Below are 72089 nucleotides of genomic sequence, written 5' to 3'. Positions count from 1 at the left end.
GTCCTATTGAACCCTAAGAGCTGTTTTTTGAATTATATATAATTCCATGTTGCAAATGGCGTTGTCTTATTCCAAAACCTAGCTATGTTATGATTCTCCCACCGAGACTTGTCATAAACTCCATGTAGCTTCTTTTTTTTTTTTTTTTCCATGTAGCTTCTTTTCCGTCAAAAATGTTTCCAGTTCCATCGGATTTACCAAGTCCTAGGGCCTAAGAAGTAGGGCTGCTTGGATCACAGCATGGGCCTGCTGCAAAGGTCTTTCTGCTCTGAGCCCTACTCAAAACTGGCAGCCTTTCCTAGTACATGAGTCAAAACTGTAATTGCTAAATGTAAAATGTGCTGTCACCAGAACTGGAGGAGGTCTAGCAGGGGGTCACTCCTCAGTAGTAGTAGAAGATGTATGTCCTTAAAAACTTGATATCTCGGGGCGCCTGGGTAGCGCAGTCGTTAAAGCGTCTGCCTTCGGCTCAGGGTGTGATCCTGGCGTTCCGGGATCGAGCCCCACATCAGGCTCCTCCGCTATGAGCCTGCTTCTTCCTCTCCCACTCCCCCTGCCTGTGCTCCCTCTCTCGCTGGCTGTCTCTCTGTCACATAAATAAATAAAATCTTAAAAAAAAAAAAAAAACAACTTGATAACTCCCCAAACTTCATATGACGAACCCCTATATTTTTATATGGAATATCTTCCACCTACTAGTTGTTCATGTGTCTTGTTTGTTTCTTTCCAAGACTCCAATGTCTGATGATGATAAATCCTGAGGAGGGGAGTGCTGGACCTTAACAGAGTGCAGTAGGCTGCTTCTGTGGGCCCAGAGGGTTCAAGGGTTAGGGTTTCAAGTTTTTTAGTGCATTGACCCAGATGTCCCATCCAAAGCCTTAGAATCCTATTCCTTCTCTACTAGGGCCCTGACCTTTGTGCTGAAGTCTTGCAGGGCCTGGGAATTCAATCTTCCCTTGAATTCTGTCTGCTATCCTTATAATTAAATACTGAGCCCAGACTTCACCTTTTCTACTCTCCAGCTTCAGGAGAGCCTTTTTTAAATGCTGCCATGGAGACTCTCTAACTTTCCACTTTGCCTTAAATTAGTGATTAATAACCTCCATCTTTCATTGTATTTCCAGCTGCTTACGTGGTACTTAGGAGAGCCATCCAATTTCAGTGTTCTTCTAATTATCATTTCCTCCGAACCTCTCAAATGCCTGAGGACACTGAGCCCACCAGAGCATTTCCTTATATTCATGTCCCATCTCAGTTCATCACCAGTGAAAGGTTTAATATTTGTACAACTACTCCATGCCAGTGCTCCCAGGACTCCACCTATGACCAGCTGGCCACTTATGCCAGCTGGCCCATAAGTGATCCAGCTCCCAAGTCTCATTTTAGAATCTGCCTCCTTCGGCCAATTCTCACATCAAGTGTCTTAATTTAAGTCCACTGGGCAACAGATTCTCAGAGACGGAGATCCATATGCAGGAAATGTCTGCTCTTAGGAACAACCCCTCTGAGGGAATAAGGACTGGGCAGAGGGAGATGCTGAGCCAAGACAGAGTCATAACAGAGACCTCAACCAGAGCCAAAAGGTGTCCTGCAGCTGGGATGGCCCTTCACAGATCTCCTCACACGGGCAAGGCGGCCCGCTTTTGTACCTCCACAGTGACCAGTCAGTGAATATGGGCTGTTTCCAGAGAGGAAACATAACGTTGGGGTACACAGAGGGCAATTCAACTGTGAGCTGTTAGCAGGCAACCAGGAAACTGGTGAAATGAATGCCACGGTCTTGAAGAGGGCACCTGGGAAAGCCACAACAGTGCCTATCAGGATGGCCGAGCTCTTTGAAATGCCCAAGCACAGAACCATAGGTATAAGACTTCAGTTCTGGAAAAAAAATAAATAAGAGTGATATAAGTCAGTAAATCAAGCACCTGGGCAGGAAGGCAAGAGTTAAATTGTCAAGTTAATTGACATTAAATTAAAATGAAACCATAATCAGAGGTGCAGATTAGCAGACGAGGCCCTTGATTCACTGACTGGCATGACTCTGCTGAAATGGAAGATGTTTCTTTTCTCCAGCCATCTGTTTGAGCCTCCCTCCTGAATGTAGTCTAAGTTCCCTCTGGATGCCCTAAGATGCTATGAAAAATGGGACCATATTAATATAATAAATACTAATTTACAGCTTTCCTGCTTTCTGTTTTTTGTTGTTGCTGTTGTCCATGTTTTGTTTTTGTCTTTGTCTTTGAGTTCTCTCAAATAGTCATAGTTATTTATGGAAGGTTCCAGAAGTATCTCATAAATAAATCTAGTTTGTATTTTTGCTTTATTTTCTAGTGTGTCCTGGTGTGGTCTACGGATAAGCCTCCTCAGTGCTTGTGAAAACCAGTGAAGTATCATCACTGCTTCTGAGGCCTGCTATTCTGCCGTCCCTGCTGTTCTACTGCCCCTAGTGGCTACCAGTGGTGCATCGCTCAGCGATGGCAATCTGGTCTCTTGAGGTCTTCACGCTTCCCACTATATTCCCTACAGAAGGACAACCAAGGTATATTTTCCCGCTTTGTGTCCTCCTATATGATTGGAATGAAAATAGTGTTGCTCCTGAATCCATGCATCTCAGAACACAGTGCTTTGCCTTCCTTTTCTTCCCACTATCTCTTATGACCTCTGAGAGGTCACTCATGGCCACTTGGAAAGGAATAAACTCCAAGACCAACCCTACGTCTCTTCCCATTCTTTCTCTACCTCTGTGTGGTAGGCAATAGGCCTCCAAAATGTCCATGCCCTGGGGCACGTGGGTGGCTCAGTCAGTTAAGCATCTGCCTTTGGCTCCGGTCATGATCCCAGAGTCCTTGGATCGAGTCCCACATCCAGCTCCCTGCTCAGCAGGGAATCTGCTTTTCCCTCTACTCTTCCCCCCTGCTCGTGATCTCTCCCTCCCTCTCTCTCTCTCTCATAAATAAATAACTGAAATCTTAAAAAAGCAAAACCAAAAATGTCCCTGCCCTAACTCCCAGAACCTGTGAATATGTTATGTTACAAGCCTAGGGGAAGTTATGGCTGGGAATGGAATGAAGGTCGCTGATTAGCTGATTTTAACATAGGGAGATTATCCTGGGTTATCTTGATGGGCTGTTATACATGGAAGGAGAAAGAAAAGAGAATCAGATAAGGAGATACGAGGATGAAAGCAGAAGTTGGAGTGATACAGTTGCTGCTTTGGAGATGGCAGAGTGCCATGAACCAAGCAAGGGCTGTGGGCAGCCTCTAGAAACTGGAAAAGGCAAGGAAATGAATTCTCTTCTAGAGCCTCCAGGAAGAATGCATTCCTGCCATCACCTTAATTTTAGCCCAGTGAGACCCATTTTAGATTTCTGACCTCCAAAACTATAAAATAATAAATTTGCCTTGTTTTAAACCACTGAGCTTGTGATAATTGTTATAGCAACAAGAGGAAACTAATGCACTCTGACTCCAGCTCTTTTCTATCAGAACATCTTCAGGTGAGTTGACTCATGCAAATGGATCTGGTGGGCCCACCCCCCAGCCTGCCCAATGTGTACAGACATGTTCAGATTCCGAGAAACCTTTAAGGGACTAGGTTCCATCTCATTACAGTTCTATCTTTACTAATTCATATCTTTATGATCATCAGCTGAGAGGATGCACAGGCGGCCCTCGAGGATTCTTTCTCAAAGTACTCCAGATACAATTCTGATGATCTGGAATGAATCATTGGAAGTGTCTTTGTCCAGGCAGGCAGCTATTACAAAAATACCATAAACCAAGTGGCTTGAAAACAACAGAAATTTATTTCTCACAGTTCTGGAGGCTAGAAATCCAGGATCAGAGTGCTAGCATGGTGTGGTAAAGGCTCTCTTCCACGGTGCTGGCTGCCAGTTTCTCACTGTGACTTCACACGGTGAAAGGGGCAGAGATCTCTGTGGGGATTCTTTTATAAGAACATTAATCTGATTCATGAAGGGCCTAATACCATCGCATTGGGAATTAGGATTTCAACACATGAATTTTGCGGGGGACACAAACATTCAGATCATAACAGGAGGTAAAGTTTGGGAAGCTGGAGAAACTGTATAATTGTGTGGATTTTGTGGTGTGGTATATATGATAATAAAGAAGTAAAAGTGAAAACAGACAAAAACCACCCAATTACATGTAAACAGAAACTCATTTCTTAAGGGCTATTCTGTCTCATGAATCTGTGATCTATTTTTTTTGGATTAGTTTTATCAAGACCATGTGGGTTCCCTGAAACCAAACATAGCTTGCTAAGTTACTGGGTAGGGGCATATTTCCAACATCATACCTGTGTATCAAGAAAATGACTGTGATAATAAAATAATTGAGATGAAAACTCCTTTTTTTTTTTTGAGAGAGCGAGAGAGAGGGTGAGCACAAGTGGTGGGGAGGGAGAGAGGGAGAGGGAGAGGGAGAGAAAGAATCTTAAGCAGGCTCCATGCCCAGTGTAGAGCCCAACTCGGGGCTTGATCTCATGACCCCAAGATCATGAGCTGAGCTGAAATCAAGAGTCAGATGCTTATCCGACTGAGGCACCTAGGTACTTCAAAAACTAGTATTTTGAACAATACAATAAAGAAAAATAAATTCTGGGGTGCCTGGGTGGCTCAGGTGGTTGAGTGTCTACCTTCAGCTTAGGTCGTGATCTCTGGGTCCAGGAATCAAGCCCCAAGTCAGACTCTCTGCTCACTGGGGAGTCTGCTTCTCCCTCTCCCTCTGCCTCTCCCCCTTGTTCATGCTCTCTCTCCTCTGTAACTCTTTGTCTCAAACAAATAAATAAAATTAAAAAAAAAAAAAAAGAAGTTCCTACTTTTTCTTTAAACATACACAGTACCTCAAAATAGAAAAAAACACTTTTGGAAAACAGCTGAATTATGTTTGCTGAATCTTCTAATTAATAAATTGATATATTCAACTGAACCCACAAAACTGTTCATATGCAGAAAAAAATAAATAGATAAAATCAGGGAAACATTTTGAATTTTAAAATTTGCTCTTTGTTTCCATAAATATTTGTTGATTAAATATGGTTTGTCTTTATAAGCCTATTCTATGTGCAGTTTTTGCTAAATGAATCAATGCAAATATTTTGTTAGGACCTAAGTTTGTAAACAGCACAGACTTCTATGTAGTTGCATGTTTATTCCAAGCCAGATTTTCCAAATTTCAACTATTTAAATAGCACCTTCATGATTTTTGTCATATCTGTACACTACTGTAGTTTTACTAATATTTTAGAAATTAACTTTACTAAAATTTATATTGAAAGAAAACTATTTATAACTACCAGAAACAAAAACAAAAACTATCACTTACTGAAAGTAGAAACTAACCAGACATATAATTATAACAAAAATAAACCAATCATATTTTTTTTTTTTTTTTTTGCCCACTATAGTTTTGAGTTTGGGGAATGCTCTCTCTTTGTTAAAGTGGGTAATTAGCAGGTGTGAGAAAATTACTATAAAGGTATACAATGGGAACTAATACTTTTTCCACCTGAAGCTATAAAAAGGATTGAAAGAAAGTTAAAAAGGAAGTAATATTTATTACTCTGTGATTCAATATAATTTATCATCATGTCTTTCTCATTTTAGTCTGACCAACTAAAATGACCTCAGTGACATCAGTGTTTTGGAAATGCCATTTAAAATCATTTATTTTTGCTTTCTGAATTTGTTCCTGTCATGGTTGTCTATCAGTACCACTATGTTGCCTCTACTTGAACTCTTAGAGTGAACGGTTTTTAACAAGCACCTACCTTGTATGCAGGTTCCTATTTATGTTTAATTTCTAGTTACATGTGTATCATTGGCTACAAGGTCACTAACAAAATTCTTTTTTTTTTTTTTAAGAGTTTATTTTTTTAAGTAATCTTTATACCCAACATGGGGCTTGAACTCATCACCTCAAGATCAAGAGTCACATGCTCTTCCAATTCAGCAAGCCAGGCACCCCAGACAAAATTCTTAGAATAAATTCAAGCTGTGGCAATCATCCTTTTATGTATGAAAAATCCCTATATTCTTTCTATTGGCACCTGCTGACATGTTTTACCCAATACTAGCTTGCCCATACGGCCCTAAAGGAGTCACTCAGCCCTAAAGGATTGCCTAGGATTCAATCTAAACAATTCCTACTTGTCTCCTCTAATTTCTTGTTACTCCATGTGTGGTTGGGAGGCTGGCAGCTTCTTCTGGTTGCTTGTTAGGAACTGCAGATGCTCAGATCCTACCTCAGTCCTATTGAATCAGAATCTGCATTTTAACAAGACACCCAGGTGATTCTTATGCATTTTGAAGTTTGGGAAGCATCAGTCGGTAGTCTTGTCTTTATTCCTCTATTCATCCTTATTTCTCAACTACCTTTGGACTTCTCAGCCTCTAACTCAATGGTTCTCAACCTTGGATGCATAGTAGAATCACCTGGGGAATTTTGTTTTGTATTTGTGATGGCTAGTTCCCACCCCAAGAGGTTTTTTGTTTTTGTTTTTTATTAATTGGGAATAGTCTGAGTATCAGTTTTAATTGCCCCAGGTGATTCTAATGTGAGGCCAGTACTGAAAATCAACTGAAACACTTTCAATGGATGATTGATTTGGACTCCTGGCTTTTGTCTTCTGGCTCCACAAAACAATTCTAGTGGTAAAATGTGCCCTACCCTCCCCCCCAAAAAAACACATTAGGCCTAGTTTAGCCTCATTGTCCTGTATCAGTCGTCCTGTATCAAGGGAAAAGAGCTGATCAGTTTTCCTTTCTAAACAATTTACAGGAAGAAACCCACATGATTGATGCAGTATCACCAGCAACATGATACTATGTCATCATTACCATCAAAACCAACCATATCATTGTAAATACGTAAGTTCCAGTGTTAATCAATTTAAAATTTCTTTACTATTTTAAACGTAACTTTAGATATATAAATAATGTAGCTTTCATAAAAATGATAACTCAATCCATAAGGAGAGGATTTTGTCATTGTTGAACTTCAAACATAACCATAATATACCTAAATAACACTAAGAGTGAAAAAACATATTTGGGAACAAATAAGAAAGTTTATTTTGTAAAGATATGCCTCCTGTAAACCTCATGTCAGTAAGTGCCTACTATCCCATATTTGTCCCCACCAGACAGCCTGGATTTGACTATGCTCACAGGTGGAGTTGGTCTTCATGGAAAGCTCTTACAAAGTGTGTAAGAGGGCAGTTGGCTCATCTTCAAGTGTTATAATTTCTGCTCCAATCTCCCTCTACTCCACCCTCCAGAGTCTGTTACTTGTGCCTCCAGCCAAATTCCAACATCTAGTGTAGACCTGGGCCTATCGTCTTCATCAATTCCTGCCTAGTTCTTCTGGATTTCTGATCCTTTGTTCCAGACTCCTGGCCTGGGCCTCCTGGAGTAATGACAACCCCTACTTGTGAGATGCTGCCAACAAACACAAAATATCCAAATACCATCCCATTTTCTCTTCACAATAACCATATCCTGATTTTACAGACGAGAACCCTGTCTGACTTGCTACGTTAGTCAGTTTTTGCCAGGTTATGCTGCAGTAACAAACTACTTCAAATTTCAGTGGCTAACAGCACAGATTCATGATAAATGTCAGCTGTAGGTCTCTGATTTGGCTGTGTTTCTCCCCACAAGCCATCCTTATTCTGGGATCCAGGTGGAAGGGGCAGACCCTATCTGCAACGCATTCTTCTCATGGCAGAGGGAAAAGAACAGTGAAGAAAAAGCATGCAGTGGATCCTAAATCTTCTATTTGGACATTGTTGTCATCACTTCTGTTCCTATTCTATTGTCCAAGCAAGTCACAAGGCCAACCCTGGTATCAGTGGGTGTAGAGGGGACTCCTCCTACAAGGAGGGGCTCTGAGAGGGTACCTAATAGAGAAGAACAGCTAACGTTTTCAGCAAATAATGTAATCACAGTTGTCCAAATTCTCTCAGCCAGAGAGAGGCAGGGGTAAAGTCTGAATCCAGCTGTTTGATTTTCAACCATTGTGCAATGGTACTTCCATTTTCTTTCTCTTTTTGCTGATTTCAAGTACTTAGGTTCTAGCTTGTTTAGACCTGTAGTTCTTACCTTCTCTTCCCAGATTTAGCTGTTCTTCTGAATATAATTTCTGGTGTGAGTGAACTATATTCCTGGCAAATAGGTCTTCAACTTAGCTTAACTTCAGGTCTCTGCTCTAGATCAGCTTGGTTTTCTTGCTGCCCATGGTCAGGATAAGTTTGAGTCTACTTCTCCAGCTTTTAGCTACACAGATCAAATATTCATCCAGATGATGGATACAGAGAGCTTCCTTACTGCTATATGGAAATTCACAGGGACTAAATTTTAGCAGCATGGCCTTAAAGCCTGAAGAACTATATTTAAACTTGGACAAGAAATTTGTTAGGACGATTTCCTGTCAGAAACAAATCCTTTCTTGTGGTGGTGAAATGTACTCCATGGGAAGTCTTGTTTACTGCTAATCTTGGTGCAGTGGGCCAGTGAGGTTTTATCAACACACTTGCATCATCCCAGAGTGGGTAAGCCCCTCCAAAATCTACCCATTCATGTCGTCTTTCATCACTCATCAAGAGATGCCACAGATTTAAAGCTTCCTGTCTCTTCTGCCAATGTGAGATAGCAGTAGAATCTCACATGCTTTATTTCCAAACAGAAAATATATTTTGCTGTTATAAGATCCACTGTCAATCATATATCACCCATCATTTCATTAACCATAAATGCGAGCTGAATTCCTCTTTTGGGAGTACCAATTTTGACCGCTTTTTTTTTTTAAGATGTTATTTATTTATTTGTCAGAGAGAGAGAATGAGAGTGCACACACAAGCAGGGGAAATGGCAGGCAGAGGGAGAAGCAGACTCCCCACTAAGCAAGGAGCCTGATGTGGGGCTCCATCCCAGGACCCGGGGATCATGACCTGAGCTGAAAGCAGATGCTTAACTAACTGAGCCACCCAGGTGTCCCATGACCTGCTTTTTATTTCAGCATTTGAGAAAGCCACTTTCTAACTTAAAAGTTGAGTTCATTTTTTAAAGAATGCTATTAGAAAAGAAAATAAATAGTAGGTCCAAACTGACTTTGCTAAAATTTCTTTACAGAGAGTATGACCTCACTGCATTACACTTTAAGGAACTGTGTTTACTTTTTCCAGTATACATAACCAACTATTCTCTGAGTTAACAATATATTAAACTTTATGTCCATTAGAGACAATGAAAGAAAGAATTATATACTAAAAAGCATAAGTTATAGAGTTTTAAGCACAAAACAAAGCTTCCTTCCAAAAGAGCAGTTATTTCCATACTAACCTGCTTCCCAATAAGTTCTTGTTCACATATTGGGATTGAATATCTCATAAACTATCATCTCAATTTATTTTTTTCACTTAATGGTTGGTATATATATGAAATCATAATGAGGCATAAAAATCCTATTCAATGTTTTTCAACTTTTTTGCATCTTGGCTTAGAAAGAAGGATATATCAGAGGCCTTAAGGCTAGAATAAGACTTTTCTTTAAATGCATGAATCATAATTAGATGTTCTCTGTATGTGCCTTCTATGAATTTTCATTATGTATTTTTGTGTAAATAAAATAGAGGAAATGAAAATTAGGAAATGTGGTTCTGACCAAAGAATGATTCTCTTTCTTCAATTTCCTCCAAATTTAAGGATGTGGTATTCATTCTAACCCAACACTTAACAAAAAAGCAGTGCCCATTTAAACTTGGCAATCTGGGCTTTACTCCTGCTGTAGCTTTATAATTTTCTGCACAAGTAGCAATCGCTGCAGTAGTTTTGATTAAATGATTACCCATAGGCCTGCTTTTGAATGAAATGACAAATGTTCTCTGGAAAAATTCAAGTAGACATTGTAAACTTGGAAACTTTCTAGGGTGTATGTTCCAAATGACATTATGTATTAGTAATAGCAATGATCTATGACTCAAACATAATAATCTACTTCCTATAGAGAGGAGAAAGTAGTTTCATTGACTAAAAATGATGGGGAGAAAAGTAAAAAACAGGTTTTTTTTTCAGTATAAGGAAAGAGCTTGGTGAAGTTCAAAACTTCCTTATCAGTACTTGTGGAAAGTTTGGTGGGTGTGCGCAGGCTAATATGGTCTACCTATGCCAGATTGGAATGTCTTGAAAGGAGATTTGGAAGGCCAGGGAATTTTTTCTTCCCCTTGTTCAGTCTCCACCACTCATTATATTTGCTGCATGGATAAGAACTTGTTTTCTCTGAATGAGAGAAAAATGATTTGGACATTCAGATAAGGGAAATGTCACAAATCTTGTTTTTTTGGCTTTTTTAACGCTCTTATTTATTTATTTGAGGGGAAGAGAGAGAGAGCATGAGCAAGAGTGCAAGAGCATGGGGAGGGAGAAGCAGACTACTGAGTAGGGAGCACTACGGGGGGCTCGATGCCAGGAAGCCGGGCTTCATCCCAGGGTGCTGGGATCATTGACGCACACCTAAGGCAGATGATTAACTGACTGAGCCACCCAGGCACCCTACAAATTTTATTTTTAAATTCTATGATCTAATTGCTGAAACAACTGTATTTCTAAAGAGTAATACTTTATGCTTTGACTACCTAGGTCATCTTTGTTTCAGTGTTTTCATTCTTTTTTTTTAAATTATGTTCAGTTAGCCAACATATAGTACATCATTAGTTTTTGATGTAGTGTTCAACAATTCATTAGTTGTGTATAACACCCAGTGCTCTACACAACACATGCCCTCCTCGATACCCATCACTTGGTTACCCCATTCCCCTACCCCCCTCCTTTCTGTAACCCTCAGTTTGTTTTTTGGAGTCCAGAGTCTCTCATGGTTTGTCTCCCTCTCTGATTTCTTCCCAGTGTTTTCATCCTTAAAAGACAGTCACTAGCAGGGCAGAGCCCAAAGTTTCAAGGCACAAGGAAGCTAGCCTATTTCCAAAAATATTCACAACTTCAAAATAAATAAAAATATAAATTCTGCAATTAGTAGGTTTTAAAAGGCATACTCCATTTTTTTGTGAAGAAAACAACAGAATTATTCAAGTATCTAAGTATTATTCTAAAAACTTTTGACCTTAGCAAATCCTAAAATGACACTGATTGTAGCTTAAGAATTCAAAAGAATATAGTGAAGGAACATTAATTCATGTGATTGATGCCAAAACAAATTATTTGCCTTTGAAATTTGGGGGCTTTTACAAATACAGAGATAAAATATATGGGTTGCTACTTTATTTGTGTGCCATAATAATTTGGATGTAAAAATAATTTTTTTCAATAAATCATAATCAAAATGAAAATTTATAAAATGATATTCTATCAAAATAAATAAATGAACTAAACAGGTTTCAGGGAAGGAGCTCTTGGGGACCAGGTTTTTATTCTGGCTCTGCCATTAACTAGCCGTGTTGTTGATTTCAGGTGAACTAACATATGCTTCAGTTTTCTATCCCTTTCATAATGGGAGATGGGAGCCTTAAGGATTAGGACTCCCCATTGTTCATTCTAGCTCTAATTTGGATTTGTTTCTCTAAGCCCTCTGCAGGGATATGGCATAGTCAGGGATTGAACAGAGACCTAAAACATCTATGAAAATAGAATGTGTTAGATGTGGTTATTGAAGAATAAATGGAAGATGTTTCAGTAAATTTTCCCTTCATGGCATCAAGGAAGGCAAGGTCAAGAGTGTAGAAGTTAAGGTTAGGATTAGCAAGGGTCTGGCCAAGAGTGAAAGTAAAAGAAGAAAAACATTCCCCATAGATGTCAACAGCAATTCTTAGAAGAATAGCAGTAGAAGGGCTTCTTATAGCCAATAGCATTTTTTCCTAACATTGGTGATGACTCTTGAGAATGAAGAGTCTGAATGTGTGTGGCATCTAGCAAAGGACACCAAAGGACAGAATACCATAACTCTGCCACTTCATAATGGTATAATCCTTGGAATTTACAAAGCATGTCTCCTATATTAGCCTAATGTTTCTTCCCAATAACCTTATGGCTGAGGCAGGGAAAGAATACATTGGTTAAGCATATGAACTTCAGAGTCAGACAGTCTTGGGTTCAAATCCCAGTTCCACCCCCCTTGGCTAAGCTGACTTTGGACAGTTCATTCTTTTAACAAATACATTTTGAATCTCCTATGCTAGCCACTGAAAATACAGGAGGCAGGCAATAAAGTAAATGATGATTTTTAGATTGTGCGAGGAAAATCAAATAGTGTAATGAAATGGAGAGTAATGGGGGTGGAGCTAAATGGGATTGGGCTTTAGGAAAAACTACTCTAAGAAAGTACTATTTGAGCTAAGACTTGAATGAGAAGAAGGAGTCAGCCATATAAAGATCTACTGGAAGGGAGCAGAGATCTTCTGCTGGGGCAGAAGAAATAGCAACGTGTGATGGCTCTATGATGGGAAAGAGCTTACCTGTTCCAGGAAAAGCAATTCAGCCAGTATCCTGAGAGCTGTGAAAGAGGGGGAAAGTAGAGCGTGGTAAAATCCAAGAGGTAACTAGGAGCCAGATCATTTGTGAGACTTACAGAACATGAGAGGACATTTAGATTTCTTCTTCTTCTTCTTTTTTTTTTTTCCTAAATGCAATTAAGCCATAGGAGGGTTGTTTTGTTTCATTTTGTTTTGTTTTGCAAGGAGCATAACACTATTTGTTTGATGAATTTAAAAGATCGCCCTTGATACTGTAACAAATTATATTGAATAACAATGGGTGAAGCAAGGATTCTAGTTAGGTAATTATTTTAGTTGTCCAGGTTTGGCTTTCTTATTTGTAAAACGGGAACAATAATAGGTACATGACAGGGCAATTTGAAGAACTGAATGAGATAAGATAAATGAGCAAACACAAAGTTCCAGCAAAGAGTGAGTGTTCAATAAATAGGGGTGTCATTGTCTCCCATTTACACAAAAGAAAACTGGCTTTCTTAAGGTTAAATGACTTGGTCATGGTCAGGCAGCCAATATCCATGGCTGGCTAGAGCCTGAATCCAAGTTGTAGAATTCCAAAGCCAGTGTAAGCCCATATTCATGTGATCAGAAAAAGATAACTTGAACTTATACTTCAATTCAACAAAGTGAGAGACATGTAATGTGCCAGACACTGTGCTGGGACTTCAGGATAACAGGCCTCTTCTAAGAAGTGCAAAGTTTAGTATGAGTGACAGATATGAAGGTAAACAATTTCAAACTGAAATGACATAGCTGACAATAGATATATATCATTCACAGAGAGGATTTCACATAAGGTACCTGAGCTGGGTTCTGAAGTATAATAAATGATCACCAGACAGATGGAAAGCAGCAAAAACAGCACATGAGGAGGGGTCATAAGCATAAGAATAAGAAGCAGCTTGTCATAATGTGGCAAATTGAGTGATTTGAAAGTATTGGTGTAAATAACATGTGGGGGAAGAAAGAGATGTTGAGGTTGGGGGAAAAGGATCAGGGTGCCATCATTACCGACAGGAGTGATAATAGGGCTAAAAGCAGAAACTACCACTTCTATCAGTTGGAAGTGAATAGGATACCTAGACTACCAGGAGGGATGGGACAATGGTGACATTAAATAAATAACAATATATGGCACTGGAACATATTGCTTGACTTATTCTGCCCCATATGAACCTGTAGCATCTCCGTAAGTACTCAAAGCACAGAATGCAGAGAATGAAGTTCGGGTGGTTTAAGTGCCTTGGCCAAGGTCACTCAGATGGTAAGTAAAAGAACTAAGAGAAGAACCTAGATTGCTTGTCTGTTGTTCAAGTACCATCTATTGACAATATTATTTGTCTATTTGCCCTGGGAAATAGAGAAAACTTTTGAGAAAGAACTAGAGGCAGAGCATAGCAGAAGGGCTGGATGACAAGGACATTGAGAACATGAAGGAATATTTAAAGAGCAGGCAGGGAGGAGAAGTTAACATCTGTCTGGATAATACCTGAATATAGGATAACACTGGGGAGTTGGAAAGAAAATGACATAGTGCCTGGAGGAGACCAGGGAACCCAAAGACTTCTGGAAGTAAGGGGAGGAGAGAGAAAGGAAGGGTGGGAAAGAAATAAGGAAAGAGAAAGAGGGAAAGGGGATGGGAAAGGAAGGGAGAAAGAGGCGGGAGGAGAAGGAAAGATAAGCTGGCAAACAGGCTGCGGGGGGAAATTGTAGCTAGAGCATGCAGATGACTATGCCAGAGAAAAATGGCCCTGAGAATGAAAAAAAAAAAAAGTGATATAAAAGTCTGGGTAGCTATATACAAAGAGCTGGTGGTAGTTTAATGATTACAACAATGGGGGCCACATGGTTTAGAGCTAGAGAAGATTGGAGAAAATTTTCCTCTCCCCATTGTTTCAGTAGTCTGCCACTGAGTGAAAAAGGTAATCCAAAAGTGTAGTTGGCTGGCATTTTAGGATTTTTCCATGATATATGACTGCAGTGACAGAATATTTGAAATTGGGAGATCTCAGAAATTCCAGAATATATAATAATAACAATGAATCCTTTTTGAGTGCCAAGCATTGTTCTAAGCGCTGAAGTCATTTCATCCCCTCAACAACCCTATGAAGTAGATTCTTTTATTATTTCCACTTGCCAGATAAGGAATCTGTGGCACAGTGGAGTTGAGTAACTTCTCAAGGTCACACAAATAGCAAATGGCAGAGCTGGCTCTGGGTTTTGTTTCCCCCAACTACTATGCAAAATTCCCAAAGGGTTTGGTTACATTTGTTTCCATTCTCTTTGAAGGTGATATTATCTCAAAGGGTTTTTGAACAGAGAGGTTAAGAGTTTTACAGATTCCGTGAATGCACATCAACAAGTTTAATTCACCATTTAAAATATTTGCATGTAGGTAAGTAAAACATTATGAACCATCAGATAATTTAGGCAAAGAGCACTGAGATCTTCATAGGAAGCTGACATGAATTGTTCTCTCTCTTTCAAAATGAAAAATATCTTGCCAAACAAAGGTGAAAAGTCCCAAACCAAACACTAAAGTAGGTAGTATTTCTGTGTTGCTTTATGAAATATTGGCAGCCAGACATATTTCTCAACCCTAGAAGACATAAATCTTTCAGAGGGAAACCAAATTTCTTTGGTTTGGCTGCCAAACGATGACTTCAGCCTTGAATCTCATCTCAGAAAACTGTAAACACCCTTTTCCTCCCCTGTGTTTAATTTTAAGCATATCTTCCCTTCCTGAAGACCATCTTTCTTCCTCTGGGGTGGCTGTCTCTCACCCCTATCTTATCCAACATGCCAGCCTGTGTGTCCTGACCTGCTGGCTGACAGGCTCCCCAGGCCTACCACTAGCCCTCTGCGCTGTCACCTCAGGCTCACTCCCCTCTGTCCTTCTTTCCTCTACTTTCCATCTTTTTCTTTTCACTAGCAGTTCTTGGCTTTCAATTCACATTCCATTAAGGGCTGATGATTGTGGTCTGGAGGTTTTTTCCATGGACCTGCTGTCTCCCTTATCACAGTGACCCTTGGCTTATACTCTGTGCCTATGGGGCAAAAAAGATTTGGAGATTTCATTTAAAAATGGTATTAGCTCACTTCTCTAGCAACCATGAGCAATTATGTCTACATAAATATGCAAGCATGTCTACATCTGCATGTGCTTCAGAGTGAAAGGAATTGATGTGCCTGAGAATGGGGAGGGGATGGCGTTCACGTTCCAGAAGCTCAGATCTGCATGATATCTTCTGGGTGTTCTGTGAAGGAGACAGCAGGGTGTACAGGAATGAGCACTGGACTGGGAGACAGGAGAGAAGAGCAGGTACTCATCCAAGCTCCAACACCAGACAAACCAGCTTCTGTGACACAGGACTGAAAGTCCTACTGACATCCACTCTGGGTATCATGTTTTTCATACTTAAAGCATTGGACTAAGTAGATTCTCAACCTGGATAAACCTTGGAATCACTTGAGAGAGTTCTGGAATGTCAGAAGAAAAATCGATATTAGGGGCTTCAATACAAGACAAACTTAATTAGGATCCTTAGAAATGGAGCCCTAGAATCTGAATATATGATTTGATGTAGCCACCCCAGCCTAGATTTGAGGATGAGCATTAGGGGACCCTTTGATTCATTAAAATCTGAAGTCTGAGTTCCATTAGCACTCCCCAGGCAAGGTAAAGCACAGAACAGTAACACCCACTGCTACCTAGCCATCCTCTAGAAGTGGCTGGTGCTGAACTGGGCAACACAGGGAGTCCAAACAGCTGGACGTGTTGCTTTGGACTAGTTTATCAGATGCTTGGACGCACTCAGGTTCTATATAGTAAGTAACAATTCCTTCTTCTATATGACTTTTCTTTCACAGTGTATTGAAATCACAATTACTTGCAAGGTTGTTCCTAAAAGGAGGCACGTTATCTAGCAGTGATTTGACCACTTCTATTTATATCTTAAGGTACTGGTCACATCGCTGCCATAAGATGATTTTGTTGGTTCTTAGAGTCTTATTGGTGTATGAAGGTGCAATGAGAGGAACTACCTAAAACTGCAGTTTGTAAGAACCAGGTGAAAACAAGACCTTCCAGGAATTAGTCATTTGTTGTGCTCATTTCTTTTTGCTATCAAGCATCCTTTTTCTTTTATGGTAATTATTTTTTTGATTCTTGGGATAATTAGCCCAATTTAATTATTGGCTCCTTTTTGCACCCCTTTTTTGCATGCTTGTAGTCAGCTGATTTAGCTGTCACTCCCACAAAGAGCAGAGTGTACTTTCCTGTCATTTGACATTGGGTTTGACCACATGACTTGCTTTGTCCAATGGGATGTTAGCAGATTTGATGTAAGCGCACTTTTGTACTTTCTGTGAGAAGAACCTTTCCCATAGAGCTGCTGCCCCTCATCGGGGCCCCTGAAGGAATATATATGACACATATCTTTGCCATCTGACCCAATCTTTAAACAGAGCCACACAGCTAGGCGCAGCTTATATCAGCTGATCCCCGGCCTGTCTGTAGATGCCTGAGGAAATAAATGACTATGATTTCAAGCTGCTGAATTTTGGAGTGGTCTGCTACCATTGTAATAGCTGTTTGATTCTTTGTGTCAGTCAAGATTTTTTGTCTTACCCTGATCAATGAGTGGCATGTGACCCAATCTAGACAAATCATATCTCTTCCCCCAATCACAAACCACTGATGAATAGCTGTCTGCTGTTCCCTAAACACTCTTTGTTAGTTCCTGATACAGAGACTATTTGAACTTACCTAATTTTTTTTTTTCCTTTTCTTGTTGGTTCAGCAGACTTCCCTCATGCTTTGCCCATTCTTTGTATCCTTCTGATAGGGGTTTCTCAGTATCACTCCCTTATATTATATCTTATGTTTATATCCTAATCAGCTCTTTGCTATTTAAGTTAGGGTCTTCTCTATTGCTTGCAACTAAAAAACTTAACTATTACTGAGGGAATCAAAGGGAAAATGAAAGGGTGTCAAAAGCAAACTTGACCTAACTCACAACATGGTGGGGGGGGGGGCTAAGTTGTTAGCTACGTTTTCCTAGCCCCTTTCTCATATTACATCTACATTTTTCAGGATAAAGAGAGAGGAATTCTGTGAATTTATTCTTATAAATTGCTATTAATAAATAGACCTACTGAGGTAAAAATATTTTGAATTTTTTATATAGAATTTCAGAAAAGAAAAAATTCAGTAACCTACTTAGAAGCAACTATTATTTTAAAAAAATGACTCTTCCACAATAACTCACAGGTAGAACGGAATAGGACATGTCCTATCTTGAAGTCTTATTGGCTGCCTGAGATGGGGAAGGTCTTAAATGTCACCGGAAATCATGCTCCATATTTGTTAATATTAGAAAATAAATAATTATTCCTTAAGTTACACATCCCCCTTTTTGCAGTACTTCTTCACATTGAAGAAGTAACATAGGTTTCATTTAAAATAATCATATCAATACAGGAGAGGATGATCTGAATCTTCTAGTACATTAAAATTTTACTTATGAATGGACCAGCCATTGAATGCTATAATTCAGAGATTTCTATGTGTCATCATAGATATATGTAACTTCTTAGAATGCCAAATATGTGCCATAAAAAATGTGTAGGAACATAGGTTCTGACAGATGTTAAACACTCTTTTTCATCAGAACCATGATTCTTTGTTTTCATGAATCTTGAAAAAAGATTGCCCAAGATTTTTGAAATGAGTACACAACAGAAAATAAATCCATCACAATCAAAAAATGACTCAAAGGAAACAAGCTTCCAGAAGGGGAAAAAATAAAAGCAGCTGCCAGACCCCATGCCACTCCCATAAATTGTTGCACAGCTGTTACCACCTCCAGTGATGATGTTTTGCCAAACCAAAGAGCAAGGTATTCCTTGGATGATGTGCTAAAGTCTTCATCCAGGCATCTCTGTATAACTTACACATTCTAAAAGCAAGGAAAATTGGTTCCTCTCCAAGGACAAAGTTGGTGGAAAAGGGACATTTTTAGGGCATGTGTCTCCTGGCAGGGTTCTAGGCAGAGGTACTATCCCCAAGCATTCTTTCCCTTCCAAGAGACTCTCTGAGATTGTGTTGACAGCTTATCTTCAGAACACAAAGAGTGTCCAGGAAACACAAAAACACTGCATTAAGAAATCATCACTCCAATGAGAAAGTGGAAAATGTGGTAACAGAGTGAAGCAATTTTGTTCAGAATCTTAAAATTTGCTTTTACTCCACATACTGTATAAAATACTTTCAATTACGTTCTCAAGCAATCACTAGGTCACTTTTTCTTTTCTTTTCTTTTTCTCTACACTTCTTTTCCCTTCTTTTTGCTTCTTTTCTTTTCTTTCTGGAACAGTTGTTAATTTTGGATTTAGCAGATACCACCAAGTTCCCACAATCTGCAATAGGACTCTGTGAATATTCATATTACCTTGTGAACCCCACTGTGGGAGATAATTTCTATTTTACTTACAAACGTGTACAGGAATGGAGAGATTCTACAGTAACCCTAGAACCGTGGCAAATCAAGCCCCCTCTCTGAACAAAATTTATTAAATTCGTCATCTGTTATGAGCCAGGCACTGCAGTAGAAAATGGGGACTCACTGACGAATAGAGTATTATCCCTGCCTCAAGAATCTCACAGCCTGGGGAGGAGGAATTCCAGAGTTTAAACTTAATAAATAAATGGATTGTTTTCAATTCTATAATGGAGATACAGAGAAGATTCCTGCCTCATATACCCAACTGCTTTCTTAGAAGTAGGATGGTTATACACATAGTCTCAAGATTTGCAATGCCTTGGATTTTCTTTTTGTCTTCTCCTTCTTCTCCTTCTCCATCTTTTCCTTCTTCTTCTCCTCCTTCTCCTCCTCCTCCCCCCCTCCTTCCGCTCCCCCCTCCTTCTTCTTTTTCTTTTTCTTCTTCTTCTTCTTCTTCTTCTTCTTCTCCTTCTCCTTCTCCTTCTTCTTCTTCTTCTTCGAGATTTTATTTATTCCTTTGAGAGAGAGCACAGCAGGAGGAGAAGCAGGCAGAGGGAGATGGAAAAGCAGGCTCCCCGCTGATCAGGAAGCCCACTGTGGGTCTCAATCCCAGGACCTGGAGATCATGACCTGAGCTGAAAGCAGACACTTAACCATTGGAGCCACCCAGGTGCACCACTCACAAAAACTGGATGATTTGGCATGTGAAGTAGTTTCCGTAAGCCTCAATTTTATCAGCTTTAAAACGGGGACAAAATCTTAGCTACCTCATGGGTTTTTGTGAGAATTAATTCAGATCATTTTTGTAAGAAACCTAGCACAGAGCACAGAGTAAACCCTGAATAAATATCAGCTTAAATTATTACTATGTTCAAGGCACTTTGCTACATACACACTTGGGTGTGCTGAGATGAGTTTTTTACTATCACTACCATTAAGGATCATGCAACACAGCGTAAAAGACAATCCCCCTCTGTAAGCTCCACTCAGAGATCATTGTTCTCTCCTTTAGCAACACACTGAGTTCTCCTTTGCTCCACCATTCTCTTTGGTCTGGATTGGAAAGTCTCATTTTCTTATTTTAGGAACCTCATGAGAACATTTAGTATAAGACATAAAATTATAATGTCCCTATAATCAGCCAAGATGTTCCTATCATCAGCTGAAACAGGAGACAAATGAATAAGCATTCCTAAATTTTCTAAGTTATTCATTTATTTGTTGGTTTGTTTACTTTAGTAGTGAGGTATACAGTATATATACACACTATAAGGTACACAAATCCAGCTTAATAAATTTTACTTATGTACACACTTGTTAACCATGACTCAGAACAAGTTTACCAACTTTCAGAAGTCTCTCTCACGCACCCTCCCAATCATGACTTTCTCACCAAATGCAACTATTTTTACTTCTATCACCACATATTAGTTTTGCCTGTAGTAGAATTTTATATAAATAGAATTAAACAATATGTACTCTTTTGTCTCTGCTCCATCATTCAACATTATACCTGTGATGTTCACTCACGTTGCATGTAGCAGTAGCTTGTTCTTTTTCACTACTGCTAGTATTCTATTGTACAATGTAGCACAATTAATTATTCATTTTATTGTTATTGAACATTTAAATTGATTTTCATTTTTATGTTAGATAGCATTGCTATGACCCCTCTTGTATATATCTTTTGCTGTATATATGTATGCTTTTCATAAGTACCTAGAAATGGAATTGCTGTATCATACGGTCATATGTCACACTACTAAACAGAATTCCAAAGTGATTCTTGAAGTTATACTCCCATTAGCAGTGAATGGCAGTTTCTGTTGCTCTGTATTCTCTTCTACACTTGGTTTTACCTGTTTTGCCCCTTAAATTTTATTCATTCTACTGGTCATGTAGTGATATCTCATTGTAGTTTTAATTTGTATTATTCTAGTGGCTAATGATGCTGATCACCCTTTCATGTGCTTATTACCTGTTTATGAAATGTCTGTCCATTTTTTTTAAAAAAGATTTTATGTATTTACTTGAGCGAGTGAGAGAGAGAGAGAGAGTGGGGAGAGGGGCAGAGGAAGAAGCAGACTGCCTGCTGAGCAGGGAGCCGGATGTGGGACTCAATCCAAGGACTCTGGGATCATGACCTGAGCCAAAGGCAGACACTTAACGAACTGAGCCACCAGGTGCCCAGTTGTTCGTCTTTCTTACATAAGATTTTCTGGTTTTTTTCTCTTGCTAATTTGCAGGATTTCCTTATTTTTGGCTCTATTATTGTGAAAGTAATTCTACTCTGTGACTTGAATTTTCATTTCTTAGTGGTATCTGTTAAGCTTATTAAGAGAAGTTTTTAAATTCAGTGAAGAAGAATTTATCAATCTTCTGTATTATGGTTACTGTTTCTGTACTTCTATAGGGTTAGTGTTTAAAATAATTTTTTGCATACCCCCAAGATAATAAAGATATTCTCTTATATTTTGAATCTTTATTGTTTTATGTTTCATATGTAAGTCTTTGACCCACTAGAAAATGGTTTTATGTACAGTGGGAAGTGTAAGGTAAAGGTTCTTTTTAAAAATCTCTATGGATATTCAATTGATCCAACTGCATCTACTGAAAAGAGCATTCTTTCCCCACTGTATTGCAAAGAGGAGCCAGGTGACTATAAACATAGGGTTCTCCCTCTGGTTCCTCTGCTGTATTCTGTTTGTCTATTCTGATACCAATACCACTGTTGTAGTTACTTTATAATAAGGCTTGATATTTGAAAATATAAGTACTCCCACTTTGTTTTCATTCTGTGAAAATTGTTTGAAAATCAACATATCAGTTTTCACTACTCCTTTCATTGGGATCATTTGCATATTAATTGTAATATTGAGTCTACAGAGTCTTCACTTTTGAGTCTTCTAATCCATGACCATGATATAGCCTCCATTTGTTAAGGCTTTAATTTCTCATAGCAATGTTTTCTAGGGTTTTTCTTTTTAGAGCTCTTATATAGCTTTTTCATGTATTTTTTTTTTTTTTGCTAAATAATTTCTGTTTTGCTAGTAAATGATGTTTTAAAATTTCGTTAAAATTTTTTCTGTGGTTAGTGTGTAGGACCATAATTAACTTATATAGTGATTTTATAGCCAATTACCTTACTAAATTTATTTATTAATTTCAGAGCTTCATATACAGATTCTTTTGATAATTCTCTACTAGCACAATCAATGTTATCTATAAATAATGGCAATTTCATTTGTACATTTCTGCTTCTTATATCTTTTTGTTACTTTTTCTTATTACCCTGAGTAGAACCTCCACTGTGACACTGAAGACAAGAGGTAAAAGCAGGGCATGCTTATGTCACTTCCGTCTCAGGAGGAAAGCTTTAGTTATTGCACCAGTAAATGTATTTTTTTCGTAGATTTTTTTGTAGACATTTTTTGTCAGATTAAGGATACCAAAGGTTTTTATCCTGAAGGCTGTGGAATCTTACTAAGCGCTTTTAAAAAAAAAAAAATGTTTTATGATGATCATATTGTACTTTTTAAGAAGTTTATTGTCATGTGGTGAATAATGTTGATTTATTTTTCTATTGTTAAATCAATTTTGTATTACTGGAAGAAAGCCTACTTGGATATAATGTATTACTCTTTTTTCTATTTCTGGGTAGATTTTACTAATATTTTCTTTGAAAAAAAAATTGCATTTATTTTAATGAGAGAGGTTGGCCATTACGACATGTAGGAAAATTCTTATGTTGTCCTCTGGTGTTAAGATTATGGTGGCTTTATAAAATGAGTTAAAGAAATTATTAGACGGAAATTTATAGGTCAAAATGAATATATTAGAAAAGAAAAAAGCCTGAAAATCAAAGATGTAAGCAACTATGTAAAGAACCTATAAAATAAGCAGCAATATAAAGTCAAAGAAGTAGAAGAAATAAAATATTTAAGAGATGTGGTCAACAAAATAAAAAAAATGTGATAAAAATAAACACAGCCCAAGGTTTATTCTTTAAAAGTATTAATAAACCCTTAGGAAAAGCAATAGAACAACAACAACAAGGAAATCACTAATTACCAGTGGCATGCAAATAAAAGAAGATATTCCTAGAAAGTACACTACAAAAAACAAAAAGAACATATGATTTAAAAATATTATGCTAATAATTTTAAAATTCAGAGGAAATAGACAAATTCCTTTTTAAAAATTAACTATCCAAATTAAGAGAGGAAACAGAAAATGTAATTTTCTTATGTCTATAATGAATCAAATATAAGTTTAAAACTTTCCTGCAAAGACTATTTTATGCCTAGAGAGATCCTTTGGAGAATTCTTAAAAACATTTAAGAAAGAAATCACACTATTGAACATTCAGCCATCGCTTTAATGTTCCTTTGAAGGTAACACTTCTTTTTATCCTATGGATACTTTCAGGATTGCTCTTTGTCTTTGGCTTTCAGCAGATTTACTATGATATGTCTAGGTGTGATGTTCTTTGATTTTGCCCTGGTTTTGATTTATAGATATTTTTGAATCAATGGGTCTTTCAACAATTATGGATAATTCCAGGCCATGGTATTTTTAAAAAAGGCTTCTATCTCATTCTGCCTCACTTCTTCTGGACTCCAATTACACATAAGTTCAATCTTTTCACTGTGTCCCATATATCTTCTATGGTTTTTAAAGTATCTCTCTCTCATTGCTTGAATCTAGATATTTTTTACTTAGCTATCTTCTAGTTCATTAATCCTGTTTATATTTGTCTAATCAGCTGTTAAATACATTAATTATAAACATTTCTATTTCATTATTTGTATAGTTTCTTAATTTGCTATGAAATTGTTTACCCTCCCCCATTCCATTTTTTTTTTTTTAACATGTCACAATAATCTTCAAGTTCATGTCTGTGAGTTCTAATGCTGGATCACTTATGGATTTGTTTCTATTTTCTCTTGATTTTTGCAGCTTTGGTTATGTTTCTTGGCATGACTGGTAATTTCTGAATAAATGCTAAATGATGTATATGAATTAAGCTAGTGCTGCTGAATGATGTTATCTCCTCCAAAGAGGATTTAGGTTTCATCTGTCAGGCATATAGATTATAGGCATATCACCTTGATTCAGTAAAGACTAGTCTACTTCTGGCTTGCTATTACTCCTAGGGAGTAGCCATTCAGGATTCTACTAAATAATTTCTAGGTGTTTATTAAAACCCTCCTCTTTAGACAATCCTAAAGCTGTGATAATCTCTGCTTGGCTCAGTTGTTGCTTTATACTTATTTTCTCAGCACCATTCCCTGTTCAAATACTCATTAGTGGTCAAAAAATGCCTTGAAGGGAAATTGCCTGCAAAACGTAAACTCATCTAGAGTCTTAGCCACTCATGTCCTCACTATTTTGGTGGTTCTCTAGTACTTTCAGAAACATTTTTTGTTGTTGTCTTCATTTTTATTGTTGCATTGTACCTAACTTCCAAAGTTTTTCTTATAGAACAGTGAGTCTGATACCAGCTACCCCATGATAACTGGCAGCAGAATGGCCTTTAAGATATGTTTTCATATTATCTCATTTAGACAAAACATTATGAGCAAATCAATGCAGCTGTATGAGATATGGTTTCCGATGAAGGAATAGAAATTCAGAAATATTAATAATTCTTCCAGATTGTCAAAGCTGCAATGCCAAGTCAGTCCTAGAATCTTTGTCATTAGCTCTTAGTCACTGGCCCCATGCCAGTGTTTATCAAATGTTGATCATTGATAGACCACTCAATGGTGTTTTGGAGTAAGTGTGATCATTGCTTTTTCTGAAAAATTATCATAATAATTTGAATAACATACATAAGGCATGATATACAATATAATCACAGTTAATACATCATTTCTTATCAAAGATTAAGATGGTTTTGTTTGGCATCCTCAACAAAGATAAAAGTTGCTCTTTTAGTTTTAAGCCATGATTTCTATATTCATTTTTCTTTTTTTAGTATTTATATCAACTACACTAGCTATCCTTTTACAATATTATACACCATTGAGAATGCTAGCATTTGTCTGGAGACTTCTGTCAGAGAATTTGAGATATTTCTATTGTACAATGAACCAAAAATTATGGAGAGAGTTCTTTGACTATAATGTTAAGCTCTCTTTCACCAATGAGGTCAGTGAACAGAATGTAAACAAAAGCTGGAGGCTTCAAAGTTTCAAGTTGGAAGATACAGCAAATGGATTATTATCAGTATTCTTTAGTTATGTTAACATCTGGAAAGTATTTGCTTATATTCTCTTCATTATCTGAGTGCAATTTTCAAATGAGGCCAATTAATCATTAACTTATTTCTGTAACAAGTGAAGCAGAGTATCAAGTATTGGAAAAGTATAAAAATAGCAGATATTGCATTTGTAACAGAGATCAGTTTTGTAATAAACATTAGTATGCTACAATTAACATTAAAAGTGATGACATTTTAGCTTTGAAGTAATAATTTCAAGCTATTAGAGAATATACTGTGTCACATCACTTAAATGAATCATTTCAAGTAACAAAAAGATCTTTACTCGTATTACTAATTTTATGAAGATATTTTAAAATTTCATTTATTACGTCAAAGATTCCTCTAGATAATTCCCTCCTTCAAATGCAAATTAGAGCTATAATGATATCTTTCTATACATCCACGAGCTTGGGCAAATTTAAAAGTCTGACCATATCAAGTGCCGGTGAAAAAATGAACAAGAAACTCTCATACAGAGCTAATGTGAGTGAAAATTGTTTCAACCACTTTAACACTGTCCTTTCCCATACACATATGTGACAAAACAAAACAATATTCTGTGACCAAATAATACCAAACAATTCTACTCCTGGGTGTATACCTAGAGAAGTACACCCACATATGTGTAAAGAAACATGAAAATAAAAGTTCATGACAACATTTTTGCCACAGCTGAAAACAATTGTAATATCCATCAGGAAGTAAGGATGTTAGGATAGATAAATAACTCATGCTTGTTAATATAATGGAATTTTGTGTCATAATTGAAGTGAACTAACTAGAGCTTTGTACAACAACCTAATTGAATCTTATAAACTATCAAAAGAAACTCTTTTAAACTATGCCTTTATATAAAGTTTAAAACCAGTCAATATTGGCCATTTTATTTATGGCTACATACAAGAATAATAGAAATACAGAGAATATCAAAGGAGAAATCATCATACCTATCTAAGAGAATGAAGGAAATGTGATCGAGAAGGGTACTTCTTCAGTGTAGACAAGGTTCTATTTCTTTATTTAAGTGGTAGTTAAAAGGATGTTCACTTTCTAATGATTCAGTATATTGTACATTTATGTGTTTTGTACCTTTTCCTCTGTGTGTGTTATATTTCATCATTTTAAAAGTTATGGAAATTTTCTCTTGGGAGCTAGCATATTTCAGCATGGAAAAGAAAAATCTCATTTCCCAGACTATGCTAACAAGACGTATACTGCCATCTGATTATATCCACAAATTTCCGTATTTCCTTCAGCACAGAACCAAGATTAGGAGGCAGATTGCAGATCACCAGCCCTTCACTGTTAATAGCAGTGCCTGCACATTGGCAGTTTGTCACACTTTGTATTGTGTAGCAATCCTGTTCCTTGCGGTGCACATGCATGATGCCTTGTTAACAACAGTACCAATACTCTTTTCCCAATGTACATCGTGCTTCAGAAAAACAATGACATTAATACTGTTCTCCACCACAAATTTTGAATGGTTAACGGAACCAAAAAAAAAAAAAATCACCAAACACTTCTCTTCTGTGTACACATCAGCCAAGACCTGATTCATACCTCACACACACACTGCCAACTGAAAAGCAAAATATCTCCTAGACCACACACATTACACGCCATTAATGTTCCATGATATGCAATTTTCATATGATAGGAAAGTTTTGCCAATTCTTATTATGCTTTCACTTTGAGCTCATTATTTGCTATTAGCTTTGTAGCTAGTTTTTCAGTTACATTGAAAAAGTATGACTTGCACCTATACCTGTTTTTGTTACAAGAAATGTAACTTCTGAATTATGCCTTTAAAGTTGTGATATCTCCATTTTCTTCAGCGAGAAAAATCCAGCAATTTAAAACTGGAAAATATTTCTATAGAAAAATATCATTGTTTTGAACCAGAGGGGTACATAGTACTTACATGCAAAGTTTGATGACTTCATGCCACTATTTAACCAAGTTTTATAAAAGGCAATTTACTATACACCAGGGTCAAAATGATTGCTAGCCTTCTTAAATAAAATTTTCCATTGTTTATTTTTGAATTTCCTATTTTCACCTTTTATATCTGGCTGCTTCTAGCAGCTTTCCCCTTGTTTCAGCATATATGTAATCACATTCTACATTCACTCTGGAACTCGGTCACCAAAAATGATTATGGTGGTCGTGTATTTCTGTCTCTACTTCTATAACCAGTTCATGTTTGCATGAACTACTTGTGTATGCAATTGCTTCTTTAATAAAATTAGAAATCTGATAATAGACCCCAATAATAACAATTTTTAAAACGGCGAATGTACCAAATACAAACAAGTAACATGCTAATAATGTGAAAATAAGTTAACCTAAGTGCATTGCACCCAATTAACTGACTGGAAGCTGAAGTCTGATCATCAGTCTCTCCAACTAGCGAGCTACATTTAAGATGGTAATGCCTTAAGAACATAGGAGACCTCAGTAAGAATTATATTTAATCTTACATTTTAAATTTGTTAAATACCTGGGAACAAAGTTTGTTTTAATTTCTTTTCCCTCTGAATGTTCTAAACTCTGCTAAAAAAACACCAGAGGACACAAGTGATTGATGGACTACACTCTGCGAAACACTGCTTTATGTCATGCTGCGATCTTCAAAACCAGGAAAACCAAAACCCAAACTTTCAAAACCAAAGTAGCCAACTTTAGGAACCATGGAAGTCTAATTCCTAGCAATTCAGTTCAAAGTGGCTCATTTCTTAACTTGCTCTTTGATGAATTAAAAAAATAATGTATTTTGGCTTTATTTGCCCAAAACAATTATGGATAGCATTTTCTAAAACACAAATTTAGATCTTAGAGCTCCACTTTATTTTGTGCTACAGTAAGTCTTGGGCTTACAATTACCCTATGTACTAACAATACTGTCAGACAAAGGAAGTTAGGGAAGGGAACCAGCTTCCCTAAAAGGGGGAATCCCTAAAAGAGTGCGTGCTCTCTAGGGCTTTAGAGAGAGAATCATATGTGAAAACTCGAAACACTTACATCAGGAGCAAAGCTGTAAGCTGGGCAGGCCGGCTTGTAAGCTGAGATCTAGATACCAGATCTTGCTTCCCCCAAGTTTTTGATTTTTTTCAATTTTATCACATTGCCTGAAATAAACAAAGTAAATATTATTTGGGATTCATTTACATGCTTCCTTAAAATGCAAATAGCCTGAGATGATTATGACGTTATTCATAACTTAGCACTAATTACTTTGATCAACAGGCATTCCTTCTGATGATATCAAACCCAATGTAAATTTTTTTTTTTTTAAGATTTTATTTTATTTATTTGACACAGAATCAGCAAGAGAGAGGGAACACCAGTAGGGGGAGTGGGAGTGGGAGAAGCAGGCTTCCCACTGAGCAGGGAGCTCTGTGCAGGGCTAGTTCCCAGGACCCTGGAATCATGACCTGAGCAGAAGGCAGACACTTAAGGACTGAGCCACCCAGGCGCCCCCCAGCGTACTTTTTTTTTTTTTTTTTTAAAGATTTTATTTATTTGTTTGACAGAGCCAGCGAGAGAGGGAACACAAGCAGGGGGAGTAGGAGAGGAAGAAGCAGGCTCCCAGTGGGCGAGCCTGATGTGTGGCTCAATCCCAGAACGCCAGGATCACGCCCTGAGCCGAAGGCAGACGCTTAAGGACTGAGCCACCCAGGCGCCCCTCCCCCAACGTACTTTTAAATGAAATATTCTCTATTTGCCAAAGTGACGAGCATCTCATTGCATGTCTTGTCTGCCCCCACTTCCCTGAGAATATCTTGATGAAACATGGAAATAGGATAATCATACGTTGCTGGGGGTGGGGGAACGTCACCTAATGAGAAAGGATTGCCAGAGGAATTAACTGTTTATTTTTTTCTAATTGGAAAACCCAGATGACCTCATTCCCTACAGATATCTTTTAGGGAACATGAACAGATTTTGAAACTATATCCCAGCTGAGGGAAAAAAAACCCAACAAACCAACAATTGAGTGAATGAAAATATGGTTTCAAGATTTCACAAGAAATGACAGAGTCAAATCAATCAGTAAGAACTCTCCTTGCAAGGAGAATAGCTCAATTACGAAAGATGGAATGAACCAGCCTGGTGGGACTCCCTTGCTCATCATTAGCTCACAGGAATCCCTGGCACTCTGCTTCCTTCTTTTGTTCGTTTCAGCCACAACTTCAGTATAGAACTGTTTAAAGTTACCTCCATGTTGGGCATCTCTCTCACTCTAGTGGTGCAGTACTGAAATTAGAGAAGCTGGCACAGTGGTTCTGTGGTTGTGACTGAGACAAATTAAAATAGTGAAGACAATGTCTTGCCTCTGATTTATTACCTCCTGAAAGGTGTAATACAGAATGCATCCCTCTCCCACCTTTGCTGCTTGAAGGAGGATTGAAAAAAAAAAAAAGACAAAGATACAAATTTTTCATGAAGTTTTTCAGTTTCTTGGGAAAATGTGACCGTGTGTGTGTGTGTGCGTGCATGTGTGCGTGTGTGTGTTCTGCCTAGCCTTAGTTATTTATTTGGAATTTCATAGTTCCTTCTAAAGTCTTTGTTAAAAGCGTGTATAAAAACACAGGTTGGTAAAACTGACCTCTCAATTTAGTTCAACGAATTCCTACTGAATGCGCTTGTATTCTCCTAGGCAATTGGATGTGTTAGGAATGAGCATGGTTGCCAACAACTTGAACAATAACCTGGCATAACATCATGTATCTGCTGGACTAGCTGAGGTCCAAATGACACAAAGGAAACTAGGCTGAAGTATGGGGCTTGCTCTACAAAAATAAATCCTGCTGAAGGAAAACAAAAGGGAAACATTAAGACCTTCAGAACAGCCAGTTTTTCTATGGGGACAGGGTAAAAATCTCAGCTTATTAGTCAAAAGATTTTTCTCCCCTGACAGGAAGGAAATGGTCTGCTGTCCCGTTGTGTGAGGCATACCGTGAGCTTAGTGGAAAAAGCATGGGTTCTTTTTGTCATGAATTACACTAACCAACCTCAATCAAATTAGGAAACCACAAATGAGAGGAATTAACTTATAAGTGAGAGGGTCACCCCTTTATACAAAGAAATGATCTCTTATACGAAGGTCTCAGTTTGGAAGACTCATTCAAACAGAAAGCACGGCCCACCCTGTGGGTACTGTTTTGTTTGACTGATTTAAACGCAGTCAGAGAGGTACAATGTCATAACTTTCCCTCTAGACAAACAGGTTCTTTATGCCACTGTTTCAGTCGAGGGAGCCAAATAATACCTTTTTTATTGCAGTATTTTTAGACATTGGATACATCTGGAAAAATATTCAAGCAGATAATTAGATTGCATTAGCAATGTGTCTGTTGTGGTTTCCCTGATCCCAGAGAAGGCAGCCCTTTATGAAGCACTTGGCCGCAGTCTCCACGAAATCTACTGTGTAAATTGGCCCACACTAAAGCATGTGGAAAACATTTTTTGGCTGAAACTCGAAACCATTCATGTGGCTTTGAGACTGGGAAGCTCAGGCTGCCAACATCAATAGAACTTTGTACTACAAACCCAAATGGTCATTTAGACATGTGTACTTCTATGCTCACAAATGCACTGAGGTCAAATATTTTTTAATCTTGGGAATTTTTCCTCTTTATACAGCCTCATATTTCATGCAGGAAATGAGACTGAGTACAACAAACACAAATCATTGAGACTGACAGAGCATATTGGGTTCAAAACCCAAGCCTTGACTCTAATTGCTCTCCAAAGGCCCCTGGCTCAAGGTAACTGTTGATTTAGTTCAGCTGTTTTCAATCAGCACTGTAAGGTCTCGCTAAGACAAACTGGTAAGGCCGCGTTACATTTGTACCCCGGATCCCTTGGGTCTAAGTATAACACAGTTAGCATTTTAAAAGATTGCGTTTGTCTGTATGCTGCAGGCAGTAATTACAAGCAGGCAAATCTTTTGTGAAAGATGGTGTGACCTTCCTTATGGTGAAAGAGTGATGATGGCTTCTAGTGGAGGAAAAATAATGTTTCCATTCAGAGTTCAGAGAGGAGGCCCGCCTCTTTTCAAATGGTTGCCAAACTTGACAGCCAGTTTGTTGTTGTGTTGTGGTGAATATCAAAGTAATTTATTGCTTGAGGGGGCCAATTTCTTGGTATTACTTAACTGTTGAAGGATTTTCAACAGCATACAATCCTGGACTCACAGACAAGCGATTGCTAAACTACACCGAAATGCTCTCCATCAGGCGTCCTAGCTTCGGCTATCCTTTGCTTTTCCGCGCAGCCTCCTAGGAGTAGTGAAGAGTTTAAAGATCTGAACGTGTATTTTTCTGCTTGGACTAATGTTCTCAGTCTGTTGCTGACTTTGAAGTTGTAGAATGGACTTTAAAATGAATATATTGGACTATCTGGCTGTGGGCTTGGATTTGCATATGGGAATCAAGTGCAAATGTCTGGTCTAGACTAAAAGACTGAGATTAAGGGACAGACTGTGTTGCTAATAGTGCCCAGGAGAGCTCGGTTCCATATGCAGTTAATAGCTTCCCAAGCACCAACAGACTGTAGGGAGACCAAAGAATTTTTATTATTTCAATAAGTTTCTGGTTACAAATTCATACCTTAATTCTGTGTGTGTGTGTGAGTGTGTGTGTGTGTGTGTGTGGACATGCACACACATATACATGGTTCTTCAGCCCCTGGCAGAGTGCTATGTCCTCAGTAGGTGCTAAATAAATATTCATTGAGTGACTGACATTGATGGAACAAATGCAATATATGTATACATAAAAAATATGGATGACTTGTTTGAGAAGACTGTATACCTCTCTTTTGTAAATCATATAAACCACCCAAGGAATCTCAACTTTTAAAAAAGAAGTCATTTTGTCAATGATACCTCAAATTAAAAATTAAGATAAATGCAAATTTAAAAAATTTAAATATATAAAACAAAAGAGAGAGCAAAGAACAAATTTTATTAAAAAGTATTCAATTAAATATTGGCTCATCAAGTTAATTAAAATCTATTTAAAGAAAAATTCAATTCACAATCAATTTTTCAGGACTATTCTTTGATAAGCAGTACGTGTATACGTACATGTATACATTTGAGTACATGTGTTTATGCCTGTGATGTATGAATGTATTTATCTAGAGATATTTTTATATTCATTGCCTTTTTTTGAGGTCAAATGATTCCTCCAAGAGCATATGTATATGTGGTAGTGTACACATCCATGTACATGTAGACACACTCGTGTGTGTGTGTTGTGTGTGTGTGTGTTTCCACAGTTTCCAACAATCCAGTTGGACTTTCTATTGTAACTACTCTTCTGTGGCTATTGAATTTTTCAGAATTCTGTTAGTGAGACAAATACTCCTTTATTGTCTTCAATTGCAAGCAGGAAACTTTTAGGAAGTTATATTTAATTCTTTTAGCCAGAAGAGTAATAAATAACAGCTTAAATTAACTTTTCCAAAAGCATTTGTTGCAGTTTACAAATGTGTTTACAGCACAAAGAGCACTGCACACTGAGAAAAGCTGAAGCACTGAAATACATTTATATTTTTTCTAGGTAAGAAATAATAATAACCCTTCATGTATGATGCCTTGATCTACCTCAGTGTTAGATTCCAAAGTAAACTGGCTCACAATCACATAAGTAACTTGGCTCTAAAGTAAAGCTCCTGAAAGTGGTGGTTACTATGTAGAGTGCAAAAGCCATTACCATTTTCTCTAATGCATCCAAAATGGCTGAAGGTGATTGTAGAACTCTCACCTACATTGCTTTCAGAAGTAGCAATTATGGAAACCACATCTAAGGCCATTCTTTCAAGTGTGGAATCATGGGATCCTGTCTTGGGAGAAAAAATTAGGAATGGAGGTTTTGTAACCCCTAAATATTGGGTTAATACACAGGCAGGTATGGGTTTAAATTCTGGTGCTGTTGCTGACCCGTTATCTAACTTTGAACAAGTCACTGACTTCTCTGAGGATCGTTAGGAACGTTAAATAAGATAATACACAAGGCCCTTGGAACATGGGAAGCACTTGATGTACCATGTTTCCTGTATTCTATAATATTCATTCTTCTTACTTCAATATTTCTGAAAACAAGAGTATCTTATAATTGACAGTTTAAGTGTTTTATTCTTTCTTTTCCTGAAAAACTGATTATATTGATATGTCCTAAAATTGTGTAATTATATTAGTTCCATCCATCTTGCTTCTCCCCTCCCCACCACTCCCATGCCTTCATCTTCGGTTCCTAATGGACAGCATAGTGTGGTGGTCAAGAGCTCAGGCTTTGGAAGAAGTGATCTCTGTTTGCTTCCCACCTCCACCACTTACTAGCTGTCGATTTGGGGCAATTTCTTTAAACTTTTTAAGCCACGGGTTCCTCATTGACAAAAGAAAGCTTGTGATATGAAACTCAAAAAGTTCTCCTAAGAATTTTAAAGTGTTAGCACAGTACGTGGCATGGAAGAAACATGTAATACAGCTTTGTTAGCAGTTTTTACTATCGGGCCTGGCTTGTAAGGACAACAGATGACAATGTTTGGCAGTGTATTCAGAATACTTCCTTGGTTCCTGGATCATCTCATAAGGCTATTTGCCAATCAGAGTACAAACTTCACTGATTTGGCTCTAATTGAAGTTATATTTCCATTTATTCTCCAATTTATAATTACCCAGAGCCCCCACTTGCACATTGCCTACCAGTTCTCAGAGTTACCACTGCTGCTTCTTTGATATTCAGAATCAGGACTCTCATGTCCTTTGGTTTATGTCCTCTAATTCTGCTCTCATTGTCCCCTCGTGACAGGACCACCCCTATGCTGGATATAGATAGCCTTTAAGAGTGTCTGTTTCTGCTATACCATTGTGTCTTTAGAGAGGTTGCTGCAAACCTCCATTTAACTTCACTGTCCCATGTATGAAGTATGCTCTTTCCTTAATTCTCCACAGTATCTTTAAATCTAGATTGTAAGATTTTAAATGATTTCATTAAATAGCAAGGATGATAGAAAGGAAATATTCTAGTTCATCCAAAGGGTCACTTCCTTTCTAGCCTACAATTACTTCCCACCCAGTAGAGATCAGTTCACCCATTTTACCAGGAATATTTTGAGTACTTAGGCTTTAGAGTCCAAGACCATCCATGTCATATTCCAGAGAGGGGAAGAGTATCTTTCTTTTTCAAGATTAAGGATTTATTCCAGGCCATATTTCTGACCCAGTAATGATCTATTCCCAGTTGACTGATGGTAATGACTGACCATTCCCATGACATAAAACTCCATCTGTGCCAAATGAAGTGTGGTCTTGCCTTATAGCCCCAGTAAAACATCGACATAGAGCAACGTAGTTCAACACCAATATGTTCCAGATTATCTTAAGTATCATAAGAGCAACCCACGCTAGGCTAGAAACCCAAAACTTTTAAGCAGTCTGCCTTCCAAGCAAGACATAAAAATCACATCAGCAGCATCCTCCTCTGGTGCTTACCTGTCTCATCTCCTGTAATCATCTGTTCAACAAAGAACAAAACCAACTCTACAAAAAATAGCACTATAAATTTATAGGGGCCAAGAGATAGTTCTCCAGTAGACATTCTTTCACATCTCCTCCCTTCCCTTTCCCTCCCACTGCCGTGCCCCAAAATAGCAAGGAAATTTCATACTCTTGACTCCAGCTCAGCCATATGCAACGATTTCTACTACTGAATGAAGTGCAGAGTTTCTCAGCTAACACCTCATGTATCCTGTAAGGAATGGTATCTGTTTGCCTTTACTTGTGGTTCACGTGTAAACATGGCTCTACTGTGCTGGCATTTGGCATGCTATGATGTGAGACCTGTGGTCATTTTCACAAACAACAGAGCTCCACAAAACCACCTTGGGGCTGTTGACAAGTCCACAAAACTACTACTCTTGCTTTTCCGCCCCTTTTCTTTCTTTTCTTTTGGGCTGGGGGAGGGGAGGAGATGGCAAGCAATTATTTTGCTTCCCTGAGTCCAAACTCATGCCTTCAGCTTGAGGACCTATTATTAATAGTGTCTCTACTCCATAAATATGGTTTTTCTTGTTTATGGAGAGATTTCCTTCTTCATTTTCATGATTGATACTTGTCATTTACTCAAAACATAGTTTGTTCCATAACTAGGCATCATGGCACTGAAATAGGGACATGGAACCTGGAGAACTGAGTTTTGGGAAGTCTTAGACAAGAACAGTGGGAGTAATCTAAGTCACACTGCTTCAATTTCCTCCACCACAAAATGGGCTGGATACTCTTTGTTGTGCCAATATTTTCTGACTATACCTAAAGTTCCATTATCCATAGAAGGGAAATCTGCTCTTCCCTCAATTCCCTTTGCTTTTGTCTATGAGGCTCATTCTTTACAACTTGAACTTCATAAAGCAAAAGTTGGAGCTCTGTAAAGCAAGTGGGCTGCAGGTGAACCTTGCTTCCTCATCTAGGGGACAGCCATCACAGTTGAAGTCAGTAAGCTCAGGGACTGTAAACTCCAAAGGCCAGTAGATTGCTTTGTAATTGACACCACAGCATTAATTGGTAGAAGAATTAAAGGTATTTCTCCTTGTTAATTTTAGGAAAGCCACTGATATTTGTGTGGCTACCTTCTCTTGATCTGCCAGGGGCTATTAGGCTACCTGCAAAAAACATAGCCAAGTTAAAAACATCGAAAGGCTCCCTAACCCTAAATTTCTTTTTCTTTCTGTATTCTCCATAAAAAGCAATGGTTCTGAATCCTGAAAAAACACCATCCACCATTCTCCAGAAATTCTGATTCAATTGTTCTGGGGTGCATCCCTAGCATTGGCTTTTGTTTTTTATTTTTTAAAGTTTCAAGGTAATTCTAATGATAGCTGTGGTTGAGAACCACTGCTCTGGAGCCTCCTTTTTCTATCTTACAATGCTGTGTGTTTCCTACACGCATCACCATGGGAAGGTGGGGGTGTACCCCCATCTCCTTATGGTCTAGAATATAGGAGATACACAGTAAAAGTTTATGAAAGGAAGCTATGAATGAGGAAACAAAGGGTAAAAAGAATAAACAGTAGACAAGAAGAGGGTGAGGAGAATGAGATGGGTAGGAAGGAATGATAACAATTCGTCTCTTGAAAACCTTAGGCCTACAACTCTTTCTACCCTTAAATTTTTTTCCATGACAGAGCACCTCAGAGTTATCTTGCCACTACTTTAAAAAAAAAAAAATCTGCTTTCATTCTGGAATTCCTGTCTAAACGGGCCCAATGTAATTTTTTTAGACGTTGCCATGGGGAATAATATTTTTCTTCTTCTGAAAGGTTGAAGGGAAGACAATGACCGAATGAGAGAATGAAAAGCTGCACAACCGGGTGGCTTTCTGATTGTTCTAGGACCTCATATATCCACAACCTGACTGCAATGTGAAGCCCTGCTTTTTGAAAAGACACATTTGACTGTGTTGGAAAGAACAGCTCAGCAGTAAAATCAGTGGTATATCTACCCAAATTGTATATTTTAAATTGATAACCCTCCTCTGAGAATAATTTCTATTATGTCAAATGCACCCAGAGTAAAGACTTATTCATTTATGACCTGGATTGGCTAGACATGTTCTCATTAAATTGGATTGCATTTAGTATATGTGGGAAGGGCAGGTCTAAGTGGTTAAAGGGTGCTTTTCATCATGAAAGAACATATTTTAGAGGACCACAGTTGCTGGAAACTATGAAAATTTGATTCCATTCAAGAGGAAAATAATCATGAATACAACGAAATGTTGAACAATCATGATAAGCAGGTTTCTTTGTCTCCTGCTGTGTATGACAGGATCAGAGAGAGTCCTAGGTTATGGTGATTTGAGTAAGGACCCTGAATTATCTGTACCACTCTACTGGCAGTGGTCATTAGCTCAGGCTGGCCCAGCAAGAGCTGAGGAGCAGGTCACACAAATGGCAGTACAGAATAATGGCTAGGAGCACAGGGTTTGAGGTCAATCATTCCTGTGTTAGTATTCTTTCTCTACCTCTTACTAGTTGAGCCTCCACTGAAAGAAAGAGAAAGACAGAGAGAGAGAGAGAGAAAGAGAATGAGCAAGCATCGAGCTGGGCTGAACTAAGAAAGGCTTCTGTCTTAATGGTAGTAGGCCTAACATAATTTTAGGAAATCTTTTCATATCAGAGGCAAACTCCTGTGACTATTATTAAACTTTCGGTAATTACTGAGAACTATGTGGAAAGTAAGTTATAGTTCATAAAAACTATATATGAAGATCTAGTTCATAAAATGCTGATTATTTATCCAGTAATCAAAGTATATATTCTACTGAGAAAAACACTCAGGAAGTCATATATAGCAACAGCAGATGCTGCCCACAGCAGCAAGTTTCTGGAAATTATCTGACTGTGTAAGAGTCGTATAGCAGTATAATCACAAGAATACTGTTTCATTAAAGTGCAGCTCCTGAATGCTTTGCCATGGATAAATTTCATCTTTGTTTATACAACATCTTCCCACCTTCCCATGGTGTGTGGGACACTGCCCCAAATTTTGGATTAGAAAGAAACGAGTTCTAATTCCAACTCTGCCCTCTGCAGAGTTGATGTTGAAAAAGTTCTTTACTTCATATGTTCTTTAATTTGGGGATCTGTCCCAGGAAGTGGACAGAGAGTTGGATTTGAAGGTGTCTCTTAAGCCTCAAGAGTCCTTCTGATTTGTCATAGGATTTTTTGCTCCCTGAAAGGTTTATAAAAATATTTGTTTTTGAAAGCAAAGATCACAATTACTTACAAGAATTTGCAAGGCTCACAGCTGAACAATCACATTAACAGAATGGCAGGTTAACCTTGTCTAGACTTCATTATGAAGTCAGTGAGAGTCCATAATTGTTGGAGAATTTGTGAAGCTGAAAATCCTAAATTTAAGCTTCATACACTGTTTCATAACAGATGGCAAGTTAAGGTTATATCATAATCAAAAATCATTCACCTTTGAAGGAACTAACATAATGGAGAATTATTGCCAACATAATCCAGAAACATGATAGCTCATTCTTTAAGGTTCTCCCCCCAACTATTTCTGGTTAACATTTTAAGAATGAGTGTACATTTAAATGCAAAGATGTCATCTTCTATTAAATATTCAACTGCCATTTGCCAGTAATCAAATCTTCATGCTCAAATAATCTTTATTAAGCACCAATGTGTGCAGTGTGGTATAGATACTATATAGAGTTTTAAAAAATTGGCACAAACATAGATGTTCATATGGATAGACAAGCAAGCATAAAATTCTTCAACAAAGAGAAAGGTGGCAATGCCAGGCAAGAACCCAAGCTAATAAATGAATAAAAAGTATAGTAAAAATGTTTAACAAGTTCCTACTTGTAAAGCTTTCTTGCATGACACATACATGTTTTTAGGTTATATATATGGGCATGTTTTACCACTTCTCTCTTAGGATGTTCTCCCTGTTGAGAATTTTTAGCAGCCGCTTTTTACTAAAGACCTTGAGAGAGTTTTACTGCCCTTTCATCATACATAAGCTTTAGTGCTCAGATTTTTATGACATTGGGTAGGTAAGTAACTCTTTGGGAATAATGGTCATATAAGTTCTCTTTGAAAAAGAACTACCGACTTGATTTTTGTCCTCTGCCTGTTCATAATTATTTTGAACCCCTCTAATTAAGGTAATTATCACACTCATGCATTTACATATTCATGCATTAATCCATTCATTAATTCTAACATTCATTTAACAAATAATCCCTATCCTAACTGCCAAAGCTCCACCTTAGAAAATTCTTGCTCTCTGCTTTCAAAAAGGTCAATCTTGGGGGTGGGGGGCAGATGGATTTCTGAAGAGACATTAGCATGTGAAAGGTGCCCTAATGGTGGTATGGGACTGGTTGTTGTTAGACCAGAGGAAAGGCCACCTAAATGCCTTTGGTGAGACAGCCAAAATGAGCTGTGTATTAGCCAACAAAATATGCTCTTTCTACAGCATGCCCAAAATAGAATCAACTAAGTGTAATTAAACCCAGAAGAGTTCTTTTGTGCACTTCATATGTTCTAAAAACCATTGTTTTCCTACCATACTGCCCCAGGCTTTCCTCAGCTGACAGGAGGGATCTTATTACTCCACAATAGAGTAGATACCATGCTTCATGTTGAAGGAGCATCAGAATTTGGCTGCTGTCAGAATTATCTGGGGGAAATGAAATTGTCAAAAATTCAAATCCATAAATGTTCCTGCTTGATATTCTGATGTAGTTGATCTGGGGTGAGGCTTAGGAATCCATTTTTTAAAACAGGTCCCAGGTAATTACAGTTATTAGCTAGATTTGGGGAAATAGCCCTAAATAAGTTTAGGATTTATGGTAATTTATACATGTAACATGAAAAGGTAGGGGGAGGGTGTATAATTCTTTAACACAGTGCTTTTATAAAACTTCAGTTTAATCCCAAACCCCTAAGGCCTTAAATTAAAGGCCTTAAAGTTATGGGGAATAACTTTTAAATGCAATGGAAAATACAGGACATTTTATTTTATAATATTCATGATTTTTCCTATCCAAAGTGTCTCTTCTCTCCTAACCTAGGTTTCCTTTTTAAAATAATTCCACCATGAGCCTTTTAACTATTTTACATGGCTAATTAAATGTTACATGAAATAATTTATTTGAGGAAGATCCTAATACTTATCAAGGCATGTGCCATCATTTCCTAACACACTTGCAGATACCCCGATGTCCTTCACCTCTCAACCTCCGGTCTAGTGGGCCAACTCTCTACAAGCCCTGTTACCACATCACATCCTATGCTTTAGTGGGCAGGCCTCATCTTGGAGCTGGTCAAGCTAGGCCTTATACTCACGTCCTAAGAATTGAAATGTCCTATCCTGCCTTGGTCAGATAGACAGTAATAGGGTGGTGCTCTACTAAACAGATCTTTAATAAAACTATAGCAGTTTTTAGAATCTTTTTGCCTTTGTGAGGTCACTTAAGAAGCAAGAGGAACAAGGGCACATATTACCCTATGTTTTAAGTCTACAATAAGAACTGAGAGTCAGTCCTTTGTGTCTCAACCTGTTTCAGAGGCCATTCTGCCATAAAGGGGACTTAACATGAGTTCTCTCATCCTCACTTTCTTCTGCTGCAAAATGCCACCTTTCCTCTGACCCTCAACCAATGAATGCCTCAGGGAGATTCCACCATATCTCATTTTCAGTTACTGAGTCGCAATGAGGATTCTGACTCCATTTTTTGATGTTTGATGCTGATAACTTAAGCCTTGTCTTCACTCTTCCCTTTCTGCCCCACATCTGGCTGAACTGATAAGGAACCCTAGGTACTTTCTCCTTTGGCACTCCGAAGGGAGATTAATACCACACAAGCCCCAACATGCACACATGTGGGCCCACCCCCACTCCCAACTACAGTAAAAACTCAGGCCAGTCTCCTTTTCTGGCTCCCTCAAGGAATTCTGAACCTCAATAATGTAAGTACTAAATGTTTCCATCCTTCTTGATGTTTGTGTGTTTGGTGTCATCACTCGACATCACAAGGTGGCTCAACCTGGAACCCCAAGCAACTATGTGGAACAGGATCCCTCACCAACTGTGAAAGACATAGAGTGTGCACGAGAAATAAATCCTTTAATTTAAGCTACCGAGATTTGGAGGTTAATTTGTCGCCACAGCAAAACCTACCTTCCTATCCATCTAGCATCCTATCTAGGCAAATATTTATATATAATTATGTTGTATATAGATATTTATGATATAAATTTATGTAAATATATACATATTATCTTTAGTTATGTGTTCCATATATGGTAGGAATAAGTTATTATATATGTTATATAAATAATAACTGAATGTTTTATACAATAAATAATACATTCAGTATTATATGAAATATTATACAATACACTAATATAATTATTATTAGAATAATTAAATAACTTAAAATAAGCACTGTCTTAAATCAGTACTATCATTAGTTAGAAAGTAAGTAAATTAGTAATTAGTACATGATTGTCACAGCCATTGCAAAACAGACATCAGAGCACACACAGAAAAGTGACTCACTATATGATTAATTCATAAATGATACACAAGACAATTTTTAAAACCTGGAAAAGAGAGACATGTAGAAAATGAAGATGATAACAGATCACATCCAGCACATCTATCCGTAAGACACAGCCCAAAGTGTAAAAGTCTCAGGGAGCTGCCAACGTACTATGTAAGAGAGGCTGCCCTCCTCTTTGTGGTAGATTGGGGCCCAGAAGTTGTGTGAAATCCAGTATTCTGATCTAAACATGTGGATCTGCAGATAAGAAGCAACAAGAGAACAAGACTCTGTTCTGGTGAAGTGGCCCTAAACAGCTAGAAAGGAGACACCAAAGTTAGTTGTCAGTCTAAGGCATCTGCAGGGCAGCAAGAACACAGCTGTAGTTTAATACAGTAAATTATGTTTACAATGAGGAGCTTGCCTCCTGCAGAAGGCTGGAATCCTGTTTAATAATTTGTGTTTAAAAAGGCATCAAATTAGAAAATACATTTTATTAAAATGCACACAAAAACAGTCACTCCAGAAAAGATTAGTGCTGAAGGAGCTGTATCAACATTTCACTTTTGTTCTCACAGCTCTGACTCCACTCTCCCCTCCACATGTGGGGAGTATAGCCATGTTTCTCAAGAACTGGAAGGTAGGAAACATCACCCCTTCCTATCCCTGCCCCATTCTCCTTTAAGCTCTAGAGTAGTGAATAACCATTTACCAATAAGACCATTGGAATAGCATTCATTTCAATATGGTTTCCTTCACGAAGTTACCTGAAGGTAACTTGAAAGACCTGTGAAGGGTCTGAGATTTTCCTATTTGCAAGCTAACAAGCTATCCTGCCAATTTCATGGATGAGGGCAGAAGACCCAAAACTCCTGGGTCATAGATGAAGGGCAGTTTATAACTCACAGCAACAGCAGTAGCTAGAGTATTGGCATTTCTGCAGTAGTTCCACAAAGCCCAATTCCCACAGGGTGATGTGAAGAAAGCAAGAAGATACCTGTAAATGCAGAGGGTTGCATTACAAGAGAGGAACCCGGAGCTTAGGGAACTTGAATCTTTTATAATGAGCACTAGGCATGCCTTCCCTTTATTCCAGAGGGAGACATCAGCTTTATTATATTGGACAAGAAATATGCCTGCCCTTTACTCCTGAGGGAGACACTATCTCTATCTACTAAGACTCTTCTATATATAATATCCTTGAAAAGACAGCCTGAAAGAAAGGGCAGGAAATGCCTCACTCATAAGATGCACAGAAACACAACAGATGCGTACAGAATTGTCTTCCAAATGTTGTTGAGAAAAATATAAAATCTAAAAAGTCTTTGGAAACAAGAGATAATACAGAGGCTTGTGGGTTGTACTTCAGTTAGCATCCCAGGCCACAATCAAACCAAATGATGACATTTGAGGCCTGCTGAATGCTGGTCTGCCATAGTGATTGGAACCTAAGCACCCTGGACAAAGAATAAGAAAGAATTTTAATGCCTTCCTCGACTACCCAACTCCATGCACATAAACAATAGAATATAACTTTTTTGAGAACTGCTATACCCTCAAATTCCTAAACAGTGCCCAGCATATAAGAGGCACTCAATATTTACTAATGAATGGATGAATGAGGTGACCTCATTACTTTTCAAGGATATTGGCAGTAATGTACATTTTTCTGATTAAGTCACGATAGAAGTAAGTTCATCTGATTAAATCAGGAAGTATGTGAAATACAGCTTGGAAGTACCATGTTTCTATATAGCTCTTCAGAGTTTAAAAAGAGTGAATTCTTGGGGCGCCTGGGTGGCTCAGTCGTTAAGCGTCCGCCTTTGGCTCAGGTCATGATCCCAGCGTTCTGGGATCGAGCCCCGCAATCCAGCTCCCTGATCAGCGGGAGGCCTGCTTCTCCCTCTCCCACTCCCCCTGCTTGTGTTGCCTCTCTCTCTGTCAAATAAATAAATAAAATCTTAAAAAAAAAAGATTGAATTCTTTGAATACATATAATTTTCCTTGAAGGTGTATGCATTTGATTTCCTTTGATCCAAATAGTGAAAGTTCTCTGTATTCTTGCTGTGTTTATGAACAGATGGAACTAAGCAGTGAAAAGGGGTGAATATGGAAGAGGATGGACAAAACCAGTGTCGTCTGTGTGAGATTAAAGAAGTGAGTCATTGAGGTTACAGACAAGTAGGTAAGTTTCAAGTATACATAACCCCTCTCTGAAGAAATAAAAGATGACCATGGGGAAGTAAAGGGCACAATAAAGAAGAGACAGTTCCCTAAACTGCCATCGGGTGGTTCCACGGTCCCAACAGCCTGGTTATCCTATATAATGCTCTGAATGAGGAGGAGGGGCAGTTCTTAAGCCTGAGAGGAGGTTGACAGCACTAGGAGGAAAAACTCAATTCCCTTTTATACAGAATGTATTCTCTTGTATTCTCACCTCAGCTAATTCCCTCACAGCTGGTCTAAGAGATGCCAACTTACTGCCAAATCAGGAAATACCAACTCAGGATTTACTGTTTGTGATTTATCACACTTTCCCAAGAGCCAACTGTAGGAATAGTGTATAACAACATGCCAACTAAGTGAGGAGCAAATGGAAAAGGAAGAGACTCCTTAAAATCAATAATGAGGCTTTATTTTTGTTGTGTTGTTTGCTTTGAATTAAGGTCAATATATCTAAAAAAAAAGATAAGTATTTGAATAGGTGTCTTCTACAATTGTAGGCAGAAAATACTGCTGCATTTTGGCAGAGTCAATCTCAAGTTCTAAAATCTATATTCGTTTAATATCATGAAGAGTAGTTGAAGCTTATCATCTAAAATATGAAGTTATAGGGCTGCCTGGGTGGCAGTGTTCAACTCTTGGTTTCAGCTCGGGTCATGATCTCATAGGTTGTGGGATGGACCCCTGCATTGGGCTCCGTGCTCATCAGGGAGTTTGCTTGAAAGATTCTCTCCCTCTGCCCTTCCCCCCACTGATGGGTGTGTGTGTGTGTGTGTGTGTGTGTGTGTGTGTGTGTGTGTGTGTGTGGCATGTCCCCAAAGGTTTTATGCAGTTTAAGCTTCCCTAACTTCAGAAAAGTAACTGCTACAGACTTACCCCCAAGATCATTTGAAGGTTTAATTATATTTATTTTATATTGATTTTAGTTTTGGGAATATTTAATAATGAATTATTGATTTTTATTGAGTCAGCCTCTCTGATTAAAGATGCTAGAGGCTAAAACAAAAAACTAAAATGTGCTATGCAACATGTACAAAACTAAATAAGAAAGAACTTTAAGTTCTATATCTGGGCTCATATAAGGAAAAAACATTCTATAGGAAAGATGGATTTGAGAACATATGTGATCCTGAGTGTAAATGTCAGGGTATAAGCAAAAATTCCAGGTAGTTTTGCAGACTTTCAAGGCAGTGGAACTGGTAAGACCCAAGTCAAGGTCTCCAAACAGTAAAGGGGGACACAGGTAATATATGGGTTATAGAAGAAACAAACAAAAAATTTCATAAAGGTAAGTACATGATGTGATGAAAAGGTGTAGGAAAATAAGATGGCAGAATGGGGCAGACCAGAAAGATCTAGGAGGGGTGGAGAGGTCTTCTGGGCTAGGAGGTGGGAGAGGGGCTGTGGACACACCCTCTTCAATTGTTTCTCTCCCTCCCTCAGAAACCCTTTGTGACTCTTCAGTGCTCTGTGATGTAAGCCTGGGGAGGATATATATTCAGCATCTCCGCTCTAAGAGCTCAGTTGCCTACGAGCAGCTTTGCGATTCAGACAATGGAGTTCAAAGACTTGAATGTTCTCTCATTTCTGAATACTCTTACTGAACCATGTCTGAGCTTTGACTCGACATGCTTGAAGATTGACCCCAACTTCACCTTCCTGTGTGGGTTGGGATTGCTCCTCCTCTTCCTGTGCTACCTGATGGGAATTCCATTTCCAACTTGGAAAACCAAACCCACCCAAAAGGTAAGGAATCCTGGGGGAGCCCTCAACACAGAGTACTATGGTTTCCATTTCTAATCCCAATTTATATTTTTAAAAATATTTTCTTTCTCTAAGAGAAAGCAAGAGAGCACAAGTAGGGGAGAGGGTCAGAGGGAAGCTGAGCAGGGAGTCCAATGTAGGGCTGGATCCCAAGACCCTGGAATCATGACCTAAGCCAAAGGCAGACACTTAACCAACTGAGCCACCCAGGAACCCTTAATCCCAAATTTTAAAATGAGTTTGGTAGGGTCAGAGAAATACCTAAAATGGAAGTCTTAAGAGAACAGACATTCGGTCCTCTAGAAGAGAACTGGTAAGGGTAAGGGTTAAGGAAGGACTAAAGTTTCCACTTGAAACTCAGTCTATCTGCATATGGTAGCAGGTCTTGGGTAAAATACCAAACACAGGGATTCTGCAGTCCTGGATTGGGTTATTTAGAGAACATGGGATCTGCATAAGAGAACAAAGTTTCCCAGCACTTGATCATGAGTCACATTCCCATGTCAGGCATCACTTGATCAAGGCTTCCCTCCTGTTGGGGTGATCAGGAGAATAGTGTTGAGCCTCTGAGAAGAGACTGGGGTCTGAGGTATGTCCTAAGATACAGGGTCCTACCCGAGGGAGCACAGATGTGACTGTCAGGCTTCAATTTCTATGTCCTCATTGAACAAGGGACTTCTGAGAATATCAACTGTGGGCCTCACAGACAAAACCCTCCTTTGTGTTTTCAAAGAAGTATTGACAACATTTTATCACCTTAAAAATTGATAAAAGCAAGGAACACAAAGTTCTCCATTTCTGATGGAAAAGAGATGAGTCCCAACCAGTCATTCTTTTATTTTTGTTCTAGCGTCGGGGCAGAGCCAAGAGGAGGAGGAAAGGTGGGACTCTGAAAGGTAAGGTTCTGCCTATTTCACCTGAGCTCTCCAAGGGTGACTCTTCCTGTCCTTTCCATGAGGGCCCAGGGCCATGATCTCTGAGGATGTCAGCTGCTAGATACAGTCCCTCTTAGAAAACAGAGGCCTCAGAGGAGAGGCTCATGGAAAGGCAATCAGAGCACAAAACCCTTCTCGGATTCCCTGCTCTGCCCATCCCTGAGCATGAAGCAGTGTTGGGCCTGGGCAATGGGTGTTGCCCAATAGGTGGCCGTGTGAGACGTCAAGAGTCAGAACTTCTGTGTCCTTACTTTGTGAAAGACTTGTGACATCATAGATACTCAGGATTCTTCCCTGAGGTAACCACTGACCTCCATGCTTCACACAGGTAGTCTGAGAATCACATGAGATAATTTACATGAAAGTACTTTATACATGAAGCAAGAATACTAATCAGGTTCACATCATTGACCATTTGACCTCATTTATTGATTATTGGGGATTTCAGAGTCTAATATCCTAAGGATTTCCCATAAGGGGACTCTTGCATTAACACCTGTTTCTACTTTCACTACATATAACGCATTCTCCTGGTTTCCCAGATCACAGATGCTACCAGAGAGAAGTGGAGGAGACCCGGAAGCTGATCTCTGTTTTAAGGTGGTGACCAGTCTTTCTCCTTCTATCCTGATCCCTCTTAGAGCATGTTTTATGCATTCGTAGGGATTCAATGTAGCCTGCCATAGTCATGGGAGAGGGTAACCATAGGAGCAGGAATTGGGGTGAAGGCTACCGAGTACCTTGTGAAGTCATAATGGTGGGGCATTGTGAAGGGCAGCAGGCTTCAGGTAGCCCCTCCCTTGCCAGGCCAGCATGTCCTCCTCCCCTTGTTCCAGTCCTGGCTATAGCTTTGTACCTCCTGTCTCCTGCAGCCCTCTAGGCCGGCATCAGAATACCATCCACTTTCGTCAACTGTTATGTCCAGACTCCTCCTGTGAGGTATGTAATAGCACAACTGCTGAGATCAATCGGCTGCTGTTCCCGGAGGCCCTGGAAGATGCTACTCCTTTGGCTACCACACCTCCTGTGACTTCCACATCATTCACTCTCTCCCCTGACTCCTCAGCAGTCCCTCCAGGAGACCTAATATCAACTTCTCTGCCTGAGCTTTCCCCACCACCTGCCTCCAACTTCTTACCTAACCCAGTGATCCCCGTGGCTAACTTTTTTCCACCCTCACCACCGGGTGATTCGTTGCCACCAGAGCCTCTTACTTGCTTGGATTCCGAATTCCCTGTGGATCATTTCCCACCCCAGCCCCTTGCCTTTCCTCCTCTCCCACCATTAGATGCTCAGACAGCGGATCCTGTTGTCCAAACAGAGGCCACTTTGTCTCTAAATACCATCTTCTCTCTGGACCCTACCCTTTCCCAAGATATCAACCCCTTACTGGACTTGTCCCAGCCAGTGAATCACACTGAGACCGTTGCTTGTGATCATGCACCACCAACCGTGTCTGTTTCACCACCACCAGACTGCAGTTTAACTGTGACTAAATCTAAATCAATTTCCATCTCAACAAAGCCTGTTTCAGAGAGCTCATCTCCAGATAGCCCTAGTGGGTTGTCTACTCATGTCCCCAAAATCACAGGCATCGACCACTCCAGATTGTCAATTTTAGACTTCCCTGGGTGGCAAACTCATGCCAAAGACTTCTTCCCTTCAACCTTGGCTCCATGTGATTTCCACCAAGAGTTTCTGGCCCTCCATTCTTCAGAGGCTTCTTCCAGGGGAGACCCTGCAGCCAACTTTGTAGAGCCTGGTAACCTCTCACTTCTCAGCCCTGATGGCCTGGCACTTCTAGAGAAACAACTTCAAAAGAGGAGTGACGTCCTGATGTGGAAGGAAATGAAAAAGGGTTCTTTTCCAAAACAAACAATTACTGATAAACATGACTTGGCAGCCTCCCTTCCTTTCAGGAGCAGCAAAGACCAATCAAAGGAGCTGCATATGCATCAGCAGCCCCCATATCCTACAACTTTGGAGGAGGGCCATTTACAGCAAACCCCTATCCAGCTCTTCTGGGGTCTCCCAACTCTTCATAGTGAGTCCTTGTTCTCTGCCGCCCATGTCTCAGATGATTGTTCCTCCATCTTTATTTTCAACAGAATCTCAAATGCCTCCGCAGAGCAGGAATCCCCAGTAGTTCCCCATCCTCTTCCTCTATCCTTACCTGAGAACCAGCCTCAACTCCTGACTCAAACCCAGGCCCAATCCCAGCCCCCACCTATCCCTCAGGTCCAGCCCCAGGCCCACCTTCAATCCCCACTCCCAATCCTGCCATCTTGTCCTCTACCCCAGATTAAGATCTGTGGAGTGTGTTATCACAGACCTCAGAATGAATCAGAGTCTCTCATGTCAACTGAAATGCAACATCTGGAATGGAATGTGTTGCAGAAGGAACAGGAAAGTATGTGGGGTTTACCCACTGTTGTCCAAAGATCCCAGGAGGACTTTTGTCCTTCAGCTCCTAACCCTTCTCTTAACCGTAGGGCCTCCCAGGCCCATGTTGCAATCTGTATCCTTCCTGGACAGTTTCCTCTCAGTGATGAGCTTCGGACAAAACTAGAGCGTCACCTTCGAAAGAGGCTCATCCAACACCGGTGGGGCATGCCCCGCAGGATCTATGAGTCTCTATCACTGATGACGCGTCCAAGTATTTTTGCAGAGATACCTGAGTCACAGCACTATCGTGGACGCACATGGATCTCTAAGAGTCAGAGTAAATTGAGCGCATCTGAAAGCGTCTATGAGGGGGCCTCAGACATCCTTCAGCTAGAGGATGATGACCTGGAGAAGGACGATGACCAGAAGGACAACAATGACCTGGAGAAGGACAACAATGACCTGGAGAAGGACAACAATGACCTGGAGAAGGACAACAATGACAAAAACTTAACAGTGTCTGTGGAGACTGCAGGCCAGAGACAACTTGAAAATGCTCTGAAAAAACATCTGAGCAAAAAGTTAGAAGAAATCAGTGAGGGTCGGCTCCCTGGGACTGTGCATAATTCATGGCATAGTATGAAGCAGGCATTGCTTCTTTCTGAGAAATCCCACACTGAAGTAAAACAGAAAAGTTTGTCACCATCAGTGGTTGAGGACTACTCCCTGAATACCTTCCAGGAGCTTCCCTTTGTTGAATCTAGTGCACAACAGATGCTGGAAGCCCATATTGAAAGGTTTCGTAAGAGGATGACATGGGGACTTCCCCCCAGGGTCCTTGAATCCATAGAGCTCTTTAAATCGATAGAGGCCACATCCCATTCTAGCTTTTCCTCCTCATCCAACCTGATTTCTGAGGTAAATTTTAAACCTGGGAGCTTCAACTCCCTTAGAGGAAGCTCTAAATATCTCCATGGAGACAAAGAAGCAACAGCGAATTCAGCCCCCATCCTGGATCGTCCTCTCCCTGCCACCTCAACTGTGGGCAAGGAAGAACAGAGAATTCCGAGGCAATCACCCTCTGATATCAACCAAGAGTTTGCAGAGGATGTTCAGAAAATTAAGGATGGCAGACAGACTTGTACACCTGTCAAACATGACACCGTAGGCAACAGATGGCCCCCAAAGCTGCCTGCAAGGCAAGCTGGGGCCAGACAGGAGCCAAAGGATAAGAGTGCAAATTCCAGCGGTAGAGGAGGAATGCAACAAGGCAAAAAGATGAAGAATCTAGAACCTGCTGTTGTGCCCACAGTGTCCAGGGAGATATTCAGGGCCAAGGAACTTGATGCTCACCAGTCACCGTTTAATATCTTGACAACCAGCAAGCCAGGAAGCTCCCAAATTGTAAAGGTGAATGAGAATAAAGTCAAAACTACTGTCCCCATTAACCCCCCCCCACCAAACATATCAATTCCCCAAGATCCTGAATCATCAACCCTTAAAGAACAACTGTTGCATGAGTTAAAGCTGAAACTGGAGAACAGAAAGCATAGCCAGGCACAAGCCCAATGCACTGGCTTGCCCCCTGCTGCAGATACTTTGACTTATAAGACCTCACTGACTCATGCCCAGGGTGTCTCCACTGGGGACATGGGAGCTTCCCAAGTGCTGCATGTCCATTCAGAGGACACAGGAATTAAGAGGGAACAACAGCAGGAGCCTTGGGTCTCTAGGCATGTCTTAAGGAAGTGCCAGAACAATCTCCCACCAGCTGCAATGACCATGAGCTCCAAGGCACAAGAGCTTGGTGGAGGGGATGCAGGATTGGGGACATCCCAACTTCGAAGAAACAGTTTCCACCCTACTGAGGATGTGGCATTGAAGAATAGGTTCTCTACTGAGCATGTGGTATTGAAGGAAAAGCTGGAAAGCAAGCCTTCCCAGACCCTATCACAGAAGGGTCAGCCTCCTTCTGAAAGCCTTCTCAGAAAAAAAATGAAGCATTTTTTGCAATGGCTTAATCCTGGGATAAAATGCAAAAAGCAAGAAAACTTCCAGGAAAAGGGCAGCCCTCTATCATCTGTGGAAAGCAGAGGCCTTCTTAAAGGTCAAACTGCCTTTACTGGGACGACCAAAGCTCAGAAAATTACGCCAGACGTTGGGAAGTTCCTACAGGAGAAAATGGGGTGTCGGCATGCAATAGATAGCACCTGCTCTCAACAGCCCATTCCCTCCCCAATCAAATTTGGGAAAACTCAGCAGAAAGCACAAGTGTGGGCCCAGGCACAGCCTGTCCAGGGGTATCCTTTCAACTACAGGGCTCCCTCCTATAAGGAGACAAATACCAAGCTCTGCCGCCAAGAAGTAGTCTGTGCAGGCCAAGGCCATACTGGAAGCATCAGACAGATCAGAGACCAGTATATGCCCCAGAAAGCTGTGGCATTTAAGGACCAGCTACTGTATCAGAAGTACCCCCTATCCATGCCCCACAGGGAGCCTGCGCCCCACCCAAACACCACCTGTAGGCATCAAGCTGGCCAGGGGCCTCGGGTCACACTCACCACTGCTGAAGGCACTGCGTTCAGAGAGCTGTCTCAACTATTTAGACAGAAAACCCTTCTCCAGAATTTCCAGGGGGGGAAATTTCCTACCCCAAAATAATCCCTTGTGAAGAATATTCTCTCCAATAAATATTCCTCTAATGATAGTGATGTCTGTTCTGTGTACTGTACTGGGGGCATGGGTTTTGGGTAAGTCAGTTCAGCTGTTACTGATTGCTTCCTTTGGCTTCTAAAAGGTGACCAATCTCCTGGAGCTCTTGAGAAATAACCATGTGCTCCCCAAGCCCCCAAAAGCCTATTTCCTCTCTGATGATGTTTGAGGAGATGGGCGCTCTCTCCTGCCCCTTAGCTTAGCCTTATTGAAAATGTATAGTGGCTCACATCTTTCCCCTCATTGAATGTTTTGCAAGTCTTCTATATCTGGTATATAGAAGACTTGCATTTTCAGAAAATAATGATTAAGCCACTGTTTCTTATTTACTGTTATTGTGTTAGAGTAGCTTAATCATTATTTAGAAGTCAGTGATCAGAGGATCCCACAGGTGGGTGAACTCTGAATGGGAGTGTGTGAGGGGGTGTTGTCCCAGTTGATCTTGGGTTTGTTGGGGTAGGGTTGAAGAACAGCATAGATGCTGCTTAAGAATCTGTCATGTGAGTCATGTTAAACTTGACATTGAGGTTTCCCACTAGAAGTGCTTCCCTTCCCTGGGCGTTTCTTCAGGCTGCCTGACTGATGATGTTTTCTGCAGAACAAAAGCATCACATAGCTGTCAGTGGTAGGTATACTGACCGGGCAGCTACCACCTAATCCCCCTTATCCTTCCAGCTTGTATGTTCCCTGTTAATTTTTCAACTCCATGTCATTTATTTTCCCCTTCTTGCCTATTCACCAAGGCCTTGTCTTCCGTTCCTCACTCTCCAAGGTAGAACTGATGGTTTATCAGGTAACCAACATTTAAGAAGCTCCAGTACAGCATAGGAAATAGAGTCCATGGTACTGTAATAGTGTTATCTAATAGTGTTATCTGGTGAGAGACGGTAGCTGTAGTTGTGGTGAGCACAGCATAGTAGAGAGTTGTATACCTGAAAGTAATGTGAGATTGCATCAACGATTCTTCAACTAAAAAGCAAACCAAAACAGGCTCTAGTACAAGTTGGCCCCATCCAATCCCCTTCCATCTTTCCTGTCTAGCAAAATCTTGTGTCTCTGCCTTTTCTAGAAATGCTTGTAAGTAACTACTATTAGATTAAATCTCACATTTCACAATTGAGTCTACTCACAATTGAGTCTGCTGATGCCCCAGCACTACCTGGAAATCATTCATTCATTCCACAAATACTTATCCCAGGCTGACTAACGTGAAACAAAAGAAACGGAGTTAGGTCACTATTTCCTTAGTACATTCTCTCCTCAGTGTTAGATCTATTTTATTTTATTTTATTTTATTTTATTTTATTTTATTTTATTTTATTTATTTTAAATTTTATTAGAGAGCACGAGCACAAGCAGGGGGAGTGGCAGAGGGAGAGGGAGAGGGAGAAGCAGGCTCCCTGCCAAGCAGGAAGCCAGACGTGGGGCTCAATCCCAGGACACCAGGATCATGACCTGAGCTGGAAGCAGACACTTAACTGACTGAGCCACCCAGGCGCCCCTCAGATCTATTTTAAATTTCCTTCACTTTCCTCAAACTTAGGCCATCTTCACTTGCTCAGCAGATGTGCTGGATCACAGCTCACAGAGAAGAAAGAAAGACGTGATGTAGGAGCTTTTCATAAAACAAAACAAACAAAAAACCTTCCAAAAATTTTCCCGTTCCTCTTTTCTTCTTCCTTCCTGTTACATGGAAAGAGGTTTCCTTTCTAGTCTCAAAGGAAATGAACTTTCTGTAATGTCTTTATGGAGAGATAAATTCTAGTTTGATGGACTGATCTACCTCTTCCAGGTCTCCTTCTGACCCTCTTCCTGTCCTTCTGAGGCACCCAACATCTTTGTTTTAATGCTTATTACTACAGAAATGTTTAAACATGTACAAAAGCAGATAGAACAATATAACTTTCCTCATATTCCTCACCCAACTTGCACTATTATCATTTGGCACGTGTGATACATCCCATCTTTTACACTATGATTAAAGTGCAAAAGCCCATTTAAACATCTTGCCATCCATCTCTGAGACACATGCTATGTGCCCATGTCAAAGCTCTCACATTTCTTTGGTATTTATCACTTGTGGAACATACAACAGGTGTGTTCAGCATTGGTGACGAAGAAGCACTGAACTTTAGAGGCTTTGGCAATCAGTTCTGCTCTGCCTTCCAGTCAACCCTGAGGAGCCATTTGCATGAATTACTCAACTCCACACAAGAAGTAGTCTTACAGAGCAAATTCAGGGCACAATTTCACTGTCATTAATCACATAGTAACTGTAACAAGCAAAAAGTATAGAAGAATACTGTTGATGTTGATAGACTTGACACTGCTCTATGTGTTTTCAAATATTTAGAAAATTTGTCCTATTACTTTTCAAATGAACTATCGTGTTTCAAGTTAAACACAGTAGATCAAACACTCCTCTCTTTCCCCAAATGCCATTAAAAATAAAAGATTAGATGAAAAAATGCTCAACATCATTAGCCATCAGAGAAACGCAAATCAATTTGCTAGCACTTCACACCCACAAGGATGGCTAAAATCAGAAAGAGAATACAAGTGTTGGTGGGAATGTGGAACCCCACAAAATGTTGTGGGAATGAAAAATGGTGCAGCTGTTTTGGAAAACAGTCTGGCAGTTGATCAAAATGTTAAACAGGGTTATCATATGACCCAGCAGTTCCACTTTTTGGTATATACCCAAGAGAAATGAAAACACAGATCTACACAAAAACTTGTAAACATGTTCATAGCTATCTTATTCATAAAGTCAAAAGAAGGAAACAATGCAAAGATCCATCAACTGAGAAATGGGTAAATAAAATATGACATATCCATATGATATATTTTTTGGAATAAAAAAGACCAATCCATGCCACAACATGGATGAACCTTGAAAACATTATGTTACATGAAAGAAGCCAGTCACTAATGACCACACACAATGCCATTCACATGAAGTGTCCAGAATAGGGAAATCTAGAGACAGAAAGTAGATTCATCTTAGAAATGGGGGGAGGAGAGGAGAGGGGAATGATAGCAAAAGATTGCACATTTTTTTCTCTTAAGTCATGACAATGTTTTAAAATTGACTATGGTGATGCACATGTCTGTGCATATACTGAAAATCATGGAATTATACACGTTAAATGAGTGAACTATATTTCAATAAAGCTGTTAAAACAAGTAAAGGATTTAAAAGTAAGTACTTAAGGATGACAAGGGGAGCATATAAGACAGGAGATGTCAACATTTTTGGAAGATGGAAATCTGGTGGAGGAGGGGTAACCGACTAGCAGAGCAAACAAAGTGCTGGCAAATCAATTCGCACTGTAATATGCAGGAGACAAGCAACCTGGTGGCACTAGAGAAAAAAGAAATTAGGGGTTCCATGTTAATAAACAAGTTGAATTTTTGTTCTTTTTTTGTTTTATATTGCATATAATTTCTAAAATTTTTTTTTTTTGAATGGGGGTGCTCTTTGCCAGTATTTTGTAAAATCTTGTTGAAATGTTAGCATGCTTCAAATGTGCAGAGAGGATCCCAGGTTTCTTGAGTGGGACAGAACCTGAGACAACTGTTTTACAGTTGGCATTGCACACATCGGGGTCTGTGTATGGTGGAGGCAGCAGCTGCTGGAATCAAAGCCATAAATCTCAAAGGCTGGGTTAAATTCATTTTTAAAATGTATGTATTTGAAAATAAACTTGTGGAAAAGTTGCATAGATGGTAAAGCCATATACCCTTTATCCAGATTTACCTATTAGCATTTTGACCTGTTTACAATCTCTCTCTCCTTTCCTCCTCCTCTCTACATAGGAACACAGATATACGCATATGAAAATTATGCACACATTCTTGAATATTTGAGATATTTCATGCATCATGCACTTTCTCCCTGAATATTTCATTGCGTATTTCTTAAGAAAAAGAATATTCTCCTACAGCACAGTTATCTCCTTCAGTAAATTTCACATTGACATAAAACTTTTAACTAATCTCCCACTCACATTCCATTTTTATCAACTTATCAAATAATGTCTGTGTGTGTGTGTGTGTGTGTGTGTGTGTGTGTGTGTGTGTGTTTGTAAACCTCCTTTGCAGGATTTAGTCTAGGATAACATACCACATCTAGTTGTTGTGTATCTTTAGTTTCCTTTAATCTGGATCAGTTTCTCAGCCCCTCTTAGAACAAGGCCATTTGTGAAAAATAAATTCGATGTGCCATATTTATAACCCCTTCTCACCTGGAAATTTTTTGGTGTGTGGCTTATCTTGCTCAGACTCAGACTGCGAGTCCCAGGGGCTTTAGGGACAGTCAAAACCACACTTTCTATTTAAAAACAATTCCAGAGATGCAAAGATACTGGAGGGATTTTTCTTAACAGACATAGCCCCTGCAGTCAAGGGAGGGTATGTGAGGTGGGGTGGGCTTGAAGTGTAACTTCCTTTTGGGTAGAGACAATGGTGAAGCTGTGGATGCATGAGAAGAGAGGTAAAGAAAGGATCTGTCATTACTGATAAACCCTTCTCATATAGGAGGGAAAGGATTGGGTGTCTAGGGCCAAGACTGATTCATCAAAGAGGGAATGTAGGTGAGTCAAGTAAGGGAATGATACAGAGCTTAATTTCAACAGTCTATAATCTAAATAATGAAGCTGTAAGGGTTCCAACCATTAAATGACTAGGTCGCATAGGGAGATGAAATAAATACATATAAACCCTCAACAAAAAATGACATTATTGTTTAAAATGGATAGAGATGACAATAGGTATTTGGTGAAAAGTTAGAAGGTATGTGGGAAAAATACTTTTCATGGAAGGAGTAAGCATAAGTGTCATTCAAAAAACCCCAAAAGATATTGCTAAATATAATTGTGCTCATTAGACATTATGCTAGAGCCGCCCACTTCCTAAATCAAGATGAGTTTTGTCCTGTGAGCTGTGATCCAGCACAGTTGCTCTGTAAAATAAAGAAATCTTTAAAAATGTTGGGGGGGAGAAAGGGGATTTGACAGAAGAACAAGGGAGCAGCAGGGTGAGATACTATATGTGTGGAAGAGAAACTGTAGGGCATGCTAGCCTAAGAGGGATTAGGGGAAATAAAAGAATTACTAAAATTTTTTAAGTTGTTTGCCACAGGTCCATAGGTGTGTCACGCCCTTGTCTCCCTCTTTGTCATGCTTTCGGTTCTTTGGTACAGGCTATTCTGCTTTCTCATGCTCTTTGGTGAACTTGGATGGGGCTGCTGCTGAGTCTATTTCTGGTTTCATACAGGTAAAAAGGCATAAGGGAGAGCTGCAGCTGAAGGTAGAGTAGATCTTGGGGATGTAAATCCCTGGGTATAGCAAACCTTCAGCGATGAGGTGAGGTCCAAAGTGAGATCACCACTTGGTAAAAAGGGTCTCAGGTAATAACAGGGTAACAGGAGGAACAAGGAAATTTCACTAAGGTAAATACATGATATGGTGATTGGTGGAGTAGGAAGGTAGGTTGGAGACATCTAATGGGCAATGGAAGGATGGACACATCTGCTGGGCTGGATAGTGGGGGAAGGGTTGCATGTGAGTTTCTCTGTCCTGTGTTGTCCCCTCCCCCACACTCAAGAACCTTTGGTGTCTGTACTAAAGCTCTGTGATGTGGGCCTGGAACTCTAGTTTAGAACACGTATTCTCAATGTGCAGCTGCTGGGTACTGCATTTCCATTGAGGTGAATCATCTTTGTCTGAGAAGCCTTACTGCACCATGGCTGAACTCCAATTAAACTTGCTAGGTCTTCCCATCCTTGCCTTCCTGTGTGGTGTGGGGCTCCTTCTGATGCTGTGCTACCTAAAGAGGAAACCGTATTTACCAATATTTTGGAAACAGAGAGATGTCAATCAGGTAAGTAAAGCAGAGTCCCTCACAGATATTACATCTTTCTTTTCAAATAGATGAACTCAAAGCCATCAACTTCCAAATGATGCTTTTGCTGAATCTTACAAGTTTTAAGTTGTATTTTATTTTATTTTATTTTATTTTATTTTATTTTATTTTATTTTATTTTATTTTATTTTATTTTATTTTATTTAAGTAGGCTCTATGCTCAGTGTGGAGCCCAGCACAGGGCTTAAACTCATAAACCTGAGATCAAGACCTGAGCTGAGACCAAGAGCCAGATGTTTCACCAACTGAGCCACCTAGGCTCCCCTTAAGTTGTATTTTATTTATTTTTTTTTAAGATTATTTATTTATTTATTTATTTGACAGACAGAGAGGGAGAGCACAAGTTGGGGGAGCAGCAGAGAAAGAGGGAGAAGCAAGCTCTCCACCAAGCAGAGAGCCTGACATGGGGCTCAATCCCAGGAACCTGGGATCATGACTTGAGCCAAAGGCAGACACTTAACCAACTGAGCCACCCAGTTGCCCCCCACCCTTTAAGTTGTATTTATTTATTTATTTATTTATTTATTTGACAGAGATAGTGACAGCCAGCAAGAGAGGGAACACAAGCAGGGTGAGTGGGAGAGGAAGAAGCAGGCTCATAGCAGAGGAGCCTGATGTGGGGCTCGATCCCATAACGCCGGGATCACTCCCTGAGCCGAAGGCAGACGCTTAACCGCTGTGCCACCCAGGCGCCCCCCTTTAAGTTGTATTTTAATTTCCATTTGGTTAAAAAATTTTTTTTTTCTCTTGAGTGTCCTTCCTTGACCCGTGTATTGGTAGTGTGTTATTTAATCTATTCTAAACATTTTGGGATTTCCAGCTATCTTTCTGTAGTTGATTTCTAGTTTAATTCTGCTATGGTCTGAAAACATACTTTGTGTGATTTCTGTTTTATATTTGTTAAGGTGTGTTTTGTGGCCCTAAATGTGGTCCATCTTAGTGAATGTTCCATGTGAGCTTGAGAAGAATGTGTATTCTGTGGCTGGATGAGGTATTCTATAAATGTCAATTAGATCAAGTTGATTGATGGTGTTGTTTGGGTCAACCACGTCTTTACTGGTTTTCTGCCTGCTGAATATGCCCATTTCTGACAGAGGGCTGTTGAAATCTCCAACAATAACAGTGGATTCATCCATTTTTTTCTTGCAATTCTACCAGTTTTTGCCTCACATACTTTGACACTATGTTGTTACATGTGTACATGTTAAGGAATGTTGTGTCTTCTTAGAGAATTGACCTCTTTGTTGTTATGTAATGCTCCTCTTTACCCTTGATAATTTTCCTTGTTGTGAAGTCTGCTTTGTCTAAAATAATACAGTTACTCCTGTTTCCTTTGGTTAGTGTTAGCATGGTACATTTTTCTCTGTCCCTTTGCTTTCAATCTATCTGTATCTTTATATTTAAAGTGGGGATTTTATAGACAACCTATAATTGGGTCCTGTCTCCTCTTTTAATTGGTGAATTTAGACCACTTCCATTTAGTGATTTTTTAAATATAGTTGGATTAATATCTCTACCTGGTCTGTCCTGTTTACTATTCATTATACCTATCCTTCCCCTCTTTTTCTGCTTTTTCTGGTTTTAAACAAGCATTATATATAATTCCATTTCCTCACTTGTGTTACCATATCAATTATTCTTTCTTTAAAAATATTTTAGTGGTTGTCCTAGAATTTGTAATATACATTTACAACTACTCTAAGTCCACTGTCATATAATGCTATACCACTCCATGTGTACTGCAGGATTGTCCAATTCTTCCTGTCCCTTGTAACACTGATGCCATTCATTTCACTTATCCATATACTACAATCACCCAACAGATTATCATTATTATTATTAGGTCAATTGAGAATATGATGAATGAAAGTTTTATTTTCATTCATTCCTTCTCTTGCTTTCCTTTATGTAGATCGGAGTTATTTTCCTTCTACCCAAATAACTTCTTTAAACATTTATTGCAGGGCAGGGCTGTTCCTGATAAATTCCCTGTTTTTATTTGTCCGAGTTTTTCTCTTTCACTTTTGTAGGATAATTTCACTAGATATAAAATTTTGAATTGGTGGTTTTTTTCTTTCAACTCTAAGTATTTCACTCTAATCTCTTACTTGCATGGTTCATGATAATAAGTCATAATTCTTATGTTTTTTTCTGCTAGAGGTAAGGTTTTTATTTTCCTCTGGATTCTTTCAAAATTTTATCTTCTGTTTTCCCACAGTTTGAATATGATATGTCCAGGTATAGACTTTTTTAGTTTTTTCCTGCTTGCTGTACTCTGAACTTCCACAATGTATGGTTAATCTGTCATTAATTTTGGAAAATCCTTGGCCATTATTATTACTTCAAACATTTTTTCTGTTCTTCTTCCCCTTCTGGTATTCCAATTACACATTTGTTACACATTTTGAAACACAGTTCTTGGATAACACAGATTTTAGCATTAAAAAATTCTTTTTCTCTTTGTATTTCAGTTTGAAAAGTTTCTAGTGACATTTATGCAAACTCATTTATTCTTTCCTTGACCGTATGCAACCTACAGATGAGTCAATCAAAGGCATTCTTCATTTGTCATAGTGCTTTTGGTTTCTAACATTCTTTTTCTTTCCTAGAATTTCCCTCTTTCTGCTAACATTCCTCATCTGTTTTTGTATGTTGTCTACCTTTGCATTAGAGCCCTTAACACAACAATAATGGTTATTTTAAATTCCATGTATGAGAATTCTGGAATCTGCATCATATCTGAATGTGCACCTGATACTTGGTTTGTCTATTCAGATTGCTTTTTTTTGCCTTTTAGCATGCCTTGTAATTTTTCTTTGAAAGCCAAACATGATGTATTGGATAATAGGAACTGAAGTAAACAGACCTTTAATGTGAAGTCTTATGTTAATCTGGTTAGGTGTTGGGCTGTGTTTAATATTTACTGTAGCTATACATGTCAGAGGCTTCAGTTTCCTCTAGTGTCCCTGTTCTTGTCTCCCCTAGTGTCTTTAAGTTTCCCTAAATCTCCCTAAATAAAGCCTATACCTTGCAGCTTTTTTAGCTATGATCCTGTTACTACACTGGAGCCCAGTAAATACTGTAGTAACGTGTTGGGGAGGGGATATGATTAAACATTAGTGTTTTAATGGGCTTATGTCCCCGGATTGTGATGTTCACAAGTGTTTCAAAGGTGTTTTGTTCTGTTCCACTCTATAGATGAGACAGGAAGTCTAGAGGGGGCTGCTGTAGTTGGGTAATTTACCTTCTCCCATGTGGCATAAGGCTCTGGTAGGCTTTTCCCCTCTGAGTATGCTCTGTTACAGAGAAAACTCTGGGAATATGTCACAATGCTTTCAAAATGGTTATCTTTCTCTCCAATCCTACACTTCCCTGCCAGAAACATGAGCATTTTTTTTTTTGTAGCTCTTTACTATGAAAACCAGGCGGGTTTTCTGGTAATAAAACCCATAAATAAGTGGGGGCCCCCATTAGATTGTGACCACAGGAAATTCTCACTCTCATGCTAGCCCATATGCATCCTCCAGCAATTTGTCAAAGTATCTATTTAAGTGTTTCCTACCAGGAGAGCAGGGTTGAGCCTCCAGTGGCTTCTGTTCCAGGTAAGCTAATCTTAACATGATTTTCTGCATTGACACTTTCTGAAGATTTGGGTTAGTGGTTTTCCACTATGGTTCCAAGAACAGTCATTGATTTTTAGTCTATTCAGTTTTTTGCTTCTTTCACAGATTGAAGTGATGACTCCCAGGCTTTTTAAATGTTAGAGCTAGAAACAGAAGTTGCCCTTCAGAGAATGGTTCTTTATTTTATTGTTTCTCTTCCCACATTTCTAAATGAGTTTGGTAGGGTCAGAGAAACACTTAAAATGGGAAGTCTAAGAGAACAGACATTCACTCCTCTAGGAGAAGAGGCCTGGCAGGGGTAAAGGTTAAGAAAGGACTAAGGTTTCTAGTTGTAACTCACAGTCTATCTGGGTATGGTGGCAGGTCTTGGATAAAATCCCAAACACAGGGATTCTGCAGTCCTGGATCGGGTTATTTAGAGAACATGGGATCTGTGTAAGAGAACAAAGTTTCCCAGCACTTGAGTCACATTCCCATGTCAAGCATCACTCGATCAAGCCTTCCTTTGTGTTGGGCTGATCAGGAAAATAGTGTTGAGCCTCTGAGAAGACACTGGGGTCTGAGGTATGTCCTAAGATATAGGGTCCTACCTGAGGGAGCACAGATGTGACTGTCAGGCTTCAATTTCTATGTCCTCATTGAACAAAGGACTTCTGACTGAGAATATCAACTGTGGGCCTCACAGACAAAACCCTCCTTTGTGTTTTTCAAAGAAGTAAGTATTGACAACATTTTATCACCTTAAAAATTGATAAAAGCAAGGAACACAAAGTTCTCCATTTCTGACGGAAGAGTAAGAGATGAGTCCCAACCAGTCATTCTTTTATTTTTGTTCTAGCGTCGGGGCAGAGCCAAGAGGAGGAGGAAAGGTGGGACTCTGAAAGGTAAGGTTCTGCCTATTTCACCTGAGCTCTCCAAGGGTGACCCTTCCTCTCCTTTCCATGAGGGCCCAGGGCCATGATCTCTGAGGATGTCAGCTGCTAGATACAGTCCCTCTTAGAAAACAGAGGCCTCAGAGGAGAGGCTCATGGAAAGGCAGTCAGAGCACAAAACCCTTCTCAGATTCCCTGCTCTGCCTATCCCTGAGCATGAAGCAGTGTTGGGCCTGGGCAATGGGTGTTGCCCAATAGGTGGCCGTGTGAGATGTCAAGAGTCAGAACTTCTGTGTCCTGACTTTGTGAAGGACTTGTGACATCATGGATACTCAGCTTCCTCTTTGAGGTAACCATTGACCTATGTTCCTCATAGGGTGGTTTTCAGTATCACAAGGGATAGATAATACATACAAAAACCCATTGTGAATGATAAAACAATATGTCTTGTTATTATTATCATTGATCATGTGACCTTATATCCTAATTCTTGGAGCTCTGCAAGTCCAATATATCAAGGTTATCACTTAAAGGACACTCTATTCAGCCTCTTATAAGATCTCTTGCTTCTATCTTCATTGCTTTTTTTGTTTCCCAGGTAGGAGAACTTGCCAGAGTGAAATAGAGGAGGCAAGAAAGGTGCTTTCTCTTCTGCAAAGGTGACTAAAAATTACCTTCTTTCCTGTACCCCCCTTTTAAGCAGAGTCTATGAATTTCTAGGGCCTCAGGGAAGCCTGGGATTGACATGGGATGGAAAATCCTCAGTTAGAATGTGAAAGTCTTAGGGATTTGGGTGGGTGGGTGGGGGTTAACTTTGCCAGACCTGCCAGGGTCACATATGTTTGTTCTGGTCCTAGCTGCAGCTTTGTACCTCCTGTCTCCTGCAGCCCTCTAGGCCGGCATCATCATATCAACCACTTTCGTCAACTGTTATGTCCAGACCCCTTCTGTGAGGTGTGTAATAGCACAACTGCTGAGGTCAATCGGCTGCTGTTCCCAGAGGCCCTAGAAGATGCTACTTCCTCTGTGATCCCCTTGGTTTCCACAGCTCCTGTGACTGACTCATCATTCACTTCATCCCCTGACTCCTCAGAAGTCCCTCCAGGAGACCTAATACCAGCCCCTTTGACTGAGCCTTTCCCGCCACCCCCCTCCATCTTCTCACCTAACCCAATGACCCCTTTGGCTGACTTTTTCTTACCCTCACCCGCCAGTCACTCCCTGCCACTAGAGCCAAAAGCCTTGGATTCTGAATTCCCAGTGAGCCATTCCATACCCCAACCCCTTGCCTTTCCCCCTCTCCTACTACATGACATTCAGAAAGGGGATCCTGTTGTCCAACCAGAGGCCACTCTACCTGTGAGTACTGTCTCCCCTCTTGACCCCACCATTTCACAAGAGAGCAACCTCTTACCAACTCTGTCCCATACAAGGGATCCCATTGATTCATTTGTTTGTATTCATGAACAGCCAACCCTGTCTGTTTCACCACCATCAGACTGCACTTTAACTGTGACTCAATCTAAATCAATTTCCATCTCATTGAAGTCTGTTCCTGAGAAGTCATCTCCAGAGAGCCTTGGTGGGTTGTCCACTTATGTTCCAACAATCAGAGGTAGTGACTGTTCAAGCCCATCAATTTCAGAATTCTCCTGTTGGCAGGCTCATGCCAAGAACATGTTCCTCCCCCCATTATCACACTCTGATTTTCAGCAAGAGCAAGTTTACCTCCATTTACCAGAAACCTATGTCTGGAGAGACTCTGCTACTAAGCACAAGGAGGCCAGTGGGCTTTCTTTCCCTGGCCCTAACTTCCAGGCACTCTTGGAGAGACAAATGAAAAAGAGAATGGCTTTCCAGATTTTGGAGAAGAAAGTAAAAGAGGAGGGGCCATTTTCCAAACAAATATGGTCAGAAAACCGATGGACATCCTTAGGGAATTCACTGCAGCCATTTGATGTACAGGTCACCACAGCCCCCAAAACTGGCTGGGACACTGAAGGCAAACCAGAGCAGCTGCGTATTTATCAGCAGCTCCTCTGTGTCAAGTCTTTGGGGGAAAACTTGCATCAGAAATATAGGCAGCTCTTCTGGGGTCTTCCCTCTTTGCACAGTGAGTCCTTAGTAGCCACTCTCCTGTTTTCTAGTAGTACTTCCCCACTAGAGTCTCATTTTGTCTTATTCAATGGAATTCATAATACCTCTGCAGTCAAAATGCAAGATCAAGCATCTCCACCACTTCCTCATTCCCATTCCCTTCCTCTCCCCAGTGTACATCCCCAACCCTTGCCTCAAACCCTGTCCCAATCTCAGCCCCTACCTTTCACTCAGGTGAATACCCAGGCCCACTTTCAATCCTGCCTCCCAATCATACCATCTTCTTCTTCATCCCAGATTAGGGACTGTGGAGTGTCTTTCCATAGATCCAAGAATGAGTCAGACTCTCATATCCCAACTGAAAATCAACACCTGGAATGGCATGTGTTACAGAAGCAACAGGAAAGTTTGTGGGGTTTAGTCCCTGTGTTCCAGAAATCTCAAGAAACCATTTATCCTCGAGCTCCCAACCTTCCATTGGTTAGCCAGTCATCCCATGCCTATGTACCAGTCTCCATCCTTCCTGGCCATTTTCATATCACCTGTGAACCCCAGGAGACAATGGAGTTACACAGTCCAAGGAAGATAATTCCACGCTGGTGTCTCCATGACTATAGAAATGTAGAGTCCCTAGCACTGATGGAACCTCAGTGTAAATTAACAGAAATCTCTCAGCAAAAAGGCAGACATGTTCACTCACAATTCTCTGAGCTTCAGGGCCATAGTAGCAAGGATCTAGCAAAGATTGAATTGAGTCTCCCAGGAAGTTTCCATGAGAGGGTCCCAATAAATTTCCAGCTAAGGAAGGATATGAGGAGGAATCTTGGGTATATCCTAGAGAAGAGCCCAGAAGACAGCCCACAAAGGGTCTCAGAATGCTACCTAGTAAAGGGTCTGAGAGCTGCCTTGGAGACAAGTAACTGTGTGTGTCATTCAAGGAATTACTCAGGGAATGAATTATTAAATGTCTCAAGGAAGGACACGGACCAAAATCAAACGAAAGGCATTCTTAGATTACACATGAGCAAGAAGTTTTGGCAGATCACTGCGGGTAGGATTCCTATAGGTGTGTGTGATTCATGGCTGGCTGATGACAATACATTGTCTTTTTCTAGGAGTTCCCAGACTGCTATGGAAAACACAAATTCAAAAAAGAATATTGTGGGTAGGGTTTACTGCCAGATCACCACTCCAGATCTTTCTTTTCTTGATCCCAATACACGACAGGTGCTAGAGGCCCATATTATAAGATTTCGCATGAGTCAGAGGTGGGGTCTACCACTCAGGGTTCTTGAATCCATAAAATTCTATATGTTGAGAGAAGCCAAAACATGGCCTCTTCCCCAATTTGACATTCCTTCCTCAGCCATGCATCTTTCTGGGGTGGATTCCAAAGCTGAGTTTTTAAAACCACTTGAGGGAAGCTCTAAAATTTTTTTGGGAGACAGGGTGAGAACAACAAATTCAGTCCCCATACTGGATTGTCCTCTTCCTGCTATGTCATCTGTGGACAATGAAGGACAGGGGGTCCTGAAGGTATCACACTCTGACACTGACCATAAGCCTGTAGAGTGTATCCAGATAGCTGAGTGTGGCAGCCAGACTTTTCAGCCCCTTACACACAGCATCAGAGCTCAAATCAGACCCAGTGAGATTGTACCAGACAACACATGTGGCCCAGAGGTTTCCACAAGGCAAGCTGGGGCTGGACGTGAGCCAAGGGATGAGAATGTGAGTTCCAGCAACAGAGTAGAAATGGTTCAGGGCAAAGTGATGGTAGAGAAGAATTTAGAACAGTTTGCCGCGTCCAACCTGTCCAGGGATATATTCGACACCGAGGAGCTCTATACTCTTCAATCCCAATCTTGTGACACCTTGACAACCAGTGAGTTGGGAAGCTCCAAAATGTTAAATGTCAATATGAGTAAGGTGGAAACTGCCCTGGCCACTGAAGATCCCTCAACAAAAATACTGGCTCCCCAGGATTCTAAACTATCAGACCTGAAAGGACAACTCCTTAGTGAGTTAAAGTTTAAATTGGGGAGTGAGGAGCATGACCAGGCTCGAGGATGTCCCACTGACATGCCCTTCACTTCAGATAGCTTGACTTCCAAGGCTTCACTGACTCAGTCCCAGAGTGGCTGCAGCAGGGACATGGAAGCATCCCAGGTGCTGCATGTCCAAGTGGAGGACAGCAGAATTAGCAAGGATCGGCAGCAGGAGTCCTGGGACTCTAAGTTGGCCTTCTGTAAGTGCCAGCCTAAGAATTTCCCACAAAGAAAAAGTGCAAAGAAAGTGAGACCTCAGGATTCCAAAGCAAGAAAATGTAAAAGTGAGGACTCAGGAGTAGGGACATCTGTAGGCAGAAAGGAGAGCCACCGTGTTGAGGACAGAAAATTAGAGAGTCCTTCCCCATTGCTGTCACAGAATGAACAGTTTCCTCCTGAAAGTTACTTCAGAAAAAAGACGAGGCAATTTTTTCAGTGGATCAATTCCAAGAAAAAAATCGCAGGACAGCAGGCAAGTCCCCAGCAAAAAGCCAAGTTCATGTCAACCTTAGGGCAGCATCAAGAGCCAGTTGAAAGTGTGGCTACTTTCATGAGTGACGGGCCTCCTGAAGCTCATAGGCTCATGACTACCATTGGGAAGATTCTAGAAGAGAAGCTGGCATGTAGGTATGGATCTGAGGTCTCAGAGTTAAGCCAGCCGCAGGAAGAAATACAGGCCCAGGGAGGGCCTGGCAAGAGACATCCTTCCAACTATCGGGCTCTCTGTGACCCACAACAAAAGAAACGGGCAAGTATCAAGTCCTGCAGCCAAGAAGCTCTCTGTGCTGACCAGAACCGTCTTACAAGTGTCAGACAGAGCAGAGACAGGGTCAGACATCCCCGGAAAGTTGTGACCTTCAAGGACCAATTATTTAGCCAGAGTCAACCCCCTTCTTCTCTGCCCTCCGGGGAGTCTGTGTCTCATCCAAGCCCCACCTGTGTGCATCAAGTACGCCAGGCCCTTTTGGCCACCAGGGGTGACCCTGATGAAAGTACTGTGTTTAGTGATTTGACTCTTCTACTCAAGCAGAAAATGCTTCTCCAGCACTTCCAGGGAGAAAAATTTCCCTAAAATTCCCTGAAAAATTTCAGTCCTTGTTGAGGAAGCCTCACAGTTTTCATGACAATATATCCTCTAATGAGAACAACCTTCAGCACAACCAAGAATATTAATCCTCCTCAATATAAATGTTTCTTCTAATAAAGAATGGTTTTCTCTGTGTTTCACTGGGACTGGGGTTGGGGCTTGTTCTTAGGGAAAGGAAAAAGTGATTTCAACTCTTACTGATTTCCTCTTTTGGCTTCTACAAGTGCACCGGTCCCTTGTAAGAAGCCAGACAGTGGTCTTCTCAGTTTTATCCTGGGGTCCTTTATTTGACCCTGCTCAGATGTCCTATATTAAAAACATTTAATTTTTTCTTTTTGTAAAAAGTATAAAAAGCTTACTCTGAAAACCTTCAGGCCTTTACAAAGTAAATCCTTAAAGTCTAGAACTTGGTTCAAACTCTCTTTTCATCTGCTCCCAAACTATCTGTAGGGTGGAATGAGTTACTATGTCACCTAGGCCTCACCTCCTGGAGGCTACTCAGAGCTTATTAGGGCCCAATGATACCATTTCAGCAAGACAGTATATGGGATTGTCTTTGAGCATGAAGACAGTACCTCCAGGGATGCTGCAGGGACGTTGTCTTCCTATATGGTGCCTTCCTTCCCAGACATGCAACTTTTACACCAAAGTTACAGTAATTTAGGACTACATTAATTATCTGTTGGTGTGTAATGGATACTACAAAATTTAGTGGCTTAAAAAATACATACTTATTATCTCACGGCTTTTGTGGGTCAGAAATTCACGCGAGGCCTACCTGGATTTTCTGCTTCAAGGCTGCAATTAAGGTGTCAGCTGAAGCTACATTCTCATCTGAAGGGTTGACTGGGAAGGACCAACTCCTGTACTCACTCACACAGGTATTGTCAGGATGCTGTTCCTCAAAGCCTGTTGGACTGAGATCCTCAGTATCTTGCTGGCCTTTAGCTGGAGCTGGCTGGTTCCTTGTCAGGTGGGCTTCTCCAACATGGCAGCTTACTTCACCAAAGCAAGGAGAGAGTTTGCAAACAAGATAGAAGTTACAATCTTTTGTAAACTAATAACAGAAATGACATCCCATTACCTTTCCTTTATCCTATTAGTCAGACCCAAATCAAGTCCAGCTTATGCTCGAGGGGAGGGATAATTACACAAGGGTGTGAACATCAGGAAGTGGGGATTATTGGAATCTTCTTAGAAGTCTTCCTAATGCAAGGGTTTCTTCTTGAACACCCTATTCAGTTTGCTGAAGCTAAAGTAGCCAAAGGTGCTAAGTGGATCTTTGTCCTCATTCATATCCAAGTCATCAAGGTCAAAGGTGTTTAATGGCTAAATGGAGTGGCAGCTGGTAAGTAAACATCAAAGAGCATCCAGAGAAGGAAGGAAAGGCGAAATAGAGAGGTAACGGTAGTAGGGGTTTGTCCTGAATGGTAAAGTAAAATGAGCCTTCAGAACCACCTGACTTACCAGTATTCAGACTTAGAGGGGAGGAAAAAGTAGGTGTAATATGGCTCATCCCAGCTCTACCAGTCTCTTCACTTTGTCCTAGCTCCCAGACCATAGGTCTAAAGAAGTAAGCTTCTGCTCCTGTAGACCTAAACAAGCTTATATAGGAAGCAAACCCTACAGGTTGCAAGGTTTAATTTCTGTTCTTATCAATATATTTAATATAGTACATCCATCATTTCAAATTTAATTCTCATAGCTTGAACATGAGAGAGAATGGGTCACCCAACTAATGGAAAAGCCAAACTAGGGATCTTAGAGCATGTAACTCCCATTTTGAGATATTTTCCATGTATCTATGGCTTGAGAACTTCTAACCAAGGGAGATGTGAAGGCCTAAAGCGGCTGAGTTAATGGCCCAGGGTCACATAGCAAGTCATATCTAATGTCCATTGCTTCCATTCAGAGAAACATTAGATGAGGCCATGAGACAGAATTTGCACACTCAGAATATCTAGGAAGTGATCTGTCCAAATGTCATGGTAACACCATCCATGAGTGATCTCATTTTTTTTCTGCTTCTGGGATTGTTTGCCTTTCTTCCAGATCCCTGTTCTTATGGCAAAGTATCACTATCATAAAAAAGTAAGAAAGTGTACTAGCTGAAAAATGATTGGAGAGATGAGGATCAATTTCTCTAGAAAAAGATGTGCTTTGTGTCCACACTCAGGGATCACAATGTTATGAAATTTCATGAGAGTGTCATTTATGTGATATAGTGTGGTGCCTGAAGAATTGTCGCTAACCTATAATGCAAGGGGAATGGGTTACCTGAATGCTTACAACCTCAATCTTAAACTCTAAACCTAATGTCAGGGTTGACAAATGCACAAATTCATTGGAATCTTGATGTGGATTGATCATGGGGACCCCAGATCCCAGCTTCAGGCATTGTGAATTTCTCTGGTGCCAGTTGGTGCTTAAGGCGATCAGATTCCTTGAGGCAGCCTTCAGAAGGATTAACACACAACTGTGCCACAATCGGCAGTTGCAAGTGAAGGAGCCCAGGCTATGAGAAGGGGCTCTTCTCTGGAGGCTTTTCCTCTAGGACTTCCATTGGCCCTGGATCAGAGCCTTAACTAGGCTATTTTCCTGGGGTCACAAGGGCACATTTGGTGTTCATTAGGAAGGAGAAGTGGCAGGTTCAGAGACTTGTAGAGGCTGCCTTCTAATTTCTCCCAGGAGACTCAAGGTCTGTTCCTTCATTGGTGGGGATGGAGAAGCAGGGAAAGAACTGATTTTTATATAAGTGTAGCAGTGCTTCCCTGTGGGGAGCAGGGTGGACTGGCAATGACAAGAGTGGATAATTTTCCTCTGTAGGGATTCTTTCCCACCTTTAGGCAGACTTCACTTGAGGCAGGATAATTTACCAAGCTTATTGATTGCTGCTTCTATTCCCTGCCAGAAGGGACTCCAGAAGGAATAAAAGTTAACTTCCCCTTTTGTCTTACAGGAAGTTCTGACCTTCTGGTCTCAGGGGTTATTAATGGTTTTCATGTTTCTTGACCCCAAAGAGAAGTTGTGAGGCACGTGTTGTATAGTCCTGTCCAGACTCTTACATGAGAGAAAAAATTCCACCAGGTGTTCCCAGGAGAGAGGAGATAGGGGTTGACGTAGGTGCCGGGTTGAAAGGAGAGCTGCCTAAAGGTACCAGTGGCTCTAGTGACTTGATGCTAATGGTGTAAAGATGAGTTCCTAAGCAGATGGGTTCTGTGTGGAAGACCTCTAGGAAACACCACAATTTTTCTAAGGGATGATATGATGTTTGTTGAGATGAATGGTCCTCAAGCTGCATTACCTTGGGAGCTGCAACAAAATACTGCATTCCCCCCCTTGGCATAGAGGCTATATGACCACTGGTCTTTTAATGGGCAAAAGGTGCTTGGGCTATGAACATCCCAGTGGCAACCATGGTGGCCTCAAGGGCAGAGTCTCTTTCTTATGTATTTGCGTGATAGTGAATATTTCCCTAATAGCAAAACCCTCCCCCTCATCCCCATTGCCAGTAAGGACTAATATTGGATACTTTCCTTTAACATGGGGGCTCTGAGCCAGATTTAATTTAATTTATAAAAATTAAGTACTGCTTGTTGTACTTCAATTTTGTAAAAATGGTTTTATGTATATTATCCCTTTAATATTTACAATCCTTCAAAGTAGATTTCTTTTTAAAATTTTTATTTAAATACAATTAATATATAACGTATTATCGGTTTCAGATGTAGAGGTCAGTGACTCATCAGTCTTATATAATACCCATTACTCATTACACCCCATGCCCTCCTTAATGTCCATCACCCAGTTACCCCATCTTCTCACCCGCCCCAGTCACTCTCAGTTTGTTTCCTATGATTAAGAGTCACTTATGGCTTGTTTGTCTCTCTGATTCTGTCTTGTTTTGTTTTTTCCTCTCTTCCCTTATGATCCTCTGTTTTGATTCTTAAATTTCACATATGAGTGATATCATATGATAATTGTCTTTCTCTGATTGCCTTATTTCACTTAGCATAATACCCTCTAGTTCTATCCATGTCATTACAAATTGCAAGATTTCATTTTTTGATGGCTGAGTAGTATTCCATTGTGTGTGTGTGTGTGTGTGAATGTGTGTGTGTGTGTGTGTGTGTGTGTGTGTATCACATCTTCTTCATCCATTCATCTGTCCATGGACATCTGGGCTTTTTCCGTAGTTTGGCTATTACAGACATTGCTGCTATAAACATTGGGATGCAGGTTCCCCTTTGGATCACTACATTTGTATGTTTGGGGTAAATACCCAGTAGTGCAATTGCTAGGTCAAAGGGTAGTTCTATCTTTAACTCTTTGAGGAAGCTCCATACTGTTTTCCAGAGGGGCTGCACCAGCCTGCATTCCCACCAACTATACAAGTTTTCCTTTTTCTGCATCCTCACCAGCATCTGTTGTTTCCTGACTTGTTAATTTTAGCCATTCTGAATGGTGTGAGGTGGTATCTCATTTTGGTTTTGATTTGTATTTCCCTGATGACAAGTGATGTTGAACATTTTCTCATGTGTCTGTTGGCCATTTGGATGTCCTCTTTGGAGAAATATTTGTTCATGTCTTCCGTCCATTTCTTGATTGGATTATTTGTTCCCTGGATGTTGAGTTTGATAAGTTCTTTATAGATTTTGGATACTAGCCCTTTATCTGATACATCATTTACAAATATCTTTTCCCATTCTGTTGGTTTTCTTTTGGTTTTGGCGACCGTCTCCTTTGCCATGCAAAAGCTTTTTAACTTGGTTCGGTCCCAATAGTTCATTTTTGCCTTTGGGTTTCCCTTGCCTTTGGAGGTGTATCTAGCAAGAAATTGCTGTGGTTGAAGTCACAGAGATTTCTGGCTGTGTTCTCCTCCAGGATTTTGATGGATTCCTGTCTCACATTTAGGTCTTTCATCCATTTTGAGTCTATTTTTGTGTATGGTGTAAGGAAATAGTTCAGTTTCATTCTTCTGCATGTGGCTGTCCAATTTTCACAACACCATTTGTTGAGGAGACTGTCTTTTTTTCTATTGG

General features: G+C 39.9%; 2 protein-coding genes across 2 annotated transcripts; both read left to right on the top strand.

The window, feature by feature from the left end:
• The first annotated feature begins 45153 nt into the window (after positions 1-45153).
• On the top strand, positions 45154-51344 carry LOC123781509 (spermatogenesis-associated protein 31D4-like). The gene is made up of 5 exons (XM_087858778.1): positions 45154-45345; positions 46214-46259; positions 46841-46901; positions 47171-49676; positions 49821-51344. The coding sequence occupies exons 1-5, from the start codon at positions 45154-45156 to the stop codon at positions 51342-51344; spliced, it is 4329 nt and encodes a 1442-aa protein (XP_087714904.1).
• Positions 51345-57140: 5796 nt separating this feature from the next.
• On the top strand, positions 57141-67062 carry LOC123781510 (spermatogenesis-associated protein 31D3-like). Its single transcript, XM_045781051.2, is given in 4 exon segments — positions 57141-57278; positions 61782-61827; positions 62414-62474; positions 62703-67062. Coding segments are annotated over 4 exon segments (4605 nt in total).
• The last annotated feature ends 5027 nt before the right edge of the window (positions 67063-72089 follow it).

The sequence above is a fragment of the Ursus americanus genome, chromosome 34, assembly GCF_024610735.1.
Source record: "Ursus americanus isolate L20-20 chromosome 34, mUrsAme1.1.p, whole genome shotgun sequence".
NCBI classification, from domain to species: domain Eukaryota; kingdom Metazoa; phylum Chordata; class Mammalia; order Carnivora; family Ursidae; genus Ursus; species Ursus americanus.
The sequence above is the reverse complement of the archived record's forward strand: the minus strand, read 5'-3'. Positions and strand labels throughout refer to the sequence as shown.

Coding starts and splice junctions, on each gene's coding strand:
- LOC123781509 (XM_087858778.1), top strand. CDS start 45,154: ATGGAGTTCAAAGACTTGAATGTTCTCTCATTTCTGAATACTCTTACT. Junction 46,260..46,840: donor GAAAGGTGGGACTCTGAAAG/GTAAGGTTCTGC, acceptor CTGGTTTCCCAG/ATCACAGATGCTACCAGAGA. Junction 49,677..49,820: donor ATGGAGACAAAGAAGCAACA/GCGAATTCAGCC, acceptor GATGGCAGACAG/ACTTGTACACCTGTCAAACA.